The sequence below is a fragment of the Copadichromis virginalis genome, unplaced genomic scaffold (assembly GCF_057382275.1).
Source record: "Copadichromis virginalis isolate Kocher_CV1m ecotype Utaka unplaced genomic scaffold, C_Virginalis_male_GT1.1 unmapped_scaffold_1, whole genome shotgun sequence".
Classification (NCBI taxonomy): domain Eukaryota; kingdom Metazoa; phylum Chordata; class Actinopteri; order Cichliformes; family Cichlidae; genus Copadichromis; species Copadichromis virginalis.
In genome coordinates this window covers 5,033,633-5,105,721 of record NW_028188589.1, presented here as the reverse complement: position 1 = coordinate 5,105,721, position 72,089 = coordinate 5,033,633, and the positions used below count along the sequence as shown (strand labels likewise).

At 41.5% G+C, this 72,089-nt stretch overlaps 1 long non-coding RNA gene across 1 annotated transcript; it reads right to left on the bottom strand.

The window, feature by feature from the left end:
• Positions 1 to 45,956: 45,956 nt before the first annotated feature.
• LOC146679628 (uncharacterized) lies at positions 45,957 to 71,085 on the bottom strand. Its single transcript, XR_014918620.1, has 3 exons — positions 70,610 to 71,085; positions 47,767 to 47,872; positions 45,957 to 46,225 (listed from the first exon to the last, which is right to left on the bottom strand). It is a non-coding gene; the product is annotated as an uncharacterized LOC146679628 (long non-coding RNA).
• Between the last annotated feature and the right edge of the window lie 1,004 nt (positions 71,086 to 72,089).

Below are 72,089 nucleotides of genomic sequence, written 5' to 3'. Positions count from 1 at the left end.
TACGAGATTGTGGACCCTTTAACGTAGTCCAACTCTACACCGCCATAATAATCCAAACACTCATCTGATTTACCTGTTTCACTACGTTTGGTTCGCTCCACCGTGGCCTGTGATGGTGGAGTTGCTGGAATGGATTCAGGTCTGTCTCTGGGCAATTCACTTGCAAGAAAAATCACAGTTACAATCACAACAGTTATCACTCCTAACACTACCATTGCTCTCCACTTTCCCCATAACCCCATTTTAGTTATTTCTCTCATCGCTTTTGTCCAATGTAATCTCACTTGTTCTTTTGTTTTGTTTTGTCTTTTTGTTTTTTATTTACTTTTGTTTTCGTCGTTATTGTTATTATTATTTTTAAACCTTTATCTTCTGAGTCGGGTGATTCTCTCTTACTCTTCTTTCTTCAACTTCCGGGGTAGACTACCCTTCAGTCGTTGCATGGATCAGGGATTTATTCTGTCCCTGGGCTGGGATCCATGTGGGGGGTCTCAGCCGAGTTCCCCCTCTTTTCCTTTGCAGAGAGCCTTTCCGACCTCTTAGGCTCTTCCGCTACAGCACACTAGCTCCAGTGGTACCAGGTTCCCCCTTTCCCTTTCAGTCGGACCGCGTGTGAGGTCCTGGTCTCCACCTCGAATGGACCCCCCGTCCACCTGGGCTCGTTCCACTTTCGTTTGTAGACCTTCAGCCACACCCACTTTGCCTCTGGCACCTCACGACATCTACAAATTGAAAAAATAACACTCCTCTCGCCACACGGCTTTCGCCATGTGTCAACTCCCCAATGAGACATGCATAAGAATGTTGCACAGTCTCCCTAAAACAATCTAAATCAAACTTCACATTTGCAACCAACTATAGATCATGAAAGTGATAAAGTACTCAGCATAACAGACAAGTATCATGTGCAGGTTCTCTCCAATCATTAAATCACTATTATTACCATAATTTGTCCCAAATCATGAATCATCCCAATTTATTCCACAATTTAATCTGTGACTTCCCTTAAACAATGTCACTCCACCCATTGTATCACTATGAGCTCAATAGCCCATCTTCAAATATTCCATAAAAGCTGCATCCCTTATTTGTTTTTCTCATGTCACTTGTCCACTTCTGCTGAATGCTACATGCACTCTTAAAGAAAACAAAACCTGTAATAAAGAAACAAACATCCACCAATTGTTCTGCTAAAAACCACATCATCAAATCACATAAAAAACTGCAATGCTGTAGAAAAAATGCAAATGTTAGCGCTGCGCAGGTGTGTACACACTTTCTCACAGTAACTTCTGTGAGTACCACAAGCCCGTGAATAACACACCTCTGATAGATTCACAAACATAAAAATGGCATTTAAAAGGTTAAACCATCACGCAACCTCAGATGTTGCTGTCATTTTTCTGCTCCTGTAACAGAGACACACACAGAGATACATCCACACCTTTGTCAGGTGGGGGTTGACTTCACGCAATGGTGTTAAGTCAGTCAGTCTTGTCAGCTTTTACCAGTCAGTCAGTTTGTTTTATTTCCATTCATTCATTCATTCATTCATCCATTCTTACTTTCTTTGCTGATAGTGGAACCTGTCGTCACATTTAGTTTCCACTCTCAGCAAAATGACGTCATTTCAAAAAGAAAAGAAGAACTTTAGATCAGATTACATCGCTGAATCCTTTTTGGACAGGGACTTGTCCCAATAAGTGGCTTTCTCCAGAGCCCATTTTAATGTGGAGAAACCCACCCGCAACGGTTTTAAGATGCAGTGAAGATATTTAACATTTGAATTTTTTATTTAACATTTGCAAGATTCAATAACATAAAGAACCTGAACAAGAAAACATTTATGTGCATCAAAATACATTAAAACAAAAACTTTATAATAGGAAACAGTTTTCAACCAACTGATGAAAAGAAATCTAACCACTTGACATGAACTCTACAGTAGGACAGTTTTGAAAGCTTAAAATGGAACTAGGGGAAGAGTTTGATTCACAGCTGCCTCATCAGATTTTTACAGGAGATTCTATCTGAACTCTGTGGAGCCTGATCTCAAGCTTTTTGAGTCCGACACAGAAACCAGAGGATCTTTCTGTGTCTTCAGATTCACTGTGATCCAGTGATGGGAGTGATTTCAGCCCTGAGTGATCGCGCTGATGTTTGCACAGAGCAGACAATGAGGTGAATGTTTGGGCACATTGGTAACAGTGAAACAGTTTATTAGTAACGTGGGATCGTTTGTGTGCAGAGTATGAACTGAGATTCCTGAAGCTCTTGTCACACTGGTCACAGCTGTAGTTTCCTTCCATGTGTGCACGTTCATGAATGTTACGATTATCTGACCGTGAGAAGCTTCTGTCACAGTGTCTGCACTTGTGTGGTTTCTCTCCTGTGTGGACTCCTTTGTGTGATTTAAGCTGACCTGCAGTGGTGAAGGATGACCCACACTGATCACAGAGGTGCTTTTTAACCCCACTGTGAATCAGTTCATGTCGTTTTAAGTCAGTTGATGTGGTGAAGCTTCTCCCACATTCTTTGCAGTATTTCAGTTTGTCTCCAGTGTGTCTACGTTGATGTACTTTTAGGGTCTTTTGCCGACTGAAAGTTTTTCCACAGAGGTCACAATGAAAGTCTTTCCCACCACCACAGTGATGACAGGGTTGAGAACTGGATCCATCTGTGTCGCTCTGCTTCTAAACAAAGACACAAAGACAGTGTAAGTCAGTCCTTCAACATTTGTATCCTGAACGTCGCCTGAAATAAAGAGCATCTCTGCAGACGTCCAACTACATTTGACTGTTTCAGTTAACACACTCAGTTTACTGGGCTGCAATAACTACAATACTACCACCATAATACTACAGTAATACTAAAATCATAACTGAAAGGAAAATCTGAATAATCACTCAGAGCTGCTTTTCCATGCAGTAGAATTGCTAACATGCTAACACAGTTTAATGAGCAGAGTTGTTCCAAACAGTCAGGCTAAAATGACAAGATAACAATATAAATACATACCTCACAGTAGCTGCACTTGTAGAGTCTCTTTCTGGTGTGGATCTGTTGGTGTTCTCTCAGGTCATGTGGAGCTTTAAAAGTCTTCTCACACAGGTCACATTCATAAGGTCTCTCCTCAGTGTGGGTAAACATGTGTCGTTGTAAGTGTGCGTCTGTTGTAAAGTATTTGCCACACTGTTCACAGCAGTACACATCATGTCTGGTGTGAATGCGTAGGTGTGTATTTCGGCTCCTTCTCTGGCTGAAAGTTTTTCCACAGATGTCACAGCTGTATGCCTTAATTCCAGAGTGGGTAACTAGATGCCTCTGTAAGCTGCTACTGTCAGTAAAAGCTCTGCCACACTGATCACAGCTGTATGGCTTAATTCCAGAGTGGGTAACTAGATGCTTCTGTAAGTGGCTACTTTGAGTAAAAGCTCTGCCACACTGATCACAGCTGTACGCTTTAACTCCACTGTGGATGAGTTGGTGATTTTTTAGGGAACGCTTCAAGGAAAAAGACTTTCCACACAAGTCACAGCTGAACGGTCTCTCTCCAGTGTGGATGACCTGATGCTGTTTTAGTGAAGCCTTCAGAGTAAACTCCATCCCACACTCATCACAGCTGTATGGCTTAATTCCAGAGTGGGTAACTAGATGACTCTGTAAGCTGCTACTGTGAGTAAAAGCTCTGCCACACTGATCACAGCTGTACGCTTTAACTCCACTGTGGATGAGTTGGTGTTGTTTTAGGTAACCCTTCCTGGAAAAAGAATTTCCACACAAGTCACAGCTGAACGGTCTCTCTCCAGTGTGGATGACCTGATGCTGTTTTAGTTTAGCCCTCACAGTAAAACCCTTCCCACACTCGTCACAGCTGTATGGCTTAATTCCAGAGTGGGTAACTAGATGCCTCTGTAAGCTGCTACTTTGAGTAAAAGCTCTGCCACACTGATCACAGCTGTATGCTTTAACTCCACTGTGGATGAGTTTGTGTGTTTTTAGGGAACGCTTCAAGGAAAAAGACTTTCCACACAAGTCACAGCTGAACGGTCTCTCACCAGTGTGGATGACCTGATGCCGTTTTAGTGAAGCCCTCACAGTAAAACCCTTCCCACACTCGTCACAGGTGTGTTTTTTCTCTCCCTTTCTTCTGTGAGGTTTGTCGGCCTCCTGAGAGCGCTGACTTCTGGCTCCATGTTGGTCCTGCAGTGACAGAGATACAAACAGAGGCAGTGAGTGAAATGCAGTCGTGGAACAAACTCAACCTTCAAACTCCATTAACACTAGTTTTAAACCTGAAGGTGGAGCGTGGCACCAAACACCTTAAAGGTCTCTTATCCCCACCTGCTGGTAGTTCTAACACATTACATCCAACCTGCTGTTAAAGATAATTCATGACTGTTCAAACACTAAAATCATGCACACACACACACACACACACACACACACACACACACACACACACACACACACTTTTATAATTTAGATTATTTTGTTGTTTCCTATTACATATTTCTATAATTTGTATAGATTTATACAGAATTATTCAGTGATAATAAATCCTATGTTTGTTTATTCTAAAGGAACCCCGTTAGCTTCCACAACAGATGTTGCTCGTCTTCCGTCAAATACTCACATAAAATATTACACAATAAAGTGGATTCAAGATATCCACATAATTTCATTCTTACATCCACAGTGAGGTTTCACAATTGTTCAAATATAAGCAATCAATAATAATAATAATAATATCAATAACATTGAGGCACAATACACAAATTTCAAAAACAAATCATGTCTTACAATATTTACAACAACTAAAAGCTCTGTAAATCGACTTTTAAGTGTTCATTGAAGTTTTGAATAATTCTCTAATTTTTTAAGGCAACTTATTCCACTTAAAAGTTGCTCTAAATGTAACAGTTTTACAAAACGTTACTTTTAACTCGAGCATTTACTAAATTGCAGCTTGTTGAAAACTGTGTAATATGATGATGTATTTCATCTGGATACTGCAGCTGAGCAGAATAAATGTGGTGTGTTTAACAGAATTGCTTTCTTTAGAACTACAAGTAAGCCATAGAATATTTTAGCCTGTACAGGAAGCCAAGAAAGGTTATTATGCATTTGATCAATATTAGTATAGTATGAACATCTTCACACTAATCTGGACGCCTTATTCTGGACTAACTGAAGTCTGTTAAGATCTGTCTTATTAGCTGCTGACCAAATGATTGAACAATACTCCAGATGAGACATTACTAGTGCATTAATGACATCTTTCATAATGAAGAAGTGATACACAAAGAGCATTTCATAGCCATAGCTATGCCTTGTCAGCAGAGTTATGTGACATTAGTGATGTTTGTACTTTCAGCGTTAACTTGGTTTTAAAGCCTTTAAAATATACGCCGTTCAATAGTCGACCTTAATCTGACAGAGAATGTGATGATTTTGTGGATAATTAAAGTCAGTCATATATCCACAAACACAACAAGCTGAAAGTCAGTGATGCTGCTCGGTTTGCAGTCCTGAACATCACGGCACAAGCAGGATCCACTGCACTGTTAATGTTAGCTGTGTTATATTGCTGCCTCTGTTCGGTGGTGTCGAGCCAAACGCACTTTAACGTGTGTTTGAACGAGCTGACGGTTCACTCGTTAAGCTGAAAGAAAGATGCTTTAATCACAGCAGTCACACATGTGTCCACTGCACCATCTGGAACTCTTCTTGTTTACACTCGTAATAACACAAACACTAAATCCTGCTTCTCTGGTGCTGTTGTGTAGCAGTGTGTACACCTGAGACTGTCACCTGTCTGTCTGTCCTGCACTCTCTCTCTGTTTCTTTCTCTCTGATTGTGGAATAAAAGTATGAACATGTGTTTATAAGTTACACTTGTGTTTGAATCCTGCAGCTTATCACACATTTGATTTCCATGTGTGACGACTGCAAGTGTCCAGAGTGAGGACAGACTGAGGGAGCCACTGCTGCACATCATCTGTGAGGCTTTGCAGCCCTGATGATCCACCAGGACAAACTCAGCAGTGTGTGAGGAAGAGGAGGAGGAAGAGCCAGCAGCAGCTGACAGATGGAGAGAATAGACAGACTGTTCCCTGTTTGTGAAGGACTGCTAGGAAAGTTTAACATAACTGTCTGTGCTGAATCAGTCTTATTAGGTAATGTTCAAATAATGTGATCATCCCAGTGTTTCCAGTGTGGGAGAAAGTACTCAGGGCCTTCAAGTTACACACTATGAAAGGCAGCAACAAGTTTAATGTTCAGAAACCTAAAGTCTGTATCAGCAGCAGAATGGAGCTAAAAATAAATGTTGGTTTCAGTTCTATGAAGCTTTGAGTATTTTGGATCAGTAGCTGCTGTGTTTGTTGCATCATATTGCTGTAACTGTTTATATGCTTTATATATTCTGAGCTAAGTTGATCTATAGTGTTACATGATACACTCTCAGAAATACGAGAGAGAACAAGGGGAGAGAAGAGAGAAGAACATTTTTGGTCTTTAAATATTTGGTCTATAGGAACATACTGGTGTTTAAAAGTCCAGAAATGCCCCTTTAAAGGTTCAATCTGAAATAAAGTACAAATCTGTATTATAAAAACTTAAGCAGCAACTTCTCCAGGTTCCAATATTTATGCAATTCTCAAACCTTTTGGCCACGACTGTATAACCTCTTCTGAAGTTTAGTGGATATTATACATGGTTATGCTCAGGATGTGTCGGCCAGTTTCCACTGGAAACGCCTTTTGGTTAAACTGTCAGCGAGGAATTTGCATTTGCACTGTTACATTTTTATATAACTTTAATGCACATAAACAACAGCTGCTTGTTTCAGTGAAAATACATTGATGGGTTTTTAATAAAGTTGTGCAGCTGTAAAGTATTTTATCTGGTGTCAATTCTATCGTCAGCTACATCGTTATGGCAAATGTTCAAATGTATATGGTGATAAATATCTTTGGTCATATGGTCCTGCTCTGTCTGTCACCTTCTGTGTTGAGCTCATTGTTTCCTCTGTAGTGGCTGAGCTGAGTCCAAGTAGCTGAAAATGTTCCTCTGCTGCTCCGTCAGACTCTCCTCCTCCTGCTGATCAGCTGGGACACAAAACAGATCTTTGTTAGGCTCCACACTGCACTGAAGAGTCAAAGTGTCTCATATGTTCATCTGACAAGTAAAAGAACACATTTTTGTTTCCCGAGGTGGGCAACTTGTTGGAAACAAACACAAAAGGTTTGAGCACTGATACCTGCCATTGCTGGCATTGAAAGATGCAACGCCAGCAATGTGGATTGCCAAGACTCAAACCAATCATCAAGCAAAGACAACAGGGATCATTTGTTTCTGTTTATTTAGCATTCACAGCATTTGTAGTTGCCTTCTGTGCAGGGGAAGTCCACGCACACTGTGTGGTACCGCCATCCGCAGAAGGTGCATTCAACCTCTGTAAGAGAAACGAGATTGTCTGAGACTGAAATGATATTCACTAAAGAAGTGGTGATTTGTAAAACTTCACATTTTGATCCGGGACGTACTCTGCATGAAAACAAGCGCTCACTCTTCCTGCTCAACAAATGACAAGGGCGGAGCCTTATACCACGTGATACAGAAGCTGTGCCGTGTGATGCTAAAATTAGCAGGGAAAAAACAACGGAGAGCACGTCAGGGACTGTGCAAAACGAGGGATTTAGGAAAAGGAAGAGAGAGAGCAAGCAAGAGAGAGAAATAAAAGAGCAAGAGAGAGAGATGGAAGAGCAGGAGAGAGAGATGGAAGAGCAAGAGAGAGAGATGGAAGAGCAGGAGAGAGAGAGCCAGGGCATCGATTATGGTTAGTTTGAGTCTTGACAATCCACATTGCTGGCATCTTTCAATATGTTTGAATGCACCAGTGTAAGTGCAGCCACTCAGACTCAATGTGTTCATAGAAACAGGTGCACATGTGTCACGAGTTCATCCAGCAGTAGCTATGGCACTTGGCCACAGGTGGCAGCAGTGGACTGACCTCCATTTGAGACTGCTCCAGCTGCTGTGTGACAGTCAGTAGATCTGCTACAAATTGCAGATCATATGCAAGTTTTGGAAATGACATTATAAATATTCCTAACTTAGCCACGGCAGCCATGTTGATGCATTACCTATATTGGCTGAAAATGTTCATTTGCAGAGAAAAGACACAGGCAGACTGTGCTTACAGGACAACAACAACAACAATCTTTATTTATAGAGCACATTTAAAAACCAACGGCATGCCAAAGTGCTTAACATAGAACAAATTAACACAAGTATAATCAGAGTCATAAAAATAAAAGTGTAGAATTATGTTCACAGGAAAAAGCCACCAATAGAAAAAATATAACTATAGCACATAGCTATAGCACAATATAACTGTGCCATCAACACACAATGGGGATAAGACATACACAGCGCAAATAAAAAGCAAGATAGGAAAATTAGTAAAATAAATCACTGCAGACAAGGCCAGCATTTAACCGGTAGAAAACGCAAGATTAAACAAATACGTTTTAAGCCGTGATTTAAAAGATTGAATAGAGTCAGACGTCCGAATGCCAATGGGAAAGTTGTTCCACAACTCTGGTGCGGCCAGGGCAAACGCTCGATCACCTCTAGACTTCAGCCGAGATCTAGGCCGCACCAACAGTAACTGTGAGGATGATCTTAAAGCCCTAGCAGGAACATATAAGCTTAAGAGTACCTTAAGATAGCTCGGTGCTGTGTTATTAGTGATTTTAAAAGTAAACAGCAGAATTTTAAATTGGATACGATATTTCACAGGCAACCAGTGCAAATCAGCTAGGACGGGAGTAATGTGGGCAAACTTCTTAGTTTTGGTTAGAATGCCTGCAGCAGCATTTTGGACTGTCTGTAATCTATGGAGGAGGGAGAGTGGAGTCCAAAATAGAGTGAATTGCAGTAATCCAGCCTCGAAGTTACAAAGGCATGGATGAGTTTTTCCAGGTCTTTATGCGGGATGTACTGCCTGGCCTTAGAAATAAGGCGGAGTTGGTATAAACTCGATCTAACAACAGCAGACACTTGTCTATCAAGTTTAAATGAGCTGTCAAGTAACACGCCCAAATTCCTAACAGTGTCGGAAAAGGAGCTAGTGAGAAAACCAAAAGCATCACGAAGTTTGGCACGAAGGACGTCACTGCCAAAGACCACAATTTCAGTTTTCTTATCATTAAGGATAAGAGTATTTGCCAGGAGCCATTGCCTGACCTCACACATGCACTCTCGAAAACTATTCAAGGACAAAGCTAGGTCATCATTTAACTCAAAGTAGATCTGAATGTCATCGGCATAATAATGAAAAGCGATGTGATATTTCTCAAAGATAGCACTTAATGGAAGCATGTACAATGAGAACAGAGTAGGGCCTAACACAGATCCCTGAGGGACACCACAACAGACAGGTACAGCGAAGGAAGAGGAAGTGGCCAAGTGAACCGAGGAGAGCCGATTGGACAAGTATGATTTAAACCAATCCAAGGCAACACCCTTGATGCCTACAGCGTGCTCAAGTCTCGCCAATAGGATTTTATGATCAACCATATCGAAAGCCGACGATAAATCCAATAGCACTAGGACCGAGGAGCGCCCATTATCAGCCATTAGTAGAAGGTCATTGAGAACTCGGAGCAGCGCTGACTCAGTGCTATGATGTGGTTTGAAGGCCGATTGGAATTTATCATTAATGCTATTCTCATCCAGGTAGGCCTGGAGTTGAAGCAACACTATCTTCTCAAGAATTTTGGCCAAGAACGGAAGCTTGGAAATCGGCCTATAGTTCGCATAATCATTATAATCGAGGTTCCTTTTTTTAAGAACAGGCTGAATTATAGCATGTTTAAAGGCTGATGGTACGCAACCAGAGAGCAAAGAAGAGTTCAAAAGGGACAATATACTAGGTCCAATTGCACTAAAACAGTCCTTAACTATACGAGATGGAAGAACATCATATACGAGATTAGTATTGTTCAGTTGTTCAACCAGACGCTTAAGAGTAGGGAGTGAAACGGGTTCAAACTGATAGAAGAGGAACAGTCAGGGGCCTGTCATTAAAGGAAGAGCAGATTTAAGAGATGAGACTTTATCTAAAAAATAATTTAAAAATTGTTCGCAAAGAACCGTGGAGCACGGCAGCGGCATAGTGGGGCAGGGGTTGACCACAGAGTTAAAAATTTTAAATAAAATTCGAGGATTGTTACCATTGGTAGAGATAATTTTTGAAAGAAAAGCTGCTTTAGCCATTTTGGCAGCAGTTTGAAACTTCAAGCGACTAGTACGTAGGATGTCGTAAGATGCCTGGAGTTTATCTTTCCTCCACCTTCTCTCATCCCGCCGACACGCACGTCGTAGAGCGCGAACAGAGTCACTTAACCAACATTGTGAGTAAGTTCTGGGGCGCTTCATTTTAATAGGTGCCACAGTGTCGAGGATGGAGGAACATGTAGTTAACAGGGTATTGGCAAAATTCTCAACCATATGAGGGGTAAGACAATCTGACGTAATAGATGCAGAATACACAAAAGAAGCAGAGAATTTCACCACAGTATCAGCATTAACAGTACGCACATCACATAATAACGTTACATGTTATTATGTGATGTTACTGAAATCATCATGAATAACAGGAGTGGTGATTCCTGTAACTTTGTGTATATAATTTGGCATTTCTTACTGATGTAGGCCAAAAATAAATACATAAACTGAGCACCTGATGGCTTTGAACTTTTGTTGTCCATCTTCCATTGGTTTGAATTTTGCGCTCCAGTACAAACACAAATCCCCCAACCCGAGGATCAGCACAATTAACCTAACAGACCTACACCTTAGTTCACAGATTCACTTTGTCTAAGGTTGATTTCTGGGATTTCACACAACCCAGGATTCAGATCGTGAATCCATGATGGGCTTGGATTTACATCATTATAAATGAAATGTGCTCTACTTGGAAGCAGCCGGCCCCGCCCCTTTTGACGGGTTGTGTGAGACTTTAAATCATCAAACTGTAAATTATAAATTAAATTGTTATTGATCCTTTACCCCGAGTCCTAAAGTGTAGATTTATTTTCTTACTCTTCTTATATTTATTGTTTGTTTACTTGCACCGCTGTAACTGCAGCCTCGTCGTCTCGTCTCTCTATATGCTGGACTGTCTGTAGCGGAGATGACAATAAAGTTTACTTTGACTTCAGCAGCGCGCAGGCGCACCGAGGGCTCTCGCGCTCACTTTATAGAATGTAGAAAAAACATGGGTGCAGATTATAAGTCTGTATCATAATATCTGTTTGTTGTGTTGTTTTTATTTTGTTTTGCGAGTTGGTTATTAGATGCCGCTCCAGCCAGCCAGAGACTCCCCGCCGTAATAAACTACGTATTCTCTTATTGCTGTTACCAAGTTCCTGTGAAAAGCAGATTTTTCCCACTGCTGACTCAGCTGGATCAGGGAGAGTGACTGAGGCAGATATTGAGCTGTCAGTGTTTTTATATAACATTAAAGTCCCTGAGGGTATGGCACCAAGCACCATTGAGAATTCCCCAACACTGTTTGACAAGTTTGACGAGCATCTTGACTTTTGGTCTTTGGATATCAACAGTCCTGGATATGTGACTTCTTGTTTAACAGAAATGTTACAGAGAGCATTTGCAGTGCAGCCTTTAATTGCTAGTAATTCACATTTTTTTAGATTTCGACATAAAGCAGATGCCTCAGAGAAATCACTAATAACACTAAGGGCTGGACGGATTTGATTTGCATTCTTCAAGAAGAGTGTGGTGTCATCAGCTAGCTGGCTGATAATGAGCTCCTTATCAGCTGTGCTGATTCCTTGTATAACAGGTCAAATCTCGGGGTGGAGTCTTAATCATTTTAATTGAGCTATTGCCATTCGTGTACAAGGTTTTGATAGCTTTACAGAAAAATGCCAAATTTTTCCAAAGAGTGGAAAATAAATTGATGTTCAATTGTATCAAAAGCCTTTTAAAAATCCAGGAAGAGAATGAAGCTATAGTCAGATACCAAATCAGAGTAATCAAGTAGATCTAAAACCAGTCTCATGTTCTTAGAAAGGTGTCTGTTTCTCATAAAGCCTGATTGTGTCTCATCCATAATTGTGTCCAAGAACTCTTTCATTCTGTTAGCAAGTACTAAAGCCATAATCTCATAGTCATCATTGAGCAGACAGATGGGTCTCCAATTATCAATAAGAAGTAAGTCTTTGTTTGGCTTTGGAATAAGTGTTATGAGACCCTGAGTAAGAGTAGGAGGGAGGATGTTATTCTCTACACTTCCTATGAAAAGCTGCAGTAAGAACGGAGCCAGGAGATTAGAAAATGATTCATAAAACTCTGCAGTTAAACCATCTGTGCCGGGAGATTTGTTGGCCTTAAGTGCAGAAATAGGATTACAAACGTCCTCCACAGTCAGAGGGCTGTCACAGTGACTTCTATCTTCCACAACAATAGTTTTTAGGTTTTTAATATTATTGAGAAACAGCGTTGAGACATATATATATATATATATATATATTCTACTTTTCTAAATGATTGACTATTTCAATGGAGAACCTAAATGACACGGACCCGTGTTTGTTATTACATATCTCTATTTTGAATGTGACAAGTCTATCATTGCCTGTTATTCATAGGTATTAACAGAGTTTTTGGCCTTTTTTCCTCTATAACAGTTAATTGACTCTTTACAGTGGCCTGCTATGGTTAATAATAACATGTTCAGTCATGAGTGAAATCAAAGCTTTTCTTCACTTTAGCATTTAACATTCCCAACAATATAATGTGATACCTTAATTAAAACACAGCTAATAAAACACAATTTTCTTAATGCAAACATCAGTGACTCAACATTAGCAACCAAAGGGTTCAGTCTGCAGCTCACACTCATGTGAAGCTACAGCCTCCCCCTTTAGTCTCTGTCATCCTTCTGCTCCTGCACAAACAAAGCAAGACAAAACCTCCACCCTTCTTCTACAGGCTGGGTGAATTGTTGTGGACATTCTCTAATCCTAAAGTCGGCACCGTTTTTGTCTCAGTATCAAGTCAGTTAAACTTTTAGTCGTCAGTCCATCACAGTCCAGTCACATGCATACATCCACACACATTCATACCAGATATTGCTGATAATGGAGTCTCACGCGCAGCCTATTCGAGCCTCCATCACCAGCAAGATGACGTCATCATTTTAAAGGAAAACAGCTCCTTGTTTTTGGACTGGATTGACTCGCTGCAATCCTTTTAGGCTCAGGACTTCTCATGTGATCAATGTCACATATAAGTGAATTTCTCCCAAGCCCATTATAATCATGGAGAAAAACACTTTGCCACTGTTTCCAGTAAGAATATTTTATAGCGCTTTAAAGTTCAACCTCTCAGGTCTGGATTAAAGAGCTGATTTGTTAAATCGGGAACTCACAAAATACCAAAATATCACCACCGGTGGATCACACCTCTCAGATGTTCTTATCTCAGTGCACTGTAACAAAAGCACAAACAAACGCAACCAATAAAACACTAATAAAGTAACAAATACTGGGGCCCATTGCAAACATGTCCAAGCATAAAACCATCTTTCTCTCTCTTAGAGAAAGAAAACAATCCAAACCTCACTGATAAAATCAACGTAGTGTCAAGCAAAACCCAAAAATAACCAAAACTTCACCAGAAAGTTTTCCTCCCTCCCGGGACAATATTGTGCAGGAATACAGGCACCGTAACTCCTTTTGCACTGACAAAAACATGTTGGATTTACTTGATTCAATAGTGGACACTGGTTGCACACAAAGGTTTTGCTTTGGCAGAAACTTAAACAACTGAGTTAAATCAACACAACCTTTTCATATTCAGTAAACCTGCATGTTGTGTTCATAAAACACGATTGAAACATGTTCAGATGGAGTAAGTTGAGCTCCTGGAACATTTTAATCCTTCAATTGAAATTGAATGGGTCTACAACAACTACCATCCTCCTATCTCTATCCTGGTTGCAGCAGGGCTGGGAAATAACCCTGAAGTGATGGGTTACCAGGCAGGGTACACCCTGGACAGCTCACCAGTCTATCAGATAGAAACACACAGCCGTTTACATTCATGGATAATTTAGCCCAGGACCTTCTTACTGTGGAGCAACAGCACTAACCAGCATGCCAACAATGGAGGAAATACAGGAAAGCTATGATTTCCTGTATTTGAGGCAGAATTATTTTGTTCTTGCCCTTGACAGGTTAATCCACAATAAATAGCAACAGCATGCATGTGGTGTGTGTGTCGTTGTCTGCCTCTTATAACTCCAGTGATTTTCCTGTAGTTTGAAATCTTATGCGGTGTTGACACAATAATTTGTTGTAAACCAGGAAATTCCCAACTGTGGTAGAAAGCACAGCTTAGCCTTAGCAAATGTTCAAAGAAAAGTCGTCACTTCCTGATTTCTGCTTCACTGATAAATATTGTCACACTGGGGTTTTTGCAAATGATATCAGTGAGCACTGTGTGGCAGCTGGAGTCAGACAACTGAAGCTCCCACAATCAAGACCACAAACAGCTTTCAAAGGAGATTTGAAGCTTTTCTGGCAGCAAGCTTCATGATTTATGGGACTGGAACTGGAACAGAAACTACCTGATCACCAATGGTGAGCTGGCATGGAATTATTTTTATGACATTTTATCAAAGTTATAAATAAGCATGCCCATTAACACATAGTGAGTGAGCATGTTGTCTTCCCACGCAGTGAACAGCGGATGCTAATGTTTCTGTCACTTTTTACAGAGTCAAACTCAAAGTAAGGTCAGTGCTTCCACGCTTTAAACGCTGCACGCTCACACTCTCTCCACACTCGATAGATTATCCATTGTTCATCTGCACACAGCTGCGGTTTTAGTAACGCAGTAACGCAGCATGCTTACGGGAAAGTAACAGTAATCTAATTACCTTTTTTGCAATAGTAATCCCTCACTTTACTCGTTTCTTGAAAAAAGTAATCGGATTACTGCCCATCTCTGGTTGGAGCTGTGCACTTGTGGGTTCAACCTTGTGTACACGTTTATCTTTGCTGTGTGTACTTGTACCTCTGAGTGGAAGCTGAACTCTTGAGTTCGAGTATCGAAGCATCAGCTGTGACGTTAAAGTCCAAACAGCTCGTTCATTTGACGTGCAAATGAACGAAGGTAACGCCGTTTTCATGTGGATGTGTCACTGAGACACTTTCCACATCCACAGCTCACAAAATGGGAAAACTATAGAAGTGTAACAATGAAGAAGTTACTATGTTACGGGTCCCAAGGATGAAGACCTCGATGACAAATATGTTACCTGTAAAAGCAGGTGAAGAGCAGAGTAAGGAAGACACGATGCGTCTCTGCTTTCCTCCAGAACGTGTCTGAGTCTGATTTATTTCACACAAATAAATGCTATAAAACACTAAACATGAGCTTTCAATATACTGTTCAGCTGGTTCCTCATTCACATCAATTACATTTACTTATTTCACAACATCAGTGAAATATACTCTTTTTAACTGCTTCAGTTTCTCAAGTTCACACTTCTTTCCATAACAGCTACATCCTTTTATCATATCAATAAACACATCACATTGTCTTCTGCAGTGTCTTACTGGCTAAACAGTTCTATTCAATAACAGCATTGGTAAATACATTACATTTGTTCCCTCCAGTAATTTACTGGCAAAATCACTATTTAGTGCATCATGAAACACAGCTTGTTGAATCAACCCATGAATGCCTCTGTTAGCTACACAGAGTTGCTCAGAGTGCTTGTGTTACACTAGCTAATCTACTCAGTCACTTTAACAGAACTATTAACATTCACATCTCACAGAACTGATTTGATTGGAGCATTACAACACGTTTGCACAGAGCATAGGAGCGCACTGACTCTGCTTCACGAGCGCTCCACCTAACGAGCGGGCTCGCGGTGCGGTCGCGCGGGACACTCCTCTGGTTTTCTCCCGTGTTTACATATAAATAACTTTGGCGGACCGCCTTAACTCTCCCATTCACATTAACGTGGGTAACCATGGTGACAATAAACAACATTTTCGGTGCGAGCACCGTGTACCGACCTGTAAAAGCAGGTGAAGAGCAGAGTAAGGAAGACACGATGCGTCTCTGCTTTCCTCCAGAACGTGTCTGAGGAAGCAGCGGAAGGTGGGCTCCACTTACTGCTCCCCGAAACCCCGGAGCAAGCACCAAAGTTCCGCCCTCACTGCTTTCTAACATAAAATGAATCCCTGTTACATGGATTTTCTATCCTCTTAAAGAAACTGAAAATAAATACATATAGCAATGAAAAATGTCCCGTTACATGAGTGTTTTACACAAAATAATATTCATGTGGTCATTCCCTCACAGGGGTGCCACAACTACACTGCTGTTTTGACAGAGACACAGTGTGTTTATCTAACTTGGCTGAAGCCAAAGTTCTCCAGACAAATTCAGTCTGTTTCTGCCAAGTGTGAACTCACTGGATGAGCGCCAGATACACAGAATCAAAAAGGGATAAATTACTTTTCTTATGTCATGTTCCCGTCACAAACTGGCTCAAGGAGAGGGGAAGCAGGAGTCCACAGATGAAATGTTCCTATAAATAAAGTGGAATTTATTCAAACTTTACCAAAACTTCAACACATCAAATACAAGCAGTTCAGCAGGGAGTGGATGTGTGTTGCATGTGCCAGGTGGATGCAGAGAGAGGCCAGGGCCACGTTCAAACCTGAACACGCTGCACAGTGTTTTCTTCCATTTGTTAGGGATGAATGAAATGCTTCCTTGAAAGGATGTGTGCAGTCACCAGTGGGCGTGGAAGCATGTGCGCCCTCATTTGGTGGGTGTGCAAGAAAAGTCATCCTGTCACACAGCAATGCCTACATAAATCACACCACTCTGCTTAAAATAATAATGTTTAGTGAAGCAGGTGAAGCAAAGGGCTGCTTTTAATAGGCTGGGAGACCCAGGTGTGCTGCTTTAGCTGCTGAGCCTCTTATGACAGAACAGCGGAGAGTGGTAAGAAGGGAGGAGGGGGTCTGGCTGTGTTTGTGAACGATAGATGGTGTAACTCTGGGCATTTCTCTATCAAAGAGACGCTATGCTGTAAGGACATTGAGCTGCTAGCGGTTAGCATGAGACCGTACTATCTACCACGAGAGTTTACACACGTGATTATGATAGCTGTGTATGTCCCGCCCTCTGCTAACGCTGCAGCAGCCTGTGAGGTCCTGCACACTGTAACCAGCAGACTCCAAACACAGCACCCTCAGGCCCTTTTCCTGATCTCTGGGGACTTTAAAGATGATGTAACCATTTAATTATGGTTACATAATTAATTATGTAATTAATTATGCAAAAATGTGTCTCCAATCAAAGCTCTGTAACTTCAGAGGTGATGTTCATATGTTGACTAATGGTTTTCTTTCATTTTTGATGTACTGCAGAATATTTGTATAAAATCCAGGCCAGGAAAATCTCCTTCATGTGTTTCTGTGTTTTGTCTTCAGCTACGTTGACACAAAGGCCTCTGCTGTGACGCTCACACCTTTGATAAAGTCTGGAGAGTGTCAGCTTCCTGTTTATAGATACAAAAATATGTAATGTTGTGAACTCTGGCCGCAGCGGCGCAAGAAAAAGGAGAATTACGGGAAGCACTCACAACAGGTAAAATCAAAATAACAAAGTAAAGTAGGATAAAATAAAAACCAACAAAAGAACAACACAATATACTTCCCCGTACTGTTACTGCTAACCTCTGTTAACCTAGTAACTCTTACCTTCTAACTGACAGCTGGTCAATAAACGAACTCCATAAACGCTCCATATTCACCTTTACATGGAATATAAAGGGAAAAGAAGAAACACAGTGCTGTGTCAGCGTTAGACATATAGATATATCCTTGCTTTTAATACATTTGAAGGTGGGTGGGAGAGGTGCTTCTCCGCGTAGTCTACGGTCTCTTTGGGATCGCTAAAGCTTTTCCTCACATCACCATGGGTCACTAACAGCTTTGCAGGATATAGCAGTCTGTACCTGACGCCGGTCATCCCACGTAGTCTTCCTCTCATATTTGCAAATGCGGCTCTGCGTTTCCAACAGAGGGAGGGAAATCTGGGAGGATGTTTATTTTAAAAACCCTTATACATCAGGTTCTTGTTCTCTGCAGCTTTCAGCAGAATCTCCTCACCAATGTGGTAGTAGTGCAATCTCAAGATGATGGGCCGAGGAAGATGACTTTGTTTGGGACGCTGGCGATTCGCTCTATGTGCTCGATCGATGAGTGGCTTCTCCTCGAGAGATAGCGCCTCCGCCAACAGGTGTGAACCAACTCAGTCATCTTGGGTCCCTCTGTGCCTTCTGGTATTCCTGCAGTTCTTAAATGATTCCTCCTGGAGTGCCTCAAGAGCTCCACATCTCTCATCTAACTTCTTTACCTCCGCAGACAAACGCTCCACAGTGGCCTGGAGAGTGGCGATGGTGTCAGAGTGGTTCGAGGCACAGTCCTGCAGTTCAGTCAAAGTGTTATCATGCCTGGCCACGTCGCTTTTTATGTCCGAAATTGAGGGCTGGATGCTCTGGTTCAAGGATGATATCTCGCCTCCTATGGTGGTAGAAATCTCTAATATGCAAGTGTCCAGTGCTAGTTAGTTAGTTCTAGTTCTAGTGGTTAGTGGGGCTTTATTTGATGATTCTAGTGTGTGTTACATTGTTGTCATATTGTTGAGTCGCAGAGCTGCACAGTGTTACAGTTTCTGTAGAGTCTGGTATAAGGAACTCAGATCCCTCTGTGAATAATGTTCACTGAAACTGATCTGTAGTTAATGAACTAGTCAGGATTTACACTAGAGAATGTTTCTGCCATTACATGGCCTGTATTTGTAGAGCGCTTTACTCGTCCCTAAGGACCCCAAAGTGCTTTTTTGCCCAAGGACACAACGACCGAGACTGTCCAAGCCGGGGCTCGAACCGGCAACCTTCCGATTACAAGACGAGCTGCCAACTCTTGAGCCACGATCGCCCCACATATTGTTGTCTTTTGTTGCAGACACCAAGTGTTGAGATCCTGTCTCAACCTCCTACATTCTTCCAGCAGGTTACACATTATTTTTTGTATTTGGAATCAAATATATGTGTCAGTTGGGCCTAGTGCAGGGGTCAGCAACCTTTAACACCCAAAGAGCCTTTTGGACCCGGTTTCCACGCAAAGGGTCAGGGTTCGGGAAAACACTGGGAGCCGCAAATACTTTGTGACATCTAAAATGAAGATAACACTGTGTGTATTGTTTTTACCTTTATGCTTTGTGTGAACAACTACAGTGTGTTGCTTATGAAATCCATCAAGTGCTACAGAGAAAATTACATTTGATTTATGTAATGAACACATTTTGAGCTCTTAAAGAAATATAACAAAGGAAAGCTGAACTACAATGATCCATGTAGCAAACACAAACTGTTATATCGCCTTTGGGCTTTTGGAGCCTTGACCTGACTTTTAAAAAAAGCGCGTTCATGCAAACATCGTCGGGTCTGCCGTGATATGTTTACAACGGGACTTCTGCTCCTGAACCTCTGCGCACAGCGTCTGCAGGTAAGGTAACTTTATTTATACCCAAAGGCAAGGTAAATTTGCTTTACAGACAAATGACAGCATTTGACATCCCTTTAAAAACACACATACCTAGTAAATATATAAAGCTCACTGTGACACATACTTTAATATTTCGAATCAAAAACAGTTCTTATTTAATTCAGTGACAGCAACGGGGACAAAGCTGTTTTTATAACGCTTTGTCCTGCATCTCGGAAATAGAAACCTCCGTCCTGAGGGAAGAAGCTGAAATTCACCCCTTAGAGGATGGGAACCATTTTTAAGGATTGATAAAGCCATCCTCTGTACCTGCTCAGAGTACAGGGAGGCTAAACAAGACTGTGGCTCACCTATCAGACGGCTGGACCATCTCACTATCTGATTCAGAGAGTTTTTCTCTGTGACAGAGGTCTGACCGAACCATGCCACCAAACAAAAGGATAAAACAGACTCAATAAAAGAACGATAAAACAAAGTTAACATTTTTTGGTCAATGTGGAAATGAACAAGTTTCCTAAGGCAATAAAGGTGCTGGTGACCCTTTTTACAAACTGATTTGCAATTTTGATCAAAGTTCAGTTTTTCATTGATTATGGTCCCAAGATATTTATATGATTGTACTTGCTCTATTTTCTGACCTTTAATTAAAGTGACTCCGTGCCCATTTTGTTGTTTCCTAAAATCAACAACCATGTCTTTTGTTTTAGATATGTTCAGCTGGAGATAAGACTCCTCCCACCACTGAACAAAGTCATCAATGACTGGGCCGTGGTTAGTTTCACCCTCTTTCAGTAAGCTGACAATAACAGAGTCATCTGCATATTTAATAATGACCCTGTTTTCATGTCTGCCCTGACACATGTTTGTATAAAGAGTGAATAATAAGGGCGATAGGACGCAGCCTTGAGGAGAACCTGTGGAGGAGAACACTGGGTCAGACAGAACCCCATTTATTCTCACTCTTTGTGACCTGTCAGTTAGAAAATCTAAAATCCAGCCCACCAGGTTTTTCCTGATTTCAAACTGTTCTAAAAGTCTTTTAATTAAAATATGGGGCTGTGTTGTATTAAAAGCCGAAGAAAAATCAATGAAAAGAAGTCTTGCAAAAGTCCCTTTACTCTCTACATGTTTAAGAATCAGATTTAGTAAAGTCAAAAGTGCGTCCTCCACTCCTCTGTTGGGCCTGTATGCAAACTGCATTGGATCCAGCTGACCTTCAGTCTCTTCATAATCACATTTCTGAGGATTTTTTCAAAGACTTTCATGACAGCTGAAGTGAGGCAACAGGCCTGAAGTCGTTTAGATTTAGGGACAGGAACCACGACTGCTTCTTTGCAAAGAGAGGGCACATGTTGTGTTTGCAAGGATTTGTTAAAAATAACCTGAAATATAGGCCTGAGTTCATCAGCACAAGATTTAATTAGGCGGCCACTAATATTATCAGGACCTGGCTCTTGTTCACATTGACTGTATGAAAGGCCTTTTTAACATCGCTGAGTTCAATGATAAAGTGCTGAGTATCTCTCAGTTTCTGTTTCAGTTCCCAAATATCCTCGCTGAAATCAGAAGAACTAAAACGAGCATAAAACATGTTTAAAGCATTTGAAAATCTCTGTCTGAATTAAAACATCTAAAATGACCTGACTGCTGCTCTGGGGATTTTGAAACCCTGCTATGGTTTTCATACAAGTCCAGGCAGACCCAAAAGTTTTTGCAGCAAATTTGCTTTCAAGAAGGATTTTGTCTGTTTTGCTTTCAAGATCTCGATTTTCATTTCCTTGGTAGCTGTCTGAAAATCGGTAACAGCCCCTCTTTAAAGGCCTGTCTCTTTTTCCTTAAACAGGATTTGACACTTTTAGTGACCCATGGCTTATTGTTAGCGTAAATTTTAACACGCTTACGGGGTATAATCATGTCTTTACAAAATACTGCACAGGAGCTAGTAACATCCACCAAAGCGTCGAGATCATCTTCACAAGACTGAAGACGGGGCTGTACGAAGTCACTTTATCTCTACAGACTGTAAGCTGTCGTCTGTGAGGCGTGAGCGTGTTTGTTTGAACACAGTTCACGGTGGAGAACAGCTGCTGACATAATGTGGATCCCAAGATCCATAACTGGCCTACCTGGGGCTGAAAGTCTCCATAAATGCAGGCGTTTCGGCGGCTACACCGGCTTCCACGAGTGTGACGCTTATTTTGAGAAAATAATAGAATATAAATGTATTTTTATATTTCAATATCACAATAATCTTCCAATGTAGAACTACAAGTTAAAAAAGAAGTAACATAAATCAAATCCACTTCAGCTAAATACTTCTCATTTATTTCCATCTTACATGCTGTGACTGCAGCCATTCCCACATCTCTGTGAATGGGACTCATGGACATGGATCAGTGGTTGTTGATCAATGGTCCTGAGAATCTGCATAATTAAGATGAAGGAACGGAGCTCCCAGCCCATCGTTCCTGCAGCTGCTTTCAGTCTTTATGCAAATGTCCTGTTTGTAAGACTGAAACCTGCAGCTGAGACTGAAGACGTCACCTGATGATGACGACACGTTTCTCCCACAAAACGCTGCGTCCAGATGAACAGAAGCAACAGACTCACTTTCCTGGATGATTGAGATGCATCAAGACTTCATTGTGTGTTACTTCTCATTCAGCACAGACACATTATTCCTGTTAGGTCATGTCAGCTGTCACTCAGTACAAGCACAACTGTGAACAACACAAACTTCTCTTCAATGTGTCACAGAAACACTAAGTGTGAGAGCCTGTATGACACACAGGACAGACTGTAAGCTCTGCTGGCTGCACAGCACTTTGTAGCAGTTTTCCAACATGTCCTCCACCCGTGATGTCAGTGGTGGGACCCCAGTCACAGCACTCAGCACCACCTCCTTTAAATGGATTTTATAGCAGTTCCTCCCGTTACTCGGTGCAACGCTTCTTAAATGTGTTTTTGCAGGATAAAACACAGCAGGTGGTGTAGAGAGGACGTCAGCTGACGGAGCAGAGGGAGGCAGACTGTGGATAAATGACAGAGTGAGAGGAGAGCAACCATGACAGAAGCACAGGTGTGGCAGATAGAAGTGGCTTTATAGACACTTATTGTCAGTCCTCGTGCATGCTGTGGAAATAAGTGTCTGTGTCATGAGGTGACATGTGAGCTTATCTTTGGTCAATAAAGCTGAACGACCAGTTTTCACTTTGCTTGTTACGCTTGTTTAGTGACGTCTGGGTTTCTGTGGAGCCCGAATTTTGATGAGTTCTGGTGAAATCATCTGAGATCATCTGAGCATCGGTGAAGAGTCAGCAGAGAAAGTGTGGGACAGAAGTTTGCTTTGGACACATGGACTGAAATCAAAAAGTAACAAACAGGATTTCCAATGGACAGTATGGAGAAGTGAAAGTACACAAAGGCTGTGCTGGAACACGTGTGTTACACTTTTTGACAGCTGAGAACAAAACACAATATTTTGCATCATCTCTGCAGTGTCTCTTCTTTCCTCTGCTGTTGTGCTTTTAGCTCCAAACTGTTTCAAATGGTTTGTCAGCAAGCTGACCTCTGACCTCTGCAGTACTAACTCCTGACCCGTACAAAGAGCGGGCGTTTCTGACCTTTGACCTGCAGCTGTATGTCTCTCAGTCTCAGTTCTTCTCTCCGTCACTGATGGAGCAGGTGTAGTTGCTGCTGACAGTCAGTCGTTTGTTTTCTCAGAGTGAGGCTGAAGTCTGAACTGTTCAGAGCATCAGGTCTCATCAACGTGCGCTGCTGTAACGCCGCTTTGTCCTCTGAGATCACCAGGTATGAAACCTGAGTGCTGACAGAGCAGCATGTTCCCCCTCATTCACCTCCACCACCACAGCCAAGGCATGCTGGGAAACTGAGGACACACAGACGGAGAACTGAAGTGTCTGCTGTGTGTTCATCTCAGAGTCCTCACAGGTGACACATTAGCTCCAGAACACCAAGCCAGGTGTTTGAAGCCTGACAGGGATTCTTCCCATCCAGAGGGAGGATTTAGCTGCACAACAATGAACATTAGTGTGTAGTTTAGAAACACAGACTGTGCCTGCACTGCATCTAGTGAAGAAAAGTGTTACTGCGAGAGAACCAGGCTCCTTTAAAGCAGCTGATATTAAGGTTGAAAAATCAACAATAAGCTGATGTAATCAACGTTTCACAAAATGGTCAGCAGCTAAAATCTGGAGCCGTTCTTTGGTGGTAATTAACAGTTTGTTCTTGTTAGCTAATTATGTCATTAAAGGTAGCAGCAGAAGCCTTGTGTTGAAAGCCCATTCACTCACACATTCACACAGTATGTGTGTGTCTGTGTTACACTGTGGACATCCCTTCTGTTGGAGCGCCATCTTGTGGCAGGTTTAAGAAATGTTCTTCTTGTAAATCCAAACTGATGCACCTCCATAGCAGACTGTGGAGGCTTTCAGTGACATGAAGACTTGATTTATACTGTCATATTCTCCTGTTACACAAAGCACAGCACGCTGAACATGGATGAACTGAAACTCCCAGCATCTGACTGAGGAAAAGCACAAATCATTCTCACACTGACTCCTGCTTGATTTTAGATTTGCTTTCAAATCCTCACACTTTCATATGAAGCACTAAATGGGCTCCAGACTGTTTATCTCAGCTTCCTGTCAAACACACTGCTGCTCACACCGAGGCTCAGTTTACTCCTCCAGCCTGGCTTAACCTGCTGTCTGTTAAAAACAGTCCCACACTCCTCTGTTTAATCCTTCTGATCAGACTCTTTGATTTTGTATTGTTTTTACCTGAAGTTGTGTTTTTGACATGGTTCTGTCTGTGAAATAAAGCTCACACACACACTGCTACAGTCCTTCATACACTTAGAAACGAAGCTGCTCCTTTCCTCAGTGCTGACACATAAAGAAGAGTTGCTTTTATATCCAACACGTCTCTGTTCCAGAAAACAGCTTCAGCAGCCTCTGAGTCTGAACTTGGAGTTGGTTATAAGCCACAGGCCTGTGTGCACAGCAATGAGGAAATATAATGCAGTAAGTGAAACATGGATGTGTGGAACAGATTATCCCAAAGGTTGATTCTGTTCATCTGGACGTTCTCAGTGAAACATTTGGTCTCTCGGTCAGGTGACTCCTTTAGTCTCAGCTGACTGCAGCTTTCCAAACCTTTGTCACTGGATCACTCACTTCATCTCCAACGTGTCCCTGACACAGACAGCTGGAGCCGTTACAGCAAAATCATTGATCATCGTTTTTAGAACATTAGCTGGTGTTGGTGGGCAGGCTAGCAGTGCTAATTGTTAGCACTAGTTCTGCTGCTCTCCCTTTGTCTCTGTTATTGTTGGTCTTTAGTGAACAATAGAAAGTGTCTTCATGAGACTGTTGCCTAATGTTCAAATGTAGATAACACCACCTGCACCAACCTGTTACACAGCACAACCCTCTGGTGTAGCTTTGGCTGGAGCACATATTGGCAGCTCCAGTGACATCACCACTCCATGGTGACATCATCTCTACAGACTGTGGCTGTTACATATCCTCACCTGGTAATAATAAGACTGTCCTCAGCTGCACACAGCTCCAAGATGAACAAACTGAAGTAAATACAAATTAGAGTTACGATAGATTGAAATCTTGTAATCAGAGCTACCGTATTTTCACGACCATAAGACCACTTAAAAGTCTTAGATTTTCTTCAAAAAGTGCGGCGCGCCCTATAGCGCAGTGCGCCCTATGTGTTGTAAGGAGGACGTAGTAGAGAACACCATGAGAACGTTAAAGGGTGAAGTGTGTGCGTTGATCGTATATACCGGGACAATCGCACATACCTGTATAAAAGAACAGGTATGTGCATTATGCAGGACATCGTTGTTTTAACAACCCTGAAAATGGCAAAGAGACACGCTTACGAAGCACAGTTTAAACTGAAGGCCATCAGCTACGCGGAGGAACATGGAAATCGAGCAGCGGCGAGAGAATTTAAGATTAATGAATCGATGGTTTGCAAGTGGAGGAAGCTAGAAAACAAGCTCCGACAGGTCAAGAATACGCAGCTGAGTTTCTGCGGACATAAGGCGATCATCGAGCAAAGAACGAGCGGGAGAAGCGTTTCGACGGTCACCATTCGGCTAAAAGCAGTTTCACTTTCACTTTTTATGAAACGGTGCCATTTTTCCATCCGGACCAGGACTACGGTAGCGCAGCAACTTCCAGCGGATTATAAGGAAAAGCTGGCCATCTTCCGCTCCTACTGCAGCAAACACATCGGCGACAAACACATCCAGCGATGGGTGACCGATGGAGACCACAGTTTCACCAAGAGTGGAAGGCAGCGCCGGGCGAGTTACGCCACAATTTGCCAATGGATTGTAGATGCTTGGGCTAACATGGCTGCTGGCACTGTTGTTCGAGCTTTCGCAAAAGCCGGCATCATTTCCGAGGAGCCGCACTGTTGGATTATGTGTCCACAGGTGTTTGTACTTTGTGTCTTAATAAAATGACGGTAAAAGGCCCCGCCCATATCCTATCCATCTCTTACCATGCAACGCCTCTGTGAGTGGACTGGAGAAGGGTTGTGGTAGAGTCCTCCGTCAGGAATGAGATATGTGTGTCAACCTTTTATTCTTCCTTACAATTATTATGCCATAATGCTGTAAAGAGCAGCTCTGCTAACAGGTTATGGGCCCAGAGCAGCAGGAAAGAGATCCTGGAACTGCCAAAGGAAGGGCAGCGTTTCCTGAAACCGCAAGTTACCGGCAGGTGTTAAAAGTTTGGCACGATTGAGTGAGTAGGCGATTTTGTGCATCATGAGCAGACGCACGGCAGGAGTGGGCAAGCCGAGGATCATAAGTCTGTATATTGAACTTACTTCTCTCACAAATGAAAGGAATGAAAGTGTGACGGACTATATTATCCGAGCAGAAGCAATTTTCACAGCGTTGAAAAATGCGGGTGAGCAATTAACTGATGGACTTCTGATCGCAATGATAATGAAAGGACTACCAGAGACATTTAAACCCCTGATTGTGCACGTTACACAGAGCGAAGCAAAAATCACATTCTCAGAGTTTAAAGTAAAACTCAGAAGTTATGAAGAAACCGAGAGAATGCGTGCGGCTGTAACAGATGACAACGTAATGAGGACAAAAGTGCAATTAGACCAGGATTCTACTTCATGGCGAGCAGACGACCGAAGATCAAAGAATAATGAGATTGTGTGTTTTAAATGTGGACTAAAGGGACACACTGCAAGAACGTGCCGATCCAGAGTATGGTGCAGTTTTTGCTGGAGTAGTACACACAAAGATGCGACCTGTAGAAGGAAGCTGAGACGGGATGAAGCGAGAGGGGTTATGGAGAAGGACTACGCGTTCAAGACTGGCTCCGAACCCCAGAGGGTCCCGGACGGCGGCCGGGAGATGCTGAACAATCAGCTACTGGTGGATACCGGAGCGACGTCACATATCTTTACGAAGATCGAGAGTTTTAAGACTTTTGATGACACATTTCGACCCGAGGCTCATTGTGTAGAGTTGGCTGACGGAAGGTGGAGCAGAGGAGCTGCAAAGCGGCGAGGAGATGCTGAGATAAGTATGATTGACAGTAAAGGACGAAGTCACAAGGTAACATTGAAACAAGCACTCTACATTCCATCGTTTCCACAGGACATTTTGTCAGTAAAAGCAGCTACTAGTAACGGAGCCACTGTGGTTTTCAAACACGGGGACAGTTTTCTTAAACATGTTGATGGAACAAAATTCCCTATATGTGAACATGAGAGACTGTTCTTTATAAATACTGTGCAAGAGTTTGAGGAGAAATGTAATGGATGTTTTGATATGCAAACGTGGCATGAAATTCTAGGACACTGTAATTATGAGGATGTTCAAAATTTGCAAAATGTCGTCGATGGAATGGACATTAAGGGTAAAATCAACAAAAATATGCAATGTGAAGCCTGTATACAAGGGAAGTTTATCCAAACTAGGAACCGAGAACCCGATGAAAAGGCCAGGACAGCATTAGAGTTGGTACATACGGATTTAGCTGGTCCGATTACGCCAAACTCTAAAGAAGGGTTTAAGTATGTTTTGTCGTTTGTTGATGATTATTCAGGTGCAACATTTGTATATAATCTGAAACACAAAAGTGATACAACTCAGGCAACTGAAAGATTTATTGCAGAGGTGGCGTCATACGGGAAAATCAAGTGCATTCGTTCTGATAATGGAACTGAATTTACAAGTAGACAGTTCAGAGATTTGTTAAGTAGACACGGCATTAGGCAGGAAACTTCGGCGCCATATTCGCCTCATCAAAATGGAACAGCAGAGAGGAACTGGCGTACACTTTTTGACATGGCGAGATGCATGTTAGTTGAGAGCGAATTGCCAAAGTCTTTATGGCCATATGCAGTACAAACCGCGGGAGTGATTCGGAACCGGTGTTTTAATAAACGCACAGGTCAGACAGCGTATAAGATGTTAACTGGAAAAAGACCTGATCTTTCTAGAATGAAGAAATTCGGATCATTGTGCTATGCTTATAAACAAAATAGGGGAAAGCTGGATCCAAGATGCGACAAAGGTGTTTTCTTGGGATATGACAAAAACAGTCCAGCATATTTGATCTATTTCCCAAAAACCGGGAAAGTTGAAAAGCACAGATTGATAAAAATACTAAATCCCGTGACAATGGATCAACAAACACAGAGTGATCAGATGTGTGAAGATGAGGTTTATGAATCCAGAAAAGATGGTGGGTCCAAACAGACGAAGGATGAGGATGTTCAGGATGGTAGTGAAAGCAGTCAAACTGAGTCTGAGGTTAAAACTGATGATAAAGTAGATGCTGGAGCTACACGTTATCCATCCAGAATCAGAAAGAGACCTGATTATTTGAGTGACTATATCACGGATGTGAAAGAGTGTGAAAATGAACAGATGCAAACCAGTGTTGATTATTGCTACAGATTGTTGTGTGAAATACCCACATCATTTAGCGAAGCTATTGTGTCAAGCAAGTCAAAAGAATGGGAAAGAGCGATGAGTGAAGAAATTCAATCCCTTAAGGAGAATGACACATTTACTTTAACCACCTTACCAGAGGGAAAGAAAGCAGTGGGGGGTAAATGGGTTTATGCCGTTAAAAAGAACTCAGACGGATCAGACAGATATAAAGCTCGATTTGTGGCTTAAGGTTTTAGTCAAACAAAAGGAGTTGATTATGAGGAGACTTTTTCACCGACTGCTAATTTATCGAGTGTGAGAGTTTTGATGCAGAAAGTGGTTCAGGATGATATGTTGGTTCACCAGATGGATGTAAAAACCGCCTATTTACATGCACCAATAAATGAAGAAATATATATACAACAACCAGAAGGTTTTGAGATAGAATCAAGTGAGACTAATAAACTGGTGTATAGACTAAAGAAATCACTTTATGGGCTGAAGCAATCGGGTCGTAACTGGAATCAAACCTTACATGACTATTTAAGCAATTGTGGATTTAGACAAAATATTGGTGATCATTGTGTGTATTCAAAAGAGACTGAAAGTGAAAAGGTAATCATCATAGTGTGGGTGGATGATTTACTCATTGCAGCTAACAATGAAAATGTGCTTTCAGGCATGAAAGAAATGCTCTCTTCTAAATTCCAAATGAAAGATCTGGGGAAGCTTAACCATTTTCTAGGAATAGATTTTCTTCAAGAAAAAGAATGTGTCACAATGTCACAGAAAGTATATATTGAGAACATTTTAAAGAGATTTAACATGCAAAACTGTAAGCCACGGATAACACCCTGTGAACAGAAATGGACTCATTCTGATAAATTCGAGACATTACCAGATGTGAGGAGATATCGTGAAGCGGTAGGATGTCTTATCTATCTGAGCCATTGTACACGACCTGATTTAAGCTATGTTGTCAGCAAACTGTCACAACATTTCAATGCGCCAACTGTTGATGATTGGACAGCAGTGAAACATGTTTTGAGGTATTTAAAAGGTAGTCGAGGGAGAGAACTGTGTTTTAGGAAATGTTCAAGTGGAAAACTGGGTCTACAAGCATACAGTGATGCAGATTGGGCATCCGATGTTTCTGATAGACGCAGTATGACAGGTTATTGTGTAAGCCTAAATGAAAATGGTCCTTTGATATCAGGGGTGGCTGTAGCTCAGGTGGCAGAGCAGGTCAGCCACTAATCAGAAGGTCGGTGGTTCGATCCCAGGCTGCACCCTGGCTGCATGCCAAATATCCTTGGGCAAGATACTAACCCCGTGTTTGCCTACTGGTGGTGGTCAGAGGGCCCGGTGGCGCCTGTGTCCGGCAGCCTCGCCTCTGTCAGTGCGCCCCAGGGCAGCTGTGGCTACAATGTAGCTTGCTATCGCCAGTGTGTGAATGTGTGTGTGAATGGGTGAATGACTGAATGTAGTGTAAAGCGCTTTGGGGTCCTATGGACTAGAAAAGCGCTATACAAATGCAGGCCATTTACCATCATGGAAAACCAAAAAGCAGACAACTACAGTGTAATGGAGGAGGTCACTGTAAGTGGGATGGACTTGACCTCCTGACTATGACTGATGTAGATGATAAGGTGCTGACTCTAAGAATCCACAATCTCAACAGGGTTGTCCGATAAGAACAGATGGCATATCCACAAAATCCACTGCCACTCAGGTATCTGTCGTTCACTCATTTATTTAGCAAGAATCCGAAGCACACATCCATAATGTGAGTGAGGGGATTTAACAGACTGTAAAATGCTATATGCCGTGTGGTGAGTGATGGTGTGGTTTCTGTTGGAAAGAACATAAAAGTCTTCCATAATTAGGTGAACAGAGTGAATTAAATGTGTAATACAACAATACAAACAATACTGGATAGTGGAACATTCAACCAAAATAAGGGAGTGTCAACAAATGCTAATTTTACTATTTACATAAATCCTAACTAGGCACTTTACATTAGAGCTAACATGAGAAATTAGTGACGGTCCCTTAATGACCGCACGGCAGAGGCTGCTTCGCAGTAAACGGCAGTAACAATCGGTAAACGAAGTGTGCGCCAAGGATTAAACAAGGGAGGATAATGGCCGCAGCAAAGAACAAACACGATAAAACACAGAAACTTACAGTCTCATGGACGCACACCGCTAACAGCATTAGAGGAATGAAAATCCACACGGTGAGTAAAACTCTGCTGACTCTTCCCACCTGCAGCTCCGACCGAACTCTCTGCGTCGACATGTGCGTAATGATGAGGTAGAATTGTGTCTTCTGATTGGTGAAGAGAATGGGTTGCCTCACCGCTCATTGGCTAAACGGCAGCCGTATGCTGATATCTTACTCCGCAGATGCGGCTCCGTTCGTGAGTTCTGCGAACTGGCTGGCCTTTTGTACATACAGCATTATCAACTTGTGAAGCCGAATACATGGCATTAGCAGCAACAATTCAGGAATGTATGTATTTGACTTATTTGATTCAAGATCTTGATGAGTTTGAGTATGAAATACCTATGATTTTGGAGGACAATCAGGGAACAATCGCTTTGTCAAAGAATCCAGTGAACAGACAAAGACGTAAACACATTGATGTGAAATATCATTTTATAAGGTCAGCTGTACATGAAAGAAAAGTGCTCATTGATTACTGTCCAACTGAGTCAATGGTAGCAGATATGATGACGAAACCAGTCTCAAAGTCTAAGTTAGACAAATTCTCTGGATTCGTGTTTGGAATATAAGATGTTTTTTTTGGAGGATTGTTTTTCCCCCCAACCTGTGTACAAGTGGGGGTGTTGGATTATGTGTCCACAGGTGTTTGTACTTTGTGCCTTAATAAAATGACGGTAAAAGGCCCCGCCCATATCCTATCCATGTCTTATCATGCAATGACTCTGTGAATGGACTGGAGAGGGGTTGTGGTAGAGTCCTCCGTCAGGAATGAGATGTATGTGTCGACTTTTTATTCTCCCTTAAAAGTATTATGCCATAAATGCTGCACAGGGCAGCTCTGCTAACAATTTCTAAACACAAAACCTCTTCACACTTCTAACATGCACATTTACACAACTAAATGGCAGTATTGATGAAAAGAAACACATTCAACAAATCCATTTAAACCTTAAAACAAACAAAAGGAAGCATCTCTATGGACAAACAAACCCCTCCACTTGGTTTGACCTGCTGATGTCATGTGTGACATCAGCAGGACTTTAAAATGAGGAAATGCCGGGCGGGCGTTTCCCCACACCTGACCCTCATGAAGACTGAAAAGACAAACAAAGTAAGAACAAATGACTTAATCTGTAACATAATAAAATGTAAAGAAACATGTAACTGAGTATTCAGCTTCATTTGCAGAATGTTTGATTTGCCAGCAACTGAATGCTTCCACACACAAACCCGGCATAGTGAGTGAAGCAATGTTACTTAACAAATAGCAAATCATAGCAAATACATAGAAACAGAATAATGTGTTTAATATGCAAAAGAAGAAGAAGAAGTAAACACATATGGGACAAATGGAGACCATTGCAGCTCATCCACCAGTGGGGTAAAAAGAGCAACCAAGAAAGTGGCAGCCTGCACGGCCACAGATGTGCTGGAGGAGCTAGAAGCTCTACCCATGGAGAAACTCCTGGAGAACCTTGCTAAGCCTAACAGGGGACAGGTACTTCTGCCCAACCTGGCAGCCACAAAGTGAACTCATTTAGGTAAAGATAACCACATGCACCTAACCAGCCTGCACCAGCCTGACATTTCTTCCTCCTAAGTAAAAACCAATGGATGGATTGAACTTAGAGTCTCAGCTCAGTTTTCTATTTTGACCACCTGCACCCCAAGATACTCTTTTAAAAAGTGTTGTTTTCAGATCCCTTTGAAGTTCATAAAGGGCCTGTTCATTTTCATTCAGATGTTTTATTACATAAATGTTACTGTTTTCTTTTGATTTATGCTCCCACTACACTGCACCTCTACAAACAACAATGCCACGGACTGTCAGCTGCTTTTACATGCTGTGAACATGAGTAGGTTTGATCAGAGTTTCAATTATCAAAGAAAAGACAAACTGAGCAAAAAGAAGGAAAAAAAGACCAACTTCTTCCCAACTGACAAGAAAAATACTCGTCATGTTTTCATAATAAAGGATCAGGCTCCCCATTTATGACAGCTTGGACCAATAATGTATGTTACACTGATGCTACTGTAGAGACAGGGTCAACATCTCTATTTAAATATAATTAATATACAAAACACAATAAAAGTTATACATGAATTATTCATTATTTTTACTATTGATAAAATTCATGTATACTAATCAAAGTTATACATGAGTAACGACATTATTAATAATGATTAATAATAATAATTCTAATGCCAACATGATGACTGTTCATAGCTCCTGCTTTGAAATACTGAACTTAAACATTGACCTGATGAAAGATCACAATTCACAGTGGCCCACTGTCAGAATCATTCTGAATATAAACTCATCGAGTTAATCTGAACCTTTCTCAAATGTGCTGTGAATAAATGCTGCTGCAAGCCACTGTGGGAAAGCTGTGTTATTATCATGGAAACATCTGTGACACATTCACAGAGGACGAGGACACAAAGGGACGACACGCAGAGGCTGTGTTCAAGTCAAAAATCCAAATCTTTAGTCCTAAACAGGCAGTGGTTACAAACAGGAAGACGAGCAGTCCATTAAACAGTCTACAGGGTCAAACATACAGAGAATTCAAACAGCTATTAAAAACAAATAACTGGACACTGAAAAACTTCAGTGATGTGTGAGGCACCAAAGGGAAGCAGCTGAGTATATTCAATGAATTCTCTTCAAATACAAAGACAGAAACTCCTACAGGCAGCATGCAAACTGAGCAGGATACACAAAGATCAGAGATTACAAAAGAAATCAGAAAAGGATTTCAAACTTACTGAGAGCAAGGCCTCTGTTACAAATCTGTCTAATAGAAAAACATGCTGTACAGATACAATACGCTCAGTGTTCATGGTCATTTAAAAACTGGCTCTACCTGAACCACTTCAATATTTTATGAAGTCACTGAGTCGACCATTTCTACAGTTTGTTTCCTTCATTGCAGTTAGAGTGCGGCTGGTAAGGATGAAAACACACACAGAGCGTAAATTGTCTTTGTTAGTAACAAACGTCAGCAAAGAAAAGACAAAACACACAAACACTCTCATGATATTCATGAATCATTAGAAAGCATCCAAACATTCTGCTCGTGGACTTTTACAGTCTTATTTGCACTCGCTCATCTTCATAATCATCCTGATCAATACATGACAGGGGAGGCTTTGAGGTAGGCGGGGCTCTCTGCTGATGTCAGCATGAAAGGCAGGACCAGCGTCTGCCACATGTTGGTGAAACATCACAGTACACTGGCGTGGTTTCCTTTCCAGATGTTGGACGTTTGACACTTCAACGTTGAGGCCAACAAGAAGACACAGTTTTGGGTCGGGTTGCTGCAGGGTTTCTAACTGAGCAAAAGCAGAAGCACACAGACCAACAGGGATCAGATGCTGAGTGTTAGAGGAACATCTGTGCTGATCACTGAATGCTGGTGGGACAGTCTAATAGTGATAGTCCTGCCCATCGGAGGAACACTTTTAAAAACACATGCAATACTTTGTTTGTATTACAGTCACAGTTTATGTTATTTTTGTCCTTTAAAAGTGTTGCTGTACTATAAAGTCCTATAATTTGAGGCTAAAATGGCTCAGAGAGTCTCTCTCTCAGAGGATCTCCTTTGAAAGTGGAGACGGCTTTATCCGCTGATCCACGTCACTTTACCTGGATGTTTTCTTTGAAGCTGGATGAAGACTCCTCTCCCTCACTCCTGCTGCAGCTGTGTGGTCCAGTTGGCCTCTGAGGTCACAGTCAACATCTGTAGCAGAAGAGGGGAAATAAAAGTCCAGGTCACCAAAACTGGGAGCTTTTCCAAAATAGAGCGTAACTGGACTTTTTCAGCCTTACAGGCAGATAGTCGTCTGAAGCTGCAGCTTTTTCTTTTTAGCTTTTTCCAATCTCTGCTCTCGGCTTTCTTTGAGAACATGTCTGCTTTCTTGGCATGGGTCTGTCTGCTGTTGGTGAAGAGACTAAATCCACATACTCGCTACTAAGATCTCCTCAAGTAGTCTCAACCAGATTACAGTTTAAGAGTCTCCTGAGAGTTTCACCTTGGGGAGATGCTGTCTTGCTACCATGCAATCATGAGCATTAATCTATGAGGTGAAAAAGTAATTTTAAAAGCTCCAGCCACAAGTTTTATTTCATCTGTGTTTTGGTCAGAGTCCCATCAGACCTCCAGAATGGTGTCAGAGTGTTTTCTATCCACGTGATGAGCACAGGCCTCAGGTCCAGACCTCCACGGGCACCATAGCCTCTTTGGAGCTAATAGGTGCAAGAAGGTTTTGTTGGGATAGGAACTGAAGAGGAAACTGACGAGGAAGGCAAGGATCTTCTTCAGCTCCTCCGAGCCGGGACCTCTTTGTGTAGGCCAGCATTGGCCAGGTAGCCCTCCAGCATCGCTGGATGGCCGACAGTGGAAAACCTAGAGGAGGAGGAGAGAAACAGCAGCTTGGAGCATGTCTTTATACTGTTTAGTTTTTAGAGCCACAGACTTTCTTTTAATGTCATTGTTCAGGATCTATGACTGATTATGTATTTATTGTATTCCTCCATGACTGTGTGACAGCAAGTGGAAAAAACCAGCTTCACCTTTGTTGATATGCTTGTAATTTTAATATTGATTAAATGGCCCATGAAATAATAGAAAGCTCATATATGAAAATGTATTTTAAGAAGTAAAATGTTAATCTGAGTACAAAGGAGTACACTCACCTTCTGGTAGATGGAGGTGTAGCGAGCGCTGGTGAACATCCAGGCCTCCTCGTAGAACTGATCACTGATTGGATCCAAAACATCGATGGAGGATCTGTGTAAGCGCTGAGGATCGTCCTGATGGACAGAACAGAAGGAGAGTGAGACAAGTGAAGATATACTAAACAACACTGTGACATAAACTGAGCCACACACAGTTTGATTCACAGGTGATTGACACATTATTTGACCACGAGCAATCTTTTCTGGTTTGACGCCGTCTTTGTAGCCAGAAACCAGCTCTCTCCTCGGCTTCCTCCACTACACGCTTCCCCCACGCCAGTCTCCTCCGTCACTATAAAGGGGAGAGTCATGAGCTCCATCACCCTCACCTGTGCCGTCCAACGTCCCGCCACCAGCCTCCACTGCAGCAGGCCAGAGACCACACCCCTGCCACAATAAGTAAAAGTATATCCTTGCTGTACCCTTAATGCTAAATATGCTAAATTAACCGCTGCCTTTGCCCCTTTGGGATTATTCTTAGTAGTCAGGTTTATTACTCTGTATCACACATGAGTGCCCGAGGGAGGCGGGGCTGACTGGGGAGACACAGGAAACAGAGAGACAGGGCTGACTCGACATGAAACGATGAAACGTGGGACACGGGAACAGAAACTAAACACAGGCTGAAATGAACACTGAGGGAGGGAGAACTAAGATTACTGAGAGCCTGATAAATAAGAAGAACAAAAACCAAGAAAAACAAGAGTCAAAGAAAACCAAAAACACAAAGCATTGGGCCAGGACCCACTGCTGTGACATTTATATGTGATAAAAACATTAAAAACTGCTCAGATGTTGAAATCTTTCTACGTATACTTTAGGTTCAGCTCTCCAGCCTGGCATTTGGTTAAGCATGATTCAAACATTTGATTTTGTTTAACTGGTTTTAATTATAGTTACTTTTTGTGAACATTTGTTGCAGCATTTAAAAATACATCATTTATTTTCAAACTTTTATTTGATTTAGAGCATCATATTTGACCAACGTAAATGTTTTAATTTCATATAAAATAACTGAAACAGTGAACTAAATATCTGAAATCTTTCCTTCCTTAAAAGTTATAATCCTACTTAAGTTATAGTGCAAACGCTTAAGCAACAAATATACTTGATGCTAATTAATTAATATTTCCCTTTGATGTTGCAACTATGCGGTCACTTCTGTCTTTAAACAAAATAATATTTTCCAGTTACAGAAATCATAAAGTCCAAACTAAAGTGCTACTGTTGCTATATGCATTTTATATAAATCATGGATGATGGTCCTGACATGAAGGAAGAGAAAGTTACAGGTTGCATCCTTTGACTTTGTCTCCGTGCCTTTGGGCGATTTTCAGAAGGACAGATGTTTCTGTTCAATTCTTAAATCAATTTTTTCAAACACAAACACTATTTTAAAGCTTCTCGAGAGTAAAATATTAATGATAATTATAATAACAATAATAAAAACAAAAGCTCTCAGATCCATCAAACCAAGCAGCAGAAAGAACAATAACTGAAGAGAAAACTTTAACCTTGTAGACTTCATTATGTTCCAGCTGCTCTACAGACGCTGTGACCTCGAACTTAAGCAGGTCATAACGTATGTGCAGCTCAATAACTTCATAATCAATTCAATTCAATCTTTATTGGCAGACTTCATGTCCATAAAAACAAGACAAGAAAAAAAACACACAACTCCCCCCCCCCCCCCCCACACACACACACACACACAACACAAGGTATAAACCATTAAATATATATATATGTATATAAATAAGTATATAAAGCATTTGTAAAAATATAAAACCATAATATACATAAAACACAATTACTTAAAATAAATCAATAAGTACACAAACACTTTAACCAGTGCTTTCTGAGACTGGATGAGTAACGGGAACCACTCACTGTCGGATCTGTAAGTGCTAAAATTATACTGTTACTCGAACCATCCAGTCATTCTCTAAAATTGAACATTAACTTTCTTAAAAGTGCTTTAAAAGTCCAGACACCCACAGCTACAAACATCTGGCTGGCACTACCACTTCTAGGTATCCTGCAAAGGATTCTCATCGCATCATTATATGCAACATGCAGTTTCTGCATGCTACATTGTTTGTAGGATGACCACAAGGGGGCAGTATATAGCGGTGTGCAATACGCTTTAAACAAAGCCACTTTAACTGGAAGTGAACAAAAGCTGAATTTGCGTGCAATAGTATTTGCCTGCACATAGAGCTTACATCGCTGTCTGTATATGTCATCATCATCATTCATTTGCTCAGTAATAAAGTGACCGAGGTATTTCACCTTTTTATGAACTTCAAAAGTTTTTGTGCCAGTTTAAACAAAGGGAAATTTAGCTGTTTATCCTGCTTGGTTCTACATATCAAAACAGCACTTTTAGCAGCATTGTACTCAATGTCATATTGCACACCATATTCAGTACAGACATTAAGAAGATCCTGTAACCCAGCACTGCTTGGACTAAAAACAACCAGGTCATCTGCAAACATGAGATGATTTATCAGTGCTTTACCTAATATACACCCAGTGTTACAGGCTCTCAGTTGTATGGACAAATCATCAACATATAAATTAAATAAAATTGGAGACAAAATCCCACCCTGTCTGACACCATTGCTGACACCAAAGGGGGCAGAAATACTGCTTCCCCATTTAACCTGCATGTTCTGATGAGCGTACCAGTAAGAGAGAATCCTCACGATGTATTGAGGAACTCCCCGTCTCTTCATTTTATCAAAAAGTTTTCTGTGGTTCACTCGATCAGAAGCCTGAGAGGCATCAATGAAACACATGAGGACAGATGAATTTTTTATACAACCTGACTATTTCCTTGAGTGCATATATGCACATGTCAGTGCCGTGCTTTGGTTTGAAGCCAAACTGATTATCCAGAGAAGAGATGAACACACTAACTCTATCAAACAAGATTCTTTCTAACACCTTAGATAAAATACTGGCTAGTGCAATCGGCCTGTAATTATCCAAACAGCTCACTTTTGCAGCTTTGTCTTTCATAACTGGTACCAGTAAAATACACAGCACTGAGTCTGGTAATATGCCATGAATCATAAACCCAGTGAAACAGAGCGCTAGAAGAGGAGCTAGCCTTAAACTAGCATGTTTTAAATGTTCTGCGAACACACCTGCTGTTGACGATTAGTACAGCTGGACGCAGTAATGTGACATCACTGGGTGTCGTAAAAGGGGCTACGCATCGATAGTAGAAACATTGATCGGCAACCCTCTGATTGGTCGGCGAAAATGTCGAAGGAGCGCGTTCGGTATTTTTCGGCAGCAGAGCAAGAACTCTTGAGTGAGGGATTTCAGGAGTTTCAGAGTTTAATCAGAACGCAAGGGAACACTGCAAAGGCTGCAAAAGCAAGGAGAGAGGGCTGGCAGGAAGTTGCTGACAAATTAAACTCGTAGGTAATTTCATAATAACAATAATAATGGAGTGGATTGATATAGCGCTTTTCAAGGCACCCAAAGCGCATGAGAATACCACTATTCAGTCACTTATTTATTTATAGATTTATTATATTACACTATATTATCCAATATTATATTACATTATATTATATTGTTATATTATATCCCCTTTCACATTAGAGCCACAACAGGACCCACTAGAACATGGGAACAAGTAAAAGTGAAATATAAGAATATTCTACAGAATGGTAATATTTATCACTTATATTGCTTTTCGTCTCTTGGAAAGAGACCCTGAAATAATCTGTTTGTTTGTTCATAATAGCAACCAAGAAAAGGGCAGAGCAAAAAAAGACAGGTGGTGGTCCTGCACCCCCTCGTCAACAAGTTGGTTAAGTGAATAATACCCTCACAGGAAAATCGATATCTCTCTATGAGTACACTGTCGCGCTGAGCTAAAGGATCCTGTCTGTCCCGCAATATACGCTGAATCCTGAGGACTCTCCTTATCAATCTCGCACCTTCCACAATGGGTGGCTCACGTAAACGGACAGGACATGGCTGCGACAGACTTCCCAAATCCACCTTCGCTTTTATAGCCGTGGTCTCCCATCTTGATTACACGAAGTAATTTACGATTACTACTCTGAAATATGAATTACATCTGTAATAATCACATACATGTAATAGAATGTTAATAGTACATTTCCCTTTTTTAGGGAATGATCTGTATGTATCTGTGTGAAATCAATAAAAGGATCAAGTGCTGCATTATCTTTAGTTACATTGATGTTATTTATTTATGGTGAAACAGTGGTGGAATATCGCTGTTGCTTTCGTATAAATGAAGCGGACATACCTGCGTGGCCGCGATCTAATCCTGTTTACATAAAGTAAACCTGCTCCCGAGCAGGTTTACGCTTACGGCTCTGTTGCTATGACAGCAAGTCCCGGATGAGCTTCGGGGAACCGAACGATCCAAGATCACGCGAAATCGTCAACAATCTAATCCAGCTAACTTACTTAGCGAGGTACGAAGAACCGGCCCCAGCATTAAAATCACCCAAAACATATATGCTGTAAGTATCGTTGTCTTGAATAAATGCATTAATAAAAGCCAGCCTACTGAGGTATTCTTGCTCATTTTGACAAGATTCATAGGGAGTATAAATATTAAGAATGATAAAACTACTATTGTTCTGTGTATATTGTATACCAATACACCAGTCTACATCCAGTCTAATGGGCTTTATCACAGGGTCTATTTTTTTGTCCCAAAGCACAGCAACCCCTCCAGGTATTCTGCCTCTGACTATAGCTGTGCTGAGATCAGTTGTTGATTCCCCCACTCCCAAAAAACTTGCATTTAGACAGTTAAGTTTTCCCAGGTCCTGTTTGGACAACCATGTCTCCTGCAAGCATAAATGTCACATTCTGCAAGCAGACTGTCCACAACAATTCGTCGAGCTTTGTCCCCTGCACTCTGTCCCAAACGTAGACCACAACAGTTGTAAGATAATATCCTAATATACATCTTCATGTTGATACGTTGGTACCAGAAGGCACAGTTATCTCCCCTGCTGGATCCACTGAGCTTGGCACCACTGTACCGGGCTTACGAGGTTCATAAAAACGCCGGACCAGAGCCCCTTCAGGCCAGAGTTCAGGATTGTACATTTCACCCACATCATTACATTCAGCATAGAGCTGGGCGATATGAGATTTTTTCATATCACGATATGTTTTTTTCATTTCAGACGATAACGATATCTATCACGATATAAGCCAAATAACTATATTTGTAAGATTTAAATGTGCCGTTGCTCACAAGTAAAATGTGAAATAATCAGCAGCTTGTTTTGATTTAAATATTTATTTCCCATAATAAGTTCAACAGGGTAGATGTACTTAAGGAACATGAGACTTTTTCAGATAAATAAAGGCAAATATTGCAAACTACACAAAAGGCAGCCGCTAAAGCGTTTAAGTTTCAAAATAGAACAAACGAAACAGACTAAATTGTCAATTCCACTTAGAAACAAAATATTAATTCTAAAAATAAATCTTAGTTTGTTTTACAGAAGAACAGACAAAACTTTTGTCAGTATCAAATAAACTGAGAACTAAAAGGAAATTCTCAATCTCTCCTTGTTGTATAGCTGAGCTTTTCAAACAGTTTTAACAGTTACTTTAGTCTGACAAAAGCCGAATGACGAATTAGCGCTTCCAGTCAGAGACTGAGGCTACGTCCACACGTACACGGGTATTTTTGAAAACGGAGATTTTCCGTTTTCGTTTTAAAAAATAATCCCGTCCACACATAAAGGCAGAAATGAAGGAAAACGCTGCTATGAACATGCCAAAGCAGCAGGTGGAGCTAGATTCCTAACCGTGCAGAAATGTTGGCCAATCAGAAGTCTAGAAGCCTCGTGGGAAAAAGTAAACAAAGCTGGGGCATAGAAGCAGAACCGAGTCGTATGTGTGGAGGGACAGTAACTGTGTGTATATGTAAGCATTTAAACACTGCAGAGAGTACAATTAACAGTAACAGCATTGTAGAAATTCATTTCACCGAAACAATAACGTGGCGCACAGTGTGACGCATGCACCAGTTTATTGTATTTCCAGACTTGCTTTCGGCACAATTTACAGTGCAAGCTACTCTGTTTTTTGTCAGACTTGAAATAGCCGAAATACCTTCACACTACGGAACTTCTATGGCTCTTCCGTTCGACAATCTCTCCGGCATTGGAACCATCATCTGTTTTCTCTTCGGTCACGCTCGGTTGATTTTCCTAGTCGGCACACTCATTTCCTCCATTACGCGCTGGCTCCATTACCCGCTAGCTGCTTCCCAAACAAACACACGTGCGGCTTGGCACTTGTGCTGTACATAACAAGTCACGTGACGTGACGCTGCGGCTGTGATTGGTTCGGCTCTGCGCTACTTAATTTGGATTGGCTGACCTTTTTTTTTTTTTTTTTTAAGAGGACAAGAGCAGCAAGGTCTATCGCGATAGCTTAATTTCTCTATCGAGTAAAAGTTATATCGCGATACATATCGTTATCGTTCTATCGCCCAGCTCTAATTCAGCAGTAACCTTGAAAGAGCTGAACCTGCTACGTTTACTAGCAATTATTTGACAGGTCACATCTCTTTTAAGTTTCTCTCTCAAATACAGAGCAAGAGTTTCTGCATCTACATCCAGGGCAAATATAGTGGCAAACACGCTCACCAATTTAGACCCTGTGGTATTTAGGCAGCAGAACAACTAAGAATAACAACTACAAATAATGTTTTTAGGTTTCTGTTGTACTGCAAGGTTCTGTACAGGAGAACCAAACCAAGAGCAAATATTACGTCTCATTTACACCTGAGCACGAAGAGCCATCAACATTTAGCAAATTGAATCATCTTTCTTTAGATGCAAGAAGAATCATATAGAAATGAAAAAGTAGAAATAGAAATCCAGAGCAAAGATATCCTCTAATTCAGCGTAGCACATGTGCAGCTGCTGCGATTCACGTAAGCATTCGGCTCGTCGCTGTTGCAGATTTTTCTCTCGCTGTTCTGGCTCACAGCGCTGCAAACACAAAAATAAATATCCCCAAAGGTGTGAAAGGGAGCTAATTAGTAAGAGTATTGATACTCTCCGCAGGAGTAGTCCAGCAGTAGAAACCAGTCCAATAACAAGGTGTGTAACATCTAGCAGGGTGACAGAAAAACCCAGGGTAACTTCTAAGGACCTCAACGTCTCTCTCACATTGTGTTTTTTAAACATGCTTCCATTTGTCACTTCAGTCTTTACTCTGAAATACAGGAAGAGAAATCATGGCTGAAACAATTTCTCATGAAACCAGGGGTGTGGTCCAACAGTCAGTTTGGTGAGGAAGGTTCCTAACTGAGAGAAGTGACCCAGAAGTATCTGTGTAGCAGCCACAATGAATCCAGATCATGAGCTTTATTAACTGATCAAAGTCTCTTCTTTCATCTTCTGTATCATTTAGTTTGCATTGGTAATGCCCATTATTGTAATGCTTTTTTAAGACGAGCAAAACTTTATTTCACTTTGGGTTAGCTGGGATAAGTGATGGATGGAGGGAATTTTACTTCAGCCACACAAATCCTAAACAGGAAGGTGGAGCAGAGTTACAGTGGATCACTATCCAGCAGGGAAACAAGGTTTATTTCAATTTCTTGGCCATGAGTGAGATTTACTGAGTGGGCAAATTAGGGAGACGACACCATCAGATCCCGAGCCCTCCATGTGTTAATCAAGAGACGGCTGCTGTGCTACATCCATAAATAATGAATAAATTAGGAGCTAAAGCTGAAAGGACAGTTTATTTGTACCATCTTCACGTGAACACATTCAAGAACATCACAGATGAAGAAACATTAAAAACTTCCACACTACATAAAGCAAGAAAAATAGTTTTTCTTTCAGGTGGTTTCAGAAAAACAGAAACATCAAACATCTCCAAGACTCTCTTTGAAAGAACTAAAAACCTTTGTTCTCATGGTCCAATCATGAGTGAACTCCCCGATGAAGCCTTGTGTGCTAAAACATGTCAGAGTTTTAAAGGTTAAACATGAGTTTCCAAAACGTTTTGCTGGAGAACAATGAACTATTTGACTGAGTTTCAATCATTTACAGACGAGCAAAACCAGGACAGAGAAAAAAGGACAAAACTGACTCAGTAAAACAACAGAAAAGAAGATCCCATGTAGATCTGTATTATGTAGAAGTTCAGCCCAGCAACCAGTTCAGTTCAACACAAGTTTAAATGATTCTATCTGAACTCTGTGGAGCCTGATCTCAAGCTTTTTGAGTCCGACACAGAAACCAGAGGATCTTTCTGTGTCTTCAGATTCACTGTGATCCAGTGATGGGAGTGATTTCAGCCCTGAGTGATCGCGCTGATGTTTGCACAGAGCAGACAATGAGGTGAATGTTTGGGCACATTGGTAACAGTGAAACAGTTTATTAGTAACGTGGGATCGTTTGTGTGCAGAGTATGAACTGAGATTCCTGAAGCTCTTGTCACACTGGTCACAGCTGTAGTTTCCTTCCATGTGTGCACGTTCATGAATGTTACGATGACTTGAATGTGAGAAGCTTCTCTCACAGTGTCTGCACTTGTGTGGTTTCTCTCCTGTGTGGACTCGTTTGTGTGATTTAAGCTGACCTTCAGTGGTGAAGGATGACCCACACTGATCACAGAGGTGCTTTTTAACCCCACTGTGAATCAGTTCATGTTGTTTTAAGTGATGTGATGTGGTGAAGCTTCTCCCACATTCTTTGCAGTATTTCAGTTTGTCTCCAGTGTGTCTACGTTGATGTGTTTTAAGGGCAGCTTGCCAACTGAAAGTTTTTCCACAGAGGTCACAATGAAAGTCTTTCCCACCACCACAGTGATGACAGGGTTGAGAACTGGATCCATCTGTGTCGCTCTGCTTCTAAACAAAGACAGTGTAAGTCAGTCCTTCAACATTTGTATCCTGAACGTCGCCTGAAATAAAGAGCATCTCTGCAGACGTCCAACTACATTTGACTGTTTCAGTTAACACACTCAGTTTACTGGGCTGCAATAACTACAATACTACCACCATAATACTACAGTAATACTAAAATCATAACTGAAAGGAAAATCTGAATAATCACTCAGAGCTGCTTTTCCATGCAGTAGAATTGCTAACATGCTAACACAGTTTAATGAGCAGAGTTGTTCCAAACAGTCAGGCTAAAATGACAAGATAACAATATAAATACATACCTCACAGTAGCTGCACTTGTAGAGTCTCTTTCTGGTGTGGATCTGTTGGTGTCGTCTCAGGTGATGTGGAGATTTAAAAGTCTTCTCACACAGGTCACATTCATAAGGTCTCTCCTCAGTGTGGGTAAACATGTGTTGTTGTAAGTGTGCGTCTGTTGTAAACTGTTTGCCACACTGTTCACAGCAGTACACATCATGTCTGGTGTGAATGCGTAGGTGTATATTTCGGCTCCCTCTCTGGCTGAAAGTTTTTCCACAGATGTCACAGCTGTATGCCTTAATTCCAGAGTGGGTAACTAGATGCTTCTGTAAGTGGCTACTGTGAGTAAAAGCTCTGCCACACTGATCACAGCTGTACGCTTTAACTCCACTGTGGATGAGTTGGTGTCTTTTTAGGGAAACCTTGAAGGAAAAAGACTTTCCACACAAGTCACAGCTGAACGGTCTCTCTCCAGTGTGGATGACCTGATGCTGTTTTAGTGAAGCCTTCAGAGTAAAACCCTTCCCACACTCGTCACAGCTGTATGCCTTAATTCCAGAGTGGGTAACTAGATGACTCTGTAAGCTGCTACTATGAGTAAAAGCTCTGCCACACTGATCACAGCTGTATGCTTTAACTCCACTGTGGATGAGTTGGTGTTTTTTTAGGGAAACCTTGAAGGAAAAAGACTTTCCACACAAGTCACAGCTGAACGGTCTCTCTCCAGTGTGGATGACCTGATGCCGTTTTAGTGAAGCCCTCACAGTAAACTCCATCCCACACTCGTCACAGCTGTATGCCTTAATTCCAGAGTGGGTAACTAGATGCCTCTGTAAGCTGCTACTGTGAGTAAAAGCTCTGCCACACTGATCACAGCTGTATGCCTTAATTCCAGAGTGGGTAACTAGATGACTCTGTAAGCTGCTACTTTGAGTAAAAGCTCTGCCACACTGATCACAGCTGTATGCCTTAATTCCAGAGTGGGTAACTAGATGACTCTGTAAGTGGCTACTGTGAGTAAAAGCTCTGCCACACTGATCACAGCTGTATGCCTTAATTCCAGAGTGGGTAACTAGATGACTCTGTAAGTGGCTACTTTGAGTAAAAGCTCTGCCACACTGATCACAGCTGTATGCCTTAATTCCAGAGTGGGTAACTAGATGCCTCTGTAAGTTGCTACTGTGAGTAAAAGCTCTGCCACACTGATCACAGCTGTACGCTTTAACTCCACTGTGGATGAGTTGGTGTTGTTTTAGGGAATCCTTCAAGGAAAAAGACTTTCCACACAAGTCACAGCTGAACGGTCTCTCTCCAGTGTGGATGACCTGATGCTGTTTTAGTTTAGCCCTCACAGTAAAACCCTTCCCACACTCGTCACAGGTGTGTTTTTTCTCTCCCTTTCTTCTGTGAGGTTTGTCGGCCTCCTGAGAGCGCTGACTTCTGGCTCCATGTTGGTCCTGCAGTGACACAGATACAAACAGAGGCAGTGAGTGAAATGCAGTCGTGGAACAAACTCAACCTTCAAACTCCATTAACACTAGTTTTAAACCTGAAGGTGGAGCGTGGCACCAAACACCTTAAAGGTCTCTTATCCCCACCTGCTGGTAGTTCTAACACATTACATCCAACCTGCTGTTAAAGATAATCACTAAAATCATGCCCATCCCTCCTGATTGTGTACACACACACACACACACACACACACACACACACACACAACCATTATTTTATAATTTAGATTATTTTGTTGTTTCCTATTACATATTTCTATAATTTGTATAGATTTATACAGAATTATTCAGTGATAATAAATCCTGTGTTTGTTTATTCTAAAGGAACCCCGTTAGCTTCCACAACAGATGTTGCTCGTCTTCCGTCAAATACTCACATAAAATATTACACAATAAAGTGGATTCAAGATATCCACATAATTTCACTCTTACATCCACAGTGAGGTTTCACAATTGTTCAAATATAAGCAATCAATAATAATAATAATATTTCTCTGTCAGCCTTCTCGGTTACGAATCGTCTTCTGCTTCTCTGTCATGCAGCGTCCCACAGGGCTCAATTTTAGGGCCACTGCTCTTTTCACTGTATCTATTGCCTCTGGGTTCTATCCTTGGAAGGCATGGGATCTCATTTCATTGTTATGCCGATGACTGCCAACTTTATTTGCCACTAAAACACAAGGATGGCATCTCAATAAAACCTATCACCTTATAAATAAAATTGAATTTAATATATTCTGAGCTAAGTTGATCTATAGTGTTACATCATATTCTATAAGGATGTTATGTGTTTGTATACTTTCTGCCCAGTTTGACCCATTTAGCAGACGTCAGCCTGTTTAAGGCTCTGATATCTATTCTGTGTGACTTAAAGCAGTTATGACATGGTCTGATTTTCTCACCCAATAAAGGAATATTTCATATATCAGTCTACTCTTCATTCTATCAGACACAGTTATCACAGCTCCTACATTTGCTTTTTACACATATATGTAAGCATTGAGCCAAATTTAGTAATGCCAACAATATAATAACTATAATATTGGCCATATTATATTTACATTACCACAGTGAGGTGACTTTAGTCTCATGAACAACATCAGCTAATTGTTATTTACAGCTAATCTTAAACGACTGTTCAGCACAGAAATGAAGCCCAACAATCATGTTTCACAGTCCTGTGGTCTCAGCCTCAGATACTCATCAAATCACACAGAGCTCATGTAGAAACAAATGAACTAAATATGTTCTCCTTCATTTCTGTCAAACAAAGCTGTATGAAACGTTTCCAGCTGTTAGTACATAAACACATAAACAACAGCTGGTTGTTTCAGTGAAAATACATTGATGGGTTTTTAATAAAGTTGTGCAGCTGTAAAGTATTTTGTCTGGTGTCAATTCTATCGTCAGCTACATCGTTATGGCAAATGTTCAAATGTATATGGTGATAAATATCTTTGGTCATATGGTCCTGCTCTGTCTGTCACCTTCTGTGTTGAGCTCATTGTTTCCTCTGTAGTGGCTGAGCTGAGTCCAAGTAGCTGAAAATGTTCCTCTGCTGCTCCGTCAGACTCTCCTCCTCCTGCTGATCAGCTGGGACACAAAACAGATCTTTGTTAGGCTCCACACTGCACTGAAGAGTCAAAGTGTCTCATATGTTCATCTGACAAGTAAAAGAACACATTTTTGTTTCCCGAGGTGGGCAACTTGTTGGAAACAAACACAAAAGCTTTGAGCACTGATACCTGCCATTGCTGGCATTGAAAGATGCAACGCCAGCAATGTGGATTGTCAAGACTCAAACCAATCATCAAGCAAAGACAACAGGGATCATTTGTTTCTGTTTATTTAGCATTCACAGCATTTGTAGTTGCCTTCTGTGGAGGGGAAGTCCACGCACACTGTGTGGTACCGCCATCCGCAGAAGGTGCATTCAACCTCTGTAAGAGAAACGAGGTTGTCTGAGACTGAAATGATATTAACTAAAGAAGTGGTGATTTGTAAAACTTCACATTTTGATCCGGGACGTACTCTGCATGAAAACAAGCGCTCACTCTTCCTGCTCAACAAATGACAAGGGCGGAGCCTTATACCACGTGATACAGAAGCTGTGCCGTGTGATGCTAAAATTAGCAGGGAAAAAACAACGGAGAGCACGTCAGGGATGACGAGAAAGTGACAGGAGAAAATCCGTCCCGGTCAACCACCCAAACATCAATAACGGGAACCTTATACAGCGCTTCCCGATACACGTCGAACTCCCACAGGCACAAAGACATTACGGAGGCTGTCACTTATCACCTGACCAAAGATATGGCTCCATCAACACTGTGCAAAACGAGGGATTTAGGAAAACGATCAACACCCTAGACAAACGCTACACAGTGCCGTCCCGCAACTATTTTTCTATTGTTGCACTACCTGCTCTGTACACGCAGCGTCGAGCAACGGTGGAGACGGAATTTCAAGCAGGACAACATTTTGCTGCAACAACAAAACGTGAGACATTTGTTGTTTTATGTTTATTTATTGTTATGAGAGAATCATGATCTCAATTCTAAGCCAAAAAATCGTGATTCTCATTTTATGCAAACTCGTGCAGCCCTAACATTAACACAAAACTATTGTTTCACCAGAGAAACACACATGAAGAGAGAGAGAGAGACAGCTACCAAACAGTCGTCATAATTCGTCACACAATGAGAAAAGGACAAATCAACAAGTAACAATGACTAATTAATATTAAAATCTGTAACATAATGTATTGTTTGGAGTTTAGTCTGATTGGTTCAGGATGAGCTGCCATTATCCAATCACACATCTGCTTACCTGCATCTTTTCTCTTTTTTCTAACCTGAGCACCTGATGGCTTTGAACTTTTGTTGTCCATCTTCCATTGGTTTGAATTTTGCGCTCCAGTACAAACACAAATCCCCCAACCCGAGGATCAGCACAATTAACCTAACAGACCTACACCTTAGTTCACAGATTCACTTTGTCTAAGGTTGATTTCTGGGATTTCACACAACCCAGGATTCAGATCATGAATCCATGATGGGCTTGGATTTACATCATTATAAATGAAATGTGCTCTACTTGGAAGCAGCCGGCCCCGCCCCTTTTGACGGGTTGTGTGAGACTTTAAATCATCAAACTGTAAATTATAAATTTAAATTGTTATTGATCCTTTACCCCGAGTCCTAAAGTGTAGATTTATTTTCTTACTCTTCTTATATTTATTGTTTGTTTACTTGCACCGCTGTAACTGCAGCCTCGTCGTCTCGTCTCTCTATATGCTGGACTGTCTGTAGCGGAGATGACAATAAAGTTTACTTTGACTTCAGCAGCGCGCAGGCGCACCGAGGGCTCTCGCGCTCACTTTATAGAATTTAGAAAAAACATCGGTGCAGATTATAAGTCTGTATCATAATATCTGTTTGTTGTTTTTATTTTGTTTTGCGAGTTGGTTATTAGATGCCGCTCCAGCCAGCCAGAGACTCCCCGCCGCCCCGCCCTCTCCTCCCTGTGCCGCCAGCAGCAGGCGCACCTCGCAAACGGAGGGCGCCCTTACTCCCAGCAAATGGCTGATAGAAAACCGATCAGTGCCTACGAATTTCCCAATATGCGCTGGCATGACGTCGGGGAAGCATGGGTACGACCGATTATTTTATTTTTTTTCTTGCCCGTGATGCCCCCCCCCCACCACGATGCATTCTATTGGTTTGCACACTTACACACACCCAGCCGTGGTTTCCTGTTTTGCTGGACTCTGGAGAGCCCCGCCTTTAACGCTCTTCTCTCACAGAGAGCAACAGAAAACTTGGAAAAACTCCAGATTGACTGAACTCAGTTCAAAGTTACCTTGACACCTTTAGATGTGAGACGTAGTGATGGTCCGCTTGAAGCTGACGCTCCGGTGCGTGTGTCAGAAAGATCAACGCGCTGCTTCAGAAGCACCGTGTCGAGGCTTGGTTCGGCTACGGGCTGTGCGTTAAACGTGAGTCTGGGAGCGCGCTAGCCGCGTGACAGAGACGCAGGCTTCTCCGCCGTTTGGGGAGTAGAGAGTTCTCCGCCATTTGGGGCGTGGAGAGAACCTAGGTTCGGAGTCCGGAATCTCCGCCATTTGGGGCGTTTGAGTTTTCAACAGAGAGCGCTAGCTGTGCGTGCAGATGCAAGCGATAGGCCTATGTTGTGTGTGTGTGCGGGCCAGACGTGGTCTGCGTGAGTGTGGCTGATTGTTGTCTTGTAATGGAGAATAAAATGTGTAAGTCTGCCTTAGAAGGAGATGTAAAATTTATGCAGAAAGTTTTACCAGGCAGCACGCAGTATGTAGGTTGTTGGTGTGAGAAATATGGATTTGAAGGGACATTAGTGGAAGTTAAGTGTAAAATGCTGGTAGAAAGAATAGCTGTAAGTGTAGCAGGTAAAACAGGTAAAGCGAAGCAGAGGAAGGAATTGCAGTTAGCAGTTGCTAAGTTGTGGCTGGAGCAGACTCAGAAGAGGAGAGAAGCACAGAATGTTAAAAGAGCAATATTGCAAGAAGTTCTTGTGAAACCTGAGGATGAAACTACAGCTCAATCCACTGCAACTACTCTAGAACAACACCGTAGAAAAGCATTAGGAAGAGCAAGAATGTTAGCAGAAAGTAGAGTCAGAGAAGAGTGTGAGAGAGCAGAGGCAGAGGTGGAGGAGAGATTAAAGGCATATTAGGAGCAGCATTGAGTCCATTACAGACTAGGCAAGAGAGGAGACAGAAAGGAAAGAAATTGAACACAAACGTTACAACTACATATCCATCCCTGACACAACACAACACAAAAAACAAAAAACAAAAAAAAAAAACACATGGTGTTTCTGTAACAGAGTGTGAAGATGAAGAAAGTTTTTCTCCTGATCAATTCGGCGAGTGTGAGAGTGTCTGACGTCATGGTGTGTGTGAAAGGTATCCAGCTGGGGCAGACGTGATTCTGCAGGTCACCTTCCCAGTGGACAAAAAGAAATAAAATAGTTGTGTGGATGAATGATAGCATGAAGAGTGTTTGGTGTTTCTCAGTCTGAAACAGCTGTAATGCTATTTTCTGTTTTGGAGAAAAGTACAGTTAAAGAAAAAAACAGAGAGAGATGTGTGTTGTTTTAAGCAGTGATGAGAATAATGAAAGTGTGATGAGAGAGGAACACAAAAACATACAGAAAATGCATTAACTATACTAACCCCACATGCATATACACATACAATGATACTCATGAGACCAGACAGCATCTTAAGCATGAGATTCTGTTTGTCATCTTGTCCAAGTCACTAGTAAGATGAAAGTGATACATAGACTAGTGGACTGAATATTATAGGAGGACAGATGGTTGCATCATAGAGGAGAAAACAGAATGCTGATGAGAGGTCTTAAATGAGTGAGTTGAGTGAGCTGATTGTGAGTTTCTGGTGTGTGAAGAAGTTTTACCATGGCACACATTTAGTTACATGAGAACTAAAACTTATTATGTGCTAAGACAACAGGGTTATGCTGTATGTTGTGTGTATGGCTGATTGGATGAATGTTTGAGATTGAACTGGCTGTTGATTTGTCTTTTGTTACTAAGTTGAACCTGCCAATTGGGTTGTTACGATTTATCCCCCTGGCATGAAGAACACGTGTCATGACTTAAACAAGGCCTATCTTTCTTTTATTTTGTTACTTTCATGGTGCACTGAAAGTTTTGTTTGATGATCTCTGTTTGAGCAGATCTGCACGATTAGAACCGAAGCGTCGGCGAGAAAACTGTTGCAAAGTGAGCTTCTCCAAAATTAAAATGGGCTCTTATTTGGGACAATTAGGAAACAAGTTCCTGTCCAAAAGGATTCAACGAGGAAATCCAGTCTAAATTATTTTTCTTTTTGAAATGACGTTGTTTTGCTGAGCGTGGAAACGAATGCGACGATAATTTCCACAATTAGCAAAAGAAGGAATCACTGAGTGAATGAGTAAGAATTTTAAAATAAATGGGGAACTGACTGACTGACTTAACACCATTGTGGGAAGTCAACCCCCACCTGACAAAGGTGTGGATGTATCTCTGTGTGTGTCTCTGTTGCAGGAGAAGGAGACCACAGGATTCCTCCTGTGGGTCACATGGCTATGTGAACTCTGAAAATTTAACCTTTTTAGTTTAAATTCTCTGTCTGTGAATTTACCATGTGTGTGTGTTATTCACTAACTTGTGTTGCTCACAGACATTACTGTGAGAAAGTGTATACACCTGCGCAGCGCTAACATTTACATTTCTTTTTACAGCAGATGGTTGATCATGTGATTTGTAAAGGATTCAGCACAGACAGACAAGTGACGATTGAACAGATGTGCAGTGGTTACAGAATAGTTACATGGAGCTCATTATCTGACCACACTGTTGGGCTCATGGTGAGTGACAAACTTAACATCACACATTGAGATGTTAAATAATTTGGAACAAATTATGGGAAAAAGTAGGAGTTTAATGAGTTTAGAATAAACCTGCAATGATACTTGTCTCTGTGATGCTAAATACTTTATTACTCTTATGATCTACAGTTGGTTGCAAATGTGAAGTTGTTTTAAATTTAAGACTTTGTCTTCTGTGATACAGGAGCTGGGAGCTAAACAAGCTGAACATTTAAGTGCTGACTAATGTTTTTACACAGGGTTACAGCTTGGAGTGAAGCTGCTCCAAGGGACAAACCCTGGAGATTGTTTTAGGGAGACTGTGCAACATTCTTGTACATGTCTCATTGGGGAGTTGACACATGGCGAAAGCCGTGTGGCGAGAGGAGTGTCATTTTTTCAATTTGTAGATGTCGTGAGGTGCCATGACGAGAAGGAGTGACTGAGAGGATCGCCCATAAGATGGAAGCTGAGGGAGCGTGCCAAGCTCCAAAAAGTGACAGCGCAGAGGAGGTCCAGCGATGGACTTGTGGTTCTGTGAACAGCACAAATGCCAGGTGACTGTAAAATAACTAACAGCACTTTTTCCACAAGTGAAGCCAGTAACTTACTATCCTAAAAGATTAGCTCTAGTTGCTCGTGCTTTACCTCCATGCGTGAGATCAGTATGTGCAGCAGCTTAAGCTGTACAATGTTTCAGGAAATAGTTTATTTCACCTTTTGCAATTGTTAGTTCCAGAAGAGGTAGATGTTTACTATCGCAGACTAAACTTACATTTCTGTCACCTACAAGACACTTGTCTTTAATGTTACTGTTACTCTCACAACCACACATATTACCATAAAGTGGTGCACAATTCTGAATCTGTCTTAATGACTTAATAGATGTGCCACTTGTTGAGGGAAAGGTTTGGTTTGTTGATGATTTGAGTTTTACAACAGCAGAGGGACAGACTAGAACAGGTTTTACTGTAGCAGACAGTGAGAGAGAGTTATCTGTGTAGGACAACTAGCATGTTTCATATTTGCTTGAGCAGCAGAGATGCTAGCTTTAACGGAAGCGTGTAAAGCTGTAGAGAGACAATATACACTGATAGGCAGTATACATTTGCTACTGTACATTTCTTTGTAGTGCAGTGAGTGAGACGAGGTGAGATAACTTCTACAGGGAAACCTGCAGAATACACCAAACTCTTGCAAAATCTGCTGGATGCAGTGTTATTAACCAGTGGAATTGCAGTTTGTAAATGTGCAGCACACATGTGAGGGAAAGATTCAGTTGCATTAGGGAAAGTTTTTGCAGATAAGATCACAAGAGAAGCAGCTGTAGTTAAACATGGTGTTAACCTTTTATCAGTACAACATCAGCAGACATGCAGGCCCACTCACCTACAGCAGGAAAACAGTTGTGACTTACAGAGGGAGCAAGCTTGCAGGATGATTTTTTATCTGTGTGATAAACCAGTACTGCCTAATAATTTGTATAAGACTGCTGCTATTTTGAGCCATTGGCTATACCATGTCTCAACAGGAGGGAGATGAGCAGTCGTTATACTCACTCTAGAATTAGTTTATACTCTAGGATTATTAAATACTTTTTAAAAAGAAAAAACTTTTTGCAGGCAGTAAAGTTAAGATTTAGGAAGACAGGCAGGACATGGTTAGACTGTATAGAATAAGTACATGAGGATTACTCCAACAGAGAATGGTCTGACTCTTTGAGATTATATATGTTAGAGCATTTAGAGTTCCAGTCTTCTGTAGTGATGATAGAAGAGCAGAAGAGAGAGCATATCAGCAGATTAGATGCTTGAAAATGTTTAAAAGTAAAGTAGTTATGAGAACAAATGATCTGCCAGATGATTCTGTTTCTTCGCAGGAGCAGAGCCTGAAGTCTGGAGATTGGATGATGATAAGGCCATGGAGAGGAAGTGCTGGTCCAGTCCATGGTGGGAAGGTCCATATCGGATGCTGCTGACGACGACCACAGCAGTGAAGATTGCTGGAAGGAACACTTGGATATATCAAGCGCACTGCAAGAAGGTGACACACATCCAGGCCAGCTCGGAGTAAGTGGCAGGAAGACCGGGAACAAAGGGGGGGGGAAAGCCTCCAGGGCCCCTCGTCTCAATCCGGTGAAGAAACTAACTGAGCCACAGGTACTCATCAGAATGGCTGGGAATGTGCTGTGCATCTTCTTGTGCCTGTGGACCCTGAGTGGGATGACAGGGAGCGCACTGGAACAGAGCAAACCACACCCAGTACCCGCATGGGTTTTCAACAACTACTGGTGGCAGTTTAAGAACACAACCGCTCACATAAACAACGAGACCAATGGTTATGCTTGTGATGCCACTGGCTACACGTTCTTCTGGACTGTGGCCCTATAGCATCACTGAGAGCGAGACAGTTTGTTTGGTTGCTTTGGCAACACATCCAGGAACACTGCCAACTTTTCAACTGCTCTGAACCTGAATGGAAGGTTGATTCACCAGTAGCTGGGAAGGTGAACTGCTCTGGTAGGACAGACCTGCTCGTCTGAATCAAAGAATATGACTTGTTGCAGGACATTATACAGTTAAACGAACTGGAAACAGGCCAATTGCCTATGTGTATGAAGGACAATGGATTAGCCCAAGTTGGAGATTAACCATGGAACATGGCAACATCACCTATTCTTTTGTCTTCTGCAAGAAGGATGTAAACAGAGAAGCCTTTTGTCTACATTTACATCATGAACACTTGAGGTTTTGAGCCAAGAAGATCAAAACAGCTTGATCCAATTTCCTTTACAAAGCTTTTTCTGTGGTGACAACAGGACAGGAGAAGAGTTGTAAATGCAGATAATTCACCAGTTGATGCCTACAGTGAGAAGATTTGGGGGGTTGATAGGAGTCATAAAGACGGGTGTTGACCAGGCTGCAGCTTTGAAGTTAGCTGAGAGCCACATGGACAAACAATAAAGTCGACTGATGCGTTTAAATACCTATGTCTGTATACAGTTGGATTGTAGTGACATATGATTTTTGAGAATGATGATTCTTCTTGTTTGACCTTTGACATTCAGTTGTGTACTTTTGCACGACAGGAGTAGATCCGCCACAAGGCTGGATAGCTTGGTTACCGTCTGGTCCTTGGTGGCATCTTCTTTTGAAGATATTAATTCCTGTTTTTGAACTGTTGATACTGATTTGCTTATGTATAGGATGTAGTTTACTGTGCATGAATGAAATCTACACTGACACTGTCTGAACAAAGGGTGCATAAGTTGAAATTTAAGTATACAATGACAAAAAGGAGGGAAATGTTAAGTCTAATTGTTGAATGTTGCCATTGTGTTTCTTAAATTTGTATAGTCTTAGTTTAAGCAGTAGGATCAAAGCCATTCCTTTGATCCTGACCACCTCTCCAGCCACTCTGTGCTGGGGGAGGTTTTATTGTAGATACATCCTATCTGAAAGATCTGTTTCTTCTGATGTAAGCTTCCTGGGTTTATGACCCTTTGATCAGCAGACACACACACACACACACACACACACACACACACTCAGTGTATGTCATTTACATACAGTGCCTTGTCTTTGTAACCAAAGGGGGGTTGCAAGGGGAGGTGTTTTGTAAACTATTGTTTGAAGTTTGTCAATAAAAGGCAGCGAGAGGAGGCCACCATTGTGGTCATTTCGACGTGCTGGTCACAGATGGAAGGGCCTCCCTTGCGCAAGAAATCGATCGAACACTGTTGCCTTGTTTTTCTTTCATGGGAATAAGTCCTGGATACAGCGGGGTCTGAGTTTAGACCCAACAGCCGGGTCCTGCAAAGACCGAGAAGGCCAGAAGTGCGAGGCTGTGAAATGGGACGGTCCAGCCTTCAGATCTGTGTCACCGCTGTGTGGGTGGAGTTTAATAAACTCGCCGTCTGCTCCTTGCTATCTAAAATATTACAGGACACTGGAGTAAACTCTCGACCGTCTCACACTTCTGTTTCATCAGTTTTCTGTTTGACGTTTATTCAGCTGTGTGAAAATCCCGCAGGAACCCACCGATGGATTAATTTGTAGTATTAAGTTGTATTTAATCTAATAATCTAATAACTTTGATCTCAGCCAAACCGATTTACTCCGGAACAAATGAAACACAGAAAAAAGGCAAACAATTACATTTTTAAGTTATCCGAGTGACTTATGGTAAATGGCCTGTACAGCGCTTTACTTGGTCCTAAGGACCCCAAAGCGCTTCACACATCCAGTCATCCACACACACACATCCACACACTGGTGATGGCAGCTACAGTGTAGCCACAGCCGCCCTGGGGCGCACTGACAGAGGCTGCCAGACACTGGCGCCACCGGGCCCTCTGACTTATATATCATGTTTAACCTGAGTAGCCAAAGAGCGGGGTCTGAAAACGATGAAGCCGGGAGTCCGCTGCTCTCGCCAGCTGGAGTGACCATTGAACCCCCCGGCTTGCTATCGAGCGGGTGGGTAACAGACGTCTCCGAAAACGTCGGCGCGCTTTTGCAAATATGCGATGTCTTGATGAACCCAGCAGATATTTGAAGTTTACACAGCTACTTTCTCCCCTTAATATATGTTAAAAATTTATTTTGTGGCCCAGAAAGATTAATAAGACTAATTTTAAAACTTAGTAGCGGCCGCCATTGTTGGCAGCTGAAATTTGGCTGGGCCGCACTATGAATTCTGGGATATGGTGGGCCACGAAGGACACACCCGACCCATCCTTCAAACTCGGGGGAATGAAGGACGCATTTGAAGGAGTCGAGGAATCGGGACAGCCTTCGTCGCCTGGCTGTGACGTCATCGGCCTTCAGATGCGGCCTCCGGAGGATGCAGCCGACGTTTTGGGACACAGCTTGTGTGTCTTTGTTGGTCATGTGACCTCCCAGGGACTACACATGGAAACGAGCAGTTTAGCTCAAATCTGGCAGGTTTCCATCGTCTGTTTTTGTCCTGATGTCCATGAACATGAACACTGTCCCTGTCAAACACGTCCAGATAATCTGATCCAGTGTTGTTCTTCTTCTGTGGTGTTTGTGATGGAGCTGCTGATCCTGATGTCCTCCACCAAGGGGGCAGAAAATTCAGCTGACTGTCATCATTTATTAAAAAGATGTAACAATGTGACATAATGCAATATAATAGTGTCAGTTACACATTGTGGGTTGCACTGTGGCCAGAATGGACATTACCTCCTGCCTAATGGAAGCTGTCAGCCATCCTGCAACCATGAATTAGATAAGCAGAAGTGAAGGGATTGTTAACAACAATTTAATAATAAAATGTAATGTGATAGTTGCACTTTATTGGCTACCCACAATCGTATGAATAATAACCATGAATGCACTGCATGCTCATAGCAAGTTCTTTAGGGTTAAAGTGAGATCCTGCTTTAAAGGGCGCTTCATCTGCTGGGAATGACATGTTTCTTCTAGTATGTAAGGCTCAACCCATCTTACTGGGACTTACTTTTGTAGGTCCACATGCTCTAAACCTGGTGCTCCATGATTGGTGCAGAAGCTTTAAGCTACTGTTAGATTATAATATTATTTTATGCCATGTTATACCCCTAATTAAAGATTGTGAATTATTATGTAGTTTTAGTTTGCATTATTCTCCTGAGTTAGAAGAAGCTGATAATGGTTGCATTAGTTAAACTGATTTGCATTGACTGAATGTACAAAGTCCCAATGTGTAGAGCACACATTAATAAATTAGTCATGTTCTCCGTGAAACTAAATAAGCTTAATCCTTAAAGACCCCTCGAATTATTTACTAGATGTTTATTTTTGAAAATTAATCAAAACCTGAGTTAAAAAAAAAAAAAAAAAGAAAAACAATTGGCAAGGCCACACCCCCACACATGTGATATAAATTTAAAGGTACTGTTGTCCTCTCTAAGAAACATCAGGACTTAGAGGAGTGGCAAGTAGAGTATGAGAGCTACAAGCAAAAACTAAATGTGTACTACAGTGTGCAAAAATGAAATACTGGGTCATCAGGGGGTTATGAGGGACATCTATAAAACTAAAAATCCCACAAACCTCGAAGTGCACTTGAAAAGCTCACACAAGAAAGTTAACCTAGCTTACCTTGAAGAGCTCATCAGGGGGAGCACACTCCCCCTCCTTGAAGAGCTCCCCCACTCAACCCGCATCCCCCGAAAACAGCTAACCCCAGATAAGGCAGCGTGATGTATCCCGAGATAACAGGACTGGGACATCTAAATAAATGTGTGAAACAATCGCCTTCAAAAAGGTTATCAATTCACTTCAACCAAAATTAGGAACACTCGGTGCGGCAAGAGTTAATAGTGATTAGTCTCAACACCCAAGGATAACCAGAAGAGCATGATTGATATGATGGAACTGAGATTTGGTTACACTTAATTTTTGCAAAACACAACTAAAACTAAACTGAAACTAAGGATTTTCAGAAAATAAAAAACTAGACTAAACTAGCAAAGAATTGGTAAAAACTAATTACAACTGGAAAAAATTGAAAATCTGGAGTCGAAACTAAATAAAAATAAAAACTAATGAAAATGGCGAAGCGTTTAAAACCCTGGTGCAGAGATTGGCAAATCTGACCAGGAACGTTATAAAATGGATTGTCAGAACAGTCAGCGTTAAAGCCACTTTCAGTCCATACTAGGATGGCATTGGACATCTTCGGGGCGGAAAAGGGTTGGTGTGACCAAGGGGTGGTTTGGCTTGTTGTATGTATATTTGAGATCATATGGCTCTGGATGGACCAGTTACCAGGGCATGGAAGGAGGACAGACTCATTAAAGGAGGAGAAGGAATTTCCTGGGATTGGAGATCCTCTGAGTGAGTGGTTGATTAAAAGCATGCATAAAATAGAAGTTATCTGTTGTTATTGATTGGTAATAGATTGATAATTGGCCACATTTACAGCTGTATTGACTTGTTGTGGACGTAGTCGACTTCAGGTTTAAACACTCTAATTAACAGGTTGAAAATAGTGACATTAAAGGAAGAGTATGCAGCGCCACCCTGTCAGACGCCAGTGATGGTGGAGCTCACTGATGAATCAGGTGAGCTGGATTCATGGCTGATTCAAAACTAAGATCCCCTGCTGTGGTCAGTAAGGGGAGAACAGGGGGAAATAAAATTAAAAATAAAAGAGGCATTTATAAACGTTTATGTGTCGAGTGAAACGGGATAAAAGGGTGTTTTACTGTTATTTTAAAATCAGCATTATTATTGTATGGGACTCATGCAACAAGCATTGCATCGATGATCATTTATTGAAGCTTTTGACCTTATACTAACATCTGTGTTCCTGTGATTGTTATAACCTCTGATGAATCTTCTATTTACAGGTGTTAGGATAATGATATAATTTTTCATTGCAGGTGTAACCATGATCATTTGTATACATATTGCAACTTGTTGCTCATTGTAGAGTTGTGCTCAAGTTAATAAGGGTTGAAAGCTACAGTCAGCGTGAATGTCTGACTGATCTATTGAGGGAAAAGGCTTCGAGCATAGAAGGCCGCACGCGCTTACAAAACACTGATATCATGTTATTCTTTGTGATCTTTGCTTCAATTATGTCTTTAAGGTTAGTTTAAATAGTGGCAGTTAATTAAACGACATTTATTAAAATATTAAATACCTGAGTCAGGACATTACACGCAGATCACCTTAAGAGTCTGGGAAACTTTGTAGCTGCCTAACTTTTTTTTGAATGTTCTAGCTCTGTTGATTTGACACATTGGAATGTGTCAAAAAAAGGGGGGGAAAGTTGAGCTTTAACATCAAACAAGGATTATTTGAACATTTTATAACTTCATTTGTGTCTTTAATACCTTAGGTATGGTAAAGCTTAAGCTAATAGCGGCCCGAGAAGTTTCTGGTCCTTTGTAGAGAATCAGTGAGAAGCATAAATCATCACGTCCATGTTTAAGCATTAATCATTGAAATGAACTGAATAGCGTTTAGAAGATTTGTTAATTTCTTTGTCTTGTGTTAAAAAGAGTGGTTTCAATAATTCTCAGACACACCTTGCAAAAGTTGGCACTTGGTCTTTTGAAGGTCATAAGCTTCATTCGGCGTGATGGTCCAGACTGATATATTGCAGGTATTGACTTTGAGTGCAGAGGGCTAAATGCAAACACGCTTACACACTAGGGCTGAACGATATATCGCATTTGCGATAATATCGCGACATGATCAAGTGCAATTTTCTAACCGCAAAGGCTGCGATTATACTCTGGACATGTCCAAATTCATGGGCTGCATCCTCCTGAGGCCGCATTTGTAGACCGATTACGTCACAGCGACGCGCCGAAGGCTGTCCAAATTACTACCATATCCCAGAATTCATAGCGCGGCCCAGCCAAACTCCAGTTTCCAGCAATGGCGGCCGCTACTAAGTTTTAAAATTACTCATACTAATCTTTCTGGGTCACAAAATAAACTTTTAACATATTTTCAGGCGAGAAAGTAGTTGTGTAAACATCAAATATCTGCTCGGTTTATCAAGATATCCCATATTTGCAAAAGTGCTTCGACGTTTTCAGAGGCGTCTGCTACCCACCAGCTCGACAGCTAGCCGGGAGCTCGAGGGTTACTGATGCGGCCGAGAACGGCACAACTCCCGGCACATCATTTTCAGATCACCGCGGAGTTTCGCTGCTCGGGTTAAACGTAATATATAAGTCACTTAGACAACCTAAAAATGTTATTGTTGGGCTTTTTTCAGTGTTTTGTTTGTTCGTGAGTAAATCGGTTTGGCTGAGATTAAAGTTATTAGATTAGATAAAATAAAACTTTATTAATCCCCCGGGTGGGTTCCTCCTTGGTTTTCACACAGCTGACTAAACGTCAAACAGAAAACTTATTAAACAGAAGTATGAGACAGTCGAGAATTTACACCAGTGTCTGGTTATATTTTAGATAGCAAGAAGCAGACGGCCGAGTTTATTAAACTCCACCGAGACAGCGGTGACGCTAATCAGAACTAGCCTTCTGATTAGCTAATCAGAAGGCTAGACCGTCCAATTTCACGCCTTTAAACTTTAAAGGCGTGTTTGTGTGTGTGTTTATACAATTGCTATTATGTTTGCACTTTATGTGTAATGTTACTGACTGCAGAGATCAGTAAGATGTGTGTTTTTTTATTTATTAGTTTTATTTATTTAATATTATTTTTTAATTGAATGACTGTCTAGTAGTTCACAGATGTCGAAAAACTGAGTGTGGTAAAGCCACTGATTTTTTTTATGTATATTTCTGCAATCTGCACATTGTACTGACTTTCATTTTAATGTTTACACCAGGGTTCCTTGCCAGCACTTTATGCTCAGATGTTTGTAAGCTAAAAATAAACTATTGTGTATGTTCAAATATACTGTTGTGATTGAAGAAGTTAAATAAAAATGTCAGTCATCAATTCATGCATCACCTCATGTCATCATAACAGAGGTCTGTCTTCCAGGAAAGAACAGTTTAAAATTAATGTAATATAGTATTGGCCATACTATATGATGTATTGCTTGTCTTTGTTTAATAATACAGAAGACAAAGACCTTAAAAAATAATCGCATATCGCATCGCAATCGCAATATTGGGGCAAAAAAAAATCGCAATTTGATTATTTTCCATAATCGTTCAGCCCTATTACACACACATATGATTAGAATAAGTCCCTGGGACATTCTGAATGTTTTAGACCAATTCTGAAACACTAGAAGGTCAGTAGATAACAACATTAGATTATTAGGGGTAGGAAGAGAGGTGTTTTGGTTTTCTGTCTCTTACAGAGAAAGGAACAGACACCAGACGAGGTCACAGAGATGCGAGGATCCTCCGTAGCAGAGACAGACACAGTGACTGCCGAGACATCAACTGGGTCCAAGGGTCATGGCGTTTGAGCTCCAGCTAGTCACCACAAAAGGATGGATCCCATAAACACAGCAATAACCATGAAGGGGTTGGCGGAAATCCGGGAACACCAGACCAACGAAGTTCGAGAGGCTTTTGGGCAAAAAGGGGGACACCTTCCTGTTCCTTTTTCTGGAGGATACACAGATCGTTGTTTGAAATCGGGGCAGAATAATCCCCTGATCTGTGCCACGACTGAAGGGTTGTCTAACCCCTAAGGTTGAAGAATGAAGAGCAGAGGATCACCCAACTGGACGACACTGGTAGCTGCAGCAATAAAATAAAGGCTAAAAGCTCTTTGGACAGAGGTTCTAGTCTGAGTACGTCTGAAGGGTATAAGGTAGCACCAAAATAAAGCTGTGGGAGACCTGGGAAGTGTCATCTGTACCTGCTATTGTTGGAATAATAGTTTTTCTTGCATCTGAACTGCGCAAACACAGAGCTCATCCCACATATGGTTCGCCCCTCAGGGGGACAAAGGACCTCAGGAGTGAGAAGAGATGAACCCGGCCACACTGAATTGAAGGGTGTTGGTGAGGTCATTATTCTAATGACCTCATCAGGGGGAATTGTTAGATTATAATATTATTTTATGCCATGTTATAACCCCTAATTAAAGATTGTGAATTATTATGTAGTTTTAGTTTGCATCATTCTCCTGAGTTAGAAGAAGCTGATAACGGTTGCATTAGTTAAACTGATTTGCATTAAAGTAGACTGCTGATTTATTGTGAATGAATGATATTGTTTTATGATGCATTATACTGCTGAGTTATAAGAAATACTGTTTGCAGAAAGTCATCGCCTTATTTGTCTGATTAGAAGAGAACAGAACATACTGGAGTTTTCTGCCCCATCTCAGCAGGAGCAGATAAACGGGGAGCCAAGGTCGTAGCTTAGGCGCTGTGTGAGAGAAAGCATGTGAATGTTTAGGCTTTTTGTAATAAGGTGGAGGCACCAGAGGCTATAAGAGTTTGAGCAATGCTCCACCATTTTGAGATTTGAGGCTGTCTGCATCAGTGTCCATCTCCCACGTGTGTGATCATTAAAATCATCGTTTGACTCAACCCGACCGGACCAGTGTTGTTATTGTGGTTTTTCTCTTGTCTCCATCCCCAATAATTTTGAACCTTAACATCCTGCTTTAAAGGGCGCTTCATCTGCTGGGAATGACATGTTTCTTCTAGTATGTAAGGCTCAGCCCATCTTACTGGGACTTACTTTTGTAGATCCACATGCTCTAAACCTGCTGCTCCATGATTGGTGCAGAAGCTTTAAGCTACTATTAACAAATAATGACCATGGACTTAGTTGTTACTACAATAACTTATCATTGAGCAACTTTTAATTTTACTTGTAAAACTATGCAAGTAGAATTGAATGGGGCACAGTGAGCTGAGCACAGGCCCACTCTGTGACACTCAGAGGTTTGTGGATATCATACTGAGAGTATTGGACACAGTGCAGCCAGCTTGCAGCCACTTTCCCACCACTTTAGCACAATGTTTACATGAGACTCAGCCACACTAATGTTCCTGGGCAGACATGTGGTGCAGCATGGCTGATGGCACTGTACCTGCAGCTGTCATGGACAAGAACCACTCAATACCTCACCCAAGCCAAGCCTGTGCTGATGTTGTGATCTGAGACCGAGACACTAACCCAGGATCATGATATGATGTTGTGAGAGTTTCACTAAGAATTAGCTCTGATTACAAGATTTCAATCTATCGTAACTCTAATTTGTATTTACTTCAGTTTGTTCATCTTGGAGCTGTGTGCAGCTGAGGACAGTCTTATTATTACCAGGTGAGGATATGTAACAGCCACAGTCTGTAGAGATGATGTCACCATGGAGTGGTGACATCATTGCTTTATAAAACTGTTTATAAAGCAAATAGTTTTTTGCTGTATGAATTTGCCTGATAAATTTTGTATCCCTCCATAACTTTTGCTGTGAATAAGACATGGTGTCCAAAGTTACTGTACTTATTGGTTATACTGTGACTTATTTGGCAAATATACCCTTTGTGATAACAAAGCCAATATGGATTACAGATGGGGGGGGGGGGGGGCACACATTTTGGCAGCCGATGCCACACAGCCTGATAAAATCTGTATCCCTCCATAACTTTTGCTGTGAATAAGACATCTTCTCTGAAGTTACAGTACTTATTGGTTAGATTGAGATTGATTTTGCAAATGAACTCATTCGTGATAGCTTCGCTACAAAGTGTAAACCGAGTGTAAATTCACTGGAGAGCGACATGTTTCCATCTGGTTTTACAGTATTATAGTATCAAAGTCTTTTTCTAGACAAAGTATTCCCAGCAGGTTATTTAAGTGTACAGTATACGGTAAACTGTCTTCCACACGGCACATTACAATGTCACGAAACTAATATTAAATTCATCGAGTCTGCTGTTTTCCAGCTTTTACTCTTTATCGCGTCGACTGCAGATCAGTGACAAGTAGCGTACAGAACGGAGCTGGGCAAGCGGCTCCTCCTACTTTGCGCGCTCCCGTGAATGGGGAAACAATTTTTGACGGGGGTAACTACTTTGGCACAACAGCGTTCTGCCGTCAAGGGCAATCATTGGTTAAATGTGATCATGTGACTGATGCAAGCCAGATCCTTTTATTTAGCAAAACTGTGATTAATAGTTAAATATTATTGTTGAGGGGCACAGACAGGACTCCGCACGCACACACACATTAAAAAATAATAATAATATATATATATATATTTTTTTAAAGTTGCCTCAACAAAAGGGCACCTTGGGCACCCATCAGGAAAGGGGCGGGTGCTCAAGCCCCTCTAGCCCCCCCTCTGCACGTGCCTGCCTTTAAAGGTTCTTCAATGAACCACTGAAAGAAATGGTTCTTCAAAGAACCATTGTTTGAAAGGTTCTTTGTGGCACCAAAAAAGGTTCTTCTATGGCATCAGTCTAAAGAACCACTTTTGGTTCCAGTTGGCACCTTTATTTTTCTGAGTGTGGGGTGGCAAGTGCCACCCTAAAATGATCTCTTGCCACCCCAAGTGCCACCCCAGTTTTGCATATGACAGTGTTGTTTATTAAAATAAGATCGCATTAACAGTTTGAGCGTAGTTACAGTCAACAGTGAATATAAATGCTAAAACTGAGTATATTCCATAGTGTCCCCCCCTGCATCAGTAACAAATGGTTCAGCCCATAGCAGGACCGGCTTTTTTCTTGTTTTCAGCAGCAAGCGATGCTTATGATCGTGCCAGAGCACATTTTGAACAACACCATGGGAATTTCGGATTTTACACAGGTGGGTGGATGTTACACTGTGGAAATGGAGGAAAGTGAGTGTTATTAACCCTCTGTGGTCCACGGACACGCTGCACCTCCAAATCACATGACTGATGTAAGCTGCCATAGCAACAAGCTGCAGCAACGCTGAGTCTCTGTTTCAGCCACATTGAAAGTTCGGACTTCAAAGTTTTTAAATTTTAATTACAGGCCAGTAAATCCAGAGTTATGATCATATATATCAGCCACGCTTTGTTCTAAACACTGTCATCACGTTTGTGTGTGTTTTAAGCGTTTTCTAAGGACAGCGCGAAAACAGTAAAGAAAGGAAAAAATCCACGTTTCCTATCGGTGGAAAAAATGCACCATGTCGACCAAGAAAATTTCTCTAGATCCGCCCTTGGTCTTGCTGCCACAGATGGAACTCCCACAGCCAGGGGAAGGAGTACTAGCGGTCCAGAAGCAGCGGCCAGCCAACCACTGCAGAGGCCGGCCACTTCAGAGAAAGCCAAAGACAGGACCCTGGACCCCAAGAACCACCCGACACCTGGGGGAACCCCGACCGCGCAACTAAGAGGAACAAGCCATCCCCGGAAAACAACCCTCATAGGAGCATGCCAGCAAGTCTCGCACCAGTTGTGACATCACATCCTGTGTCGTGTGACATAATCGTTGTGGTGCGTTGATCAGTATCGCTTAATTTTTGTAACTTGATCCATTGTGCCGTGGTCGTTGCAATCATGCTCATTTTTCCACCATTTTAATGATGATCCTGCACCGAAGCTCAGAGACACACGAAGACACAGAGTGAGATGTTGAAGCAGTTTGAAAATGTGAATTTGTGGAGAGAAGTTTGCAAAAAACACCCTCAACAAAGTCGTGGCTTCCAGGTTTGGCTTCTCCTTATCAGCTCGTGTGACGTGAGCATAAATCTTTGCACAGATAATGTTCATATGTGGATTCCTGGTTTCTGCAGTTAATTGTGACCCAAAGCGTATTTTTAAAGTGGTTCCAGGCAATAAAGTCTAAAAATAAATACATCTACTTCCTTTTTCTGTGTTCCAGCCTCAGTGACTCTGACACAGTGCTGTAATATTTACACCTCTGATGAAAACAGAGTTTGTAGTTGCAGAGAAATACTCGACTCATTTTGGGCATTTACGAGCAGGAACCTCAGAAAGCCCCTCGCTGCTTCACTGGTTTAGAAGCAAAGCAAACATTAGTTCACAGTGATGTTAATTAAGGCCCAAAGTTTAGGAACGAACGTCAGCACTTCACTAATGAATGTAATGCTGATTCATGTGCTTGTTTTGTAATGTGCATGTTGTGCGTTGCTATTTCCCATATTCTTTGGCACTGATAGATGAAGAGTCTCAGGCAGGACCGAGGCTGCCAGCTGCTGACAGTGAGCAGGGAGAGAGCAGCAGAAGCTGGGCAAGAGCAGGGCACCTTCAGCCCCCTTCATCAGTCAGAAATCATTTGGGTGTCTGTGTGAAATGTCTGATTTTTAAAATCTTTTTGTAGACATATTTATTAAATGTTTAACAATTATATAGAAGAAAGACAATGTAAAGAACAAAACATGACAAAACAAAAATGAGTTGAAGTTATGAACTGTTTCTGAGAGACAAATAACACCAGGATCCTTTTTGTGTAGCTGACAGCTGGTAACTGTGCAGGGGCGGATCTAGCAAAGTGTTGCCAGGGGGGCAGGTAGGGCATTAACAGGGAGAGGGGGGCACAAAGAAATACTTTTCTTTCTTGTTCTCATTTAAAATGTCTCACTTTTAATAAATAATTATCTGAATCTTACAACAAACGTTTTCATCTGATGTAAAATGTATAGAAATCCATTATTGTACATAGTCATTTTTTAGGGTCCCATCATAATTTCTTCAGAAGTAAGTACTGCATATGATGCCAGTGTTTCCCACATTTTCTAGATTCTGCACCAGTACTGTGTGTAAAATGCATCAAAAAGTCAGTTTGATTCTTTCTCACCTGTCTTTCTGTCTCCTTTCACTTTTTAAAGGTTGCCATGTTAGAAAACATATTTTGCCCTGCCGTGCTGTTTATTGATGTGGCAAATGAAAGGTTTATGAAAATATATCTAAATCTGTCATCAGTAATCAGCAATGATCATGTCTCACCTCTAGTCTCTGTCTTAATGTCAGGTTTCCACCGTGTGTTGTAGATGTTCAGGAGGTTAACTCGACCAACAGTCTACTTCCTGTTTAGAATACCAGGACAGGGAGGATGGTGCAGGTTTAAGTTTATTAGACTGATGCATGTATACCAACAAGACAGCGTCCATCACTGTGACAACAGCGTTTGTTTTCATTCAAAGGCTTCATGGTTTTTCCTATATGTAAAACTTTTACCACCGGCTCGTGTGACAAGACTCCCCCCTTATGCCTTCGGGTGCAGTCTTGACTCTACTTAAACATTCTGTGATAAAAGATACATCTCGAAAAATAAATATCAGTCTAGGGTTCATATTAGGGCTGGGCGATATGACCCAAAATTCATATCTCGATATTTTTTACCTGGATGGCGATATAAGATATATATCTCGATATTATTTTTTTTTTAAGCCATAAGTTAAGAACAAAAAGAGAGTTCTTAGTCACACTGTGTCCCAGCTGTCACACGGGCACTTTTATTTACATACAGCGTAGATGTACATGAAGAAATTACTCAAAAATAAATTATCAGCATTTATTAAATAATCATGGTCCATAAATAAAAGAAAACAATGTTGTTTTTGTGCATAACAAAAAGCTCACAATTGTGCAGTCAAAATGTAAACTAATAGATGCTGAGCGTAATAACAAAGAGACAGATTTCACAGCTGCACCACGTCTCTGAACAGGTCTCTGAACACGTATCACTCCGCGAGGCTCCTCCTCGGTAGCCGTAGTCCTCTGACAATCCATCAAGCGGTGCAACTCCGTAGCTTAGCAAAGTCATATTAAAACATTTTTTGACAGATTGCTGAGCGCTGTGTACCACATAAAATCGGTTCGCGGTCAGTAAGCACAACCAGAATTCATACATAAGGTGCACTGTCGATTTCTGAGAAAATGAAAGGATTTTAGGCCGTGCAGCACCTCCGGGCTGCATATCGTTAGCGCGGTTAGCTCGTTAGCGCGGTTAGCTCGCTAACACGTTGACACCGTCCAGCCCCACGCACGGTAACTCGCTAACGGAGATTTTCCGCTTTCATCTTGTCATTGCCTGCAGGTGAAGCTATGGGGGAGGCGGAGTTGTGTTCAGTGAAGGAGAGGCGAGGCCGAGTAACGCAGCGTAGAGACAAAAGTGGACGAAAGAGAGGCAAACCTGCGGCTCCACAAGTATAATTATAACGTAACATAGACTATATCGATATAAACGATATGGTCACATCTTATATCTCGTATGAAAATATATCGATATTTTTAAAAAACTCGATATATCGCCCAGCCCTAGTTCATATGATTCTCGTGTCTACACAGACAAGCGGAGGCTAAGGAAATACACTTAACCGATTAAGGCTAATACATCTGAATACTCAAATGATAAGACACCATGCAATAAACCCAACACAGGATCTCAGGGTTAGAAAATGTATTAACCCTTTACAGCCGATCGGAGCGGGCACGCTCTGTTTTGCGTAACTATTTTTAAATCCCGGTAGCTCTGCAACCACATAAGCTAGTGCAATCATTTTTTTTGCATATGAAACTGGAGGAGTTGTACTTACATCTTATGCTTGTCCTAGGTCACAGTTTCCTTCCACATATAGCTTTGCAAAAACTGCATAAAAATCACTTGCAGCAACAAAAACATGATATTCCAGAAACACGCTTCGCCGATCCGATGTTTGTAACACTTCCTACGTCCATCAGCGCGAACTATCACATGACCGCATGACCTGCCCGAAACCGGAAGTGGCGTCATTTTGCGGAAATTAGTTTTTTTTACCATCGTGACCTCATGAGCTTATACTTGTGTTTTTAAAAGTTATGTTTGACTTCATGACTTTCTGTGTCGTTTCTGGGATGCTTAGGACTCATATTGCTCTGCTGGAAATAGTTTATTTTGATGCATATGCTGTTATTTTGCAAATTTGCACTATAATATTTATTTTCGTTTTTCCTGCAGTATATAAAAATTGGTGTATTTCAAAAATAAAACTATGAAGACACTTAAAATAAATTTCCTGTGGTGGGAAACTAGTTTGTGCAACTTTTTTGTATTTACAGTTTTGAGGGATAAGCCTCTTAAATTTCTCTAACTACAAATATATGTTAAAAAAACAAAAACGATTTTCAATTTTTTTGTAGTTTATTGCACTTTTTTTGCAATTTATGTAATTACTATGCACCTAATGCAGACATATTATTAAAGTTTGGTATATTATGGTTGTATTGATGTATAGCAACTTGAAATGCTCCCAAAAATGGCTCCACAGCATGTAAACATATAATATAAGCTCTGGCGGACTTGGTTCTATGGTAGGTCTTAAAGGGTTAATAAATTGCAGGAAATTCACATCCAACCCTTTTTTCCTTCATGAAAAAAACACATATACAAAACATACAATAAACCCCGGGGATAGATTTTAGTATTTTTGCCCTTAACCTGTCCAATGTTATTCTTTCCCCAGAGTGCACTCTTAGTCTATTTTTGTTGTTGGCGCGCTTTAGTTGGAGCTCTTAATAATAACAATACCTCCGTGTATCCGTGACGTCTCGACCACCTCCGATGAATAACTCGCTCTTTGTGGTAGCAACCGTCTCCACTCGCGGCAGCGAGCAACGAATCTCCGGTTCCTTAGATAGCAGCGAATCATCCACGGTTAGCGACTCTCTCCCGAGACAACTCTCAAAACTCCGTCTCTCCGCTCCGGCGGAATCTCCGTTAGCCAGGACCGTGGCGTTAGCCTAGCTCCAGCTAGCCAACGTAGCCAAACGTGCCCCGTGCTTTCTCCAGCACAAAAGGTACGGGAAGCCCAGCTCAAACACTCCGAATGATTACCGGGAAGTCCGCAGGCGGGTAATGCGTTGTTGCCGAACAACTTTGGTGACATAAGCAGTCCCGAAGCCCGTGCTTCGTCTATGCCATTTTAGTAATCCTCCTTTTTAACCTCTCTTTCTCCGTCCTTCCTCTCGACTTCTTTTCCCCCGGAAGTCATCTGCAAGTCATGACCTCTCGTGACGTAGCATACAAAACAAATTACACCTCTTCTCTTTTAACAGACATTCACATTCCATGAAATTATGTTTTTTTTAACGTAACTGATTTTTCCACACACTATTTATGCAATTTAATACAAACATTTATATCACATATTTATACCACTCTTAACCTCAAAATGTTATTTTCTCTTCGACTTATTCTCATGAAAAACACAAAATAAATACCACTGATATTCATCAGAGTATTACATATAATACCTGGTGGGCCGGTCTCCAGTCAAAATGCCCGGGCCCATTTTTTGTCCCAGTCCAGCCCTGGTCAGGAGTCACAGTCAAGTGTGAGCTGCATGGCCCCTCTATGAACATTGTGGCTTTCCTAATGGCCCCTGTTGAGTCTAATTGTTGGATGTTATCAATGTGTTTCTTAAATTTTACAGGTCTTAGTTCAATCTGTAGGATCAAGACATTCCTTTGATCCTGACCACCTCTCCAGCCACTCTGTGCTGGGGGAGGATTATTGTCGACACATCTCTGTGAAGATTCTGTTTCTTGTGTGGTCAGCTTCCTGCCCTTTAGTGGCTTCACTGTGTTGTGCACGGTGAACCAATACAGGAAGTGAACCATATATTGGGTGTGGGGTAGATTACCATTTTATGACTAAGGATGCTGGAAGTCACACACACAGAGAGACACACAAACACTAACTCACTCAAACAGCTGAACTCCAATGATCCATGTAGCAAACACAAACTGTTATATCGCCTTTGGGCTTTTGGAGCATTGACCTGACTTTTAAAAAATAATTGGAAAAAAGCTCTATGCTGCTACAAAATGAAAAATAGATGTTTGCAAAATTCTGCCCAAGTATGTATTTTACCTGGTTACTGCGTGTGGTGGGCGTGGTCTGCAGCGCCGCTGCAGGGGAGGCGGACGCACCTGAGCGGCACCCGCAATCACGCCTTAACGTCTGTGCTCTTTCTGCTGTTGTTGGTGTGTGTCGGGCTGTGAGCTGC